We start from the raw sequence: 72089 nt of genomic DNA, 5'->3' as shown, positions 1-72089 counted from the left end.
TGCATGAACATATGGTAGTTCTGTGTGAAAGGTGTAAGTGATTGGTTTCAAGCGCTCGAACACATTGGTCTGTGAGTCGGCCTGCAGAATCATGGCCTGGGAGTGTCAGATAATGGCTAGAGCCGCTCGGAACAGGTTCTTGCAGGCCTCATAGAATCAAGCAGTACCAGATCATCTACGTATGTCAATAAAAAAATAAAAAAATATGATAGCCCCTGTCTCATTTAGGAGGGAAACATCTAATTCCCCCAAAATAGTCTGGAACACATTGTAAATTCCTAAAACTGAAGGTCTGTTGATATGCCATTCTGTATTAGTAAACAAAATACCCTCTTAATCCAATATAAATCCTATACACTGTAAAAGAAATCTTGTACTTTCAACTACACTATATATACACGAATTAGTGGATTCGGCTATTTCAGCCACAACCGTTGCCGACAGATGTAAAAAATCGAGAACGCGGCCATGCAATCTTCATAGACAAACATTGGCAGTAGAAAGGCCTTACTAAAGAGCTCAGTGACTTTCAACGTGGCACCACCACAGGATGCCACCTTTCCAACAACTCAGTTCGTCAAATGTCTGACTTGCTAGAGCTGCCCTGGTCAACTGTAAGTGCTGTTATTGTGAAATGGAAACTTCTAGGAGCAACAACAGCTCAGCCACAAACTGGTATGCCACACAAGCTCACAGAACGGGACTGCCGAGTGCTGAAGCATGTACTCGTAAAAAAAATCGCCTGTCCTCGGTTGTCCTCCAAACTGCCTCTGGAAGCAACGTCAGCACAAGAACTGCTCGTCAGGAGCTTCATGAAATGGGTATCTATGGCCGAGCAGCCGCACCCAAGCCTAGGATCACCATGCACGATTCCAAGTGTTGGCTGGAGTGGTGTAAAGCTTGCCGCCATTGGACTCTGGAGCAGTGGAAATGCATTCTCTGGAGTGATGAATCACCATCTAGCAGTCCGACGGAAGAATCTGGGTTTGGCAGATGCCAGGAGAACGCTACCTGCCCGAATGCATAGTGCACACTGTAAATGGTCTTGGGCTGTTTTTTATGGTTCAGGCTAGGGCCCTTAGTTCCGGTGAAGGGAAATCTTAACTCTACAGCATACAATTATATTCTAGACGATTCTGTGATTCCAACTTTGTGGCAACAGTTTGGGGAAGGCTCTTTCCTGTTTCAAAATGACAATGCCCGGTGCACAATGCGAGGTCCATACAGAAATGGTTTGTTAAGATCGTTGTGGAAGAACTTGACTGTTCTGCACAGAGCCCTGACCTCAACCCCATCGAACACTTTAACAACTGGTTACACACACACAGTGCTTTTATTTACATAACATTTTTCAACATACATCATTGACACACGCTGACGTTCATGATTACATTGTGCACGTTAATTTATTCAGTAATTTTTATTCTATTCGCTACCTAACAAGGTAGAACAGCATAATTGTTATGAACACACCCTTCTGTCCGTCCAACTGTTTGAACAGCATGCTAGCCTGTCCACTTAGTTCACATGTTGAAATTATGTGGCCTACCTTATTTCTGAAAATGAGAACGAGTTTCCAATTCCTTACATAAATGTTTTTTATGCTTATTGTACGTTCATAAAACACAGACTCGACAGCTAGTATAACAGTATGTGGCTAAAATGCTGCTAGTGACATAGCCACGGGAAGTAGGGGTGATGAGGGTGCTGCAGCACCCCCTGAAAAATAAGAATTACAAGAAAAATAATAATAAAACGTAGTTTTCTTTTTTTACAAATATTATTTTCACAAAAGTAGTGCACTGGGCCTTAAATAGTCTTGTATTAACGGACCAATATAGCCATCTGCAGCTCAGGCATTTTTCCAGAAACCCCCCTCCCCAATAAGTTGCGGTGTCCGTATGACCGATTCTGTTGGACCAAAACCATTGCAAATAGTGAGTTGAAATCGCTTGTTGTCAGAGAGGAAGAAAAGTGATCTTTCATCTTTGCTGTTAGTGGCAGGGGGAGGGGCTTGGTGTGTCTGTAAATGGAAAGGTGGGTGCACAGTCACAGCAGAAGGATCATAGGAGACAAGACCAAAAAGACAATATGAGTACAAGTGGACATAAAATGCTCATAAAAAAAAGAAAAAAAGAAAAACCTTGATTCTTGCAATACAGGCATTTGGAATATTGTGCAAAAACATACATTCAAATCAAATCACATTTTATTTGTCACATGCGCCAAATACAACAGGTGTAGACCTTACAGTGAAATGCTTACTTACAAGCCCTTAACCAACAATGCAGTTTTAAGAAAATACTGATAAAGGTAACACATAATTTGAGAGCAGCGGTTAAAATAACAATAGCGAGGCTACATAAAATGTATTTGATATATCGTGCAGTCCTAATCGACATCTCTATAGCCAACAGAAACAATATCTGACTGGCCCTTTAACCATACGTGTGTGTTTCAAATCAAATCAAATTCTATTGGTCACATACACATGGTTAGCAGATGTTAATGCGAGTGTAGCGAAATGCTTGTGCTTCTAGTTCCGACTGTGCAGTAATATCTAACAAGTAATCTAACAATTCCACAACAACTACCTAATACACACAAATCTAAGTAAAGGAATGGAATAAGAATATATACATATAAATATATGGATGAGCAATGACCGAGCTGCAAAGGTAAGATGCAATAGACGGTGTAAAATACAATATATACATATGAGATGAGTAATGCAAGATATGTACAAATTATTAAATTGGCATTATAAAAGTGACTAGTGATCCATTTATTATAGTGGCCAATGATTTCAAGTCTGTATATAGGCAGCAGCCTATGTGTTACTGATGGCTGTTTACCAGTCTGATGGCCTTGAGATAGAAGCTGTTTTTCAGTCTCTCTGTCCCAGTTTTGATGCACCTGTACTGACCTCGCCTTCTGGATGATAGCGGGGTGAACAGGCAGTGGCTCGGGTGGTTGTTGTCCTTCATGATCTTTTTGGCCTTCCTGTGACATCGGGTGCTGTAGGTGTCCTGGAGGGCAGGTAGTTTGTCCCCCGTGATGCATTGTGCAGACCGCACTACCCTCTGGAGAGCCCTGCGGATGTGGGCGGAGCAGTTGCCGTACCAGGCGGTGATACGGCCCGACATTGGAGATGAACATGAAAATCACCACAAACGGTCTTTTGACACATTTATCAACCTTATGGTGAGCAGTTTAATTATATTTCACCATTTCATGGTGTATTGACAGCTCTATAGCCAAACGAAGCACTATCTGATAGGCTCTTAACCATCAGTATGGGTTTCACATTGTAGATAAAGAAGAAAAGGTACCCAATGGTCTTTGGCACATTGGATTTGGGTTTTTCATTTGATTTTGCTCTCCTTTTGTCTTTTACAACTCTGCTGTTCACTTGTGTATGAGAACCTCTAGTGGTATAAATTGGCACTGCTGCATTACAGCATATTTAAAGCAAGATGGAAAGGAAAGAGAGGAGCTCCATCATGAGTCCAGTACATCAATAGAGTTTTATTCTACCATCAATCAATCAATCACTACTATTATAATTTGATAATTAGTAATGGAGTTAATCGGATCCTCTCTGTCCTAATCTCTGCCCCCCGGCGCAGCTCATGTTAGCTTAGCTAGCAAACTTGCTACATAGGCTACAGGGTTTGAGACTAACCTTTTCATCATTGTATCAGAACTGTCCCAAACTGAAGATGAACCTTCCCAAATTGATTTGAATTTGATTTCTTAAAATGTTTTGATATGCCAACATGGGTCTACTCGTAGGACCTAGGTCATTCAGAGTGATTTAAAAGACTAATAAGAGTAGCCTACTACTGAAATAGATAAATAGGGCTGTCAACTGAGCCAGAAATGCACATACAAAAAATAAAATTAGCCTAATTTTAATGAGGCTTTTAATTAGGAGTAATATCAGGATTCTTGAACAGAGAAACCCTGCGACTGCACATTTCATGGAGGCTCGTCACAACATCAGCTCTCTAAAAGACATTGGTATCGAACATGTTAAGCCTTCTAAGAGAGGGAGGGGGGTACTGATAATCTGTTACTGAGAAGAGAACTGTTTTGGATTCACTGTTTGTCCACCATGTCTCCTAAAGGTCTGAACCAAGAGTTTATATATATACACGTTAGATTATCTGTGCCCATCTCAATGATTTCAAATTAGAGGTACACAAGTTGTTTTTGAAATAGGTCACTGTAATTATATCTACAGCCACCGTGTGTCCTGTGTATAAAGCGTAAATCATAGTCCACAGATGCTAGCTAGGACGGGATAGTCCTCGGCTCATTGTGACATAGCAACGCGTCTCTGAGACCACCATCCATGGGGAACACAGAGACCGAACGCACACCTCCCCACAAATCCCAACCAACGTGTCTCCGGTACTCGTCCTCTATTCATTTGAATGTGTTGACAGTTGGAGAAATTTCTTGAGCTGCGCTAAGAATTATATTATATGAAAGCCAATGGTCCAATATTCTAGAAAACTTCTGTGCGTACTGTACACATTTTGGACTATGATACATGGGAGCGAATTCCAGCAGTTTCCAACTCAATCTTTTTTACTGTTGTCTACGTTTTAACTCTGACCGATTTGTACGTATACAATCCTTCATGACAATATGTACCTCTGTCATAAATTATGATTGACTATATGCAAAAGTGAATTGAATCAGAGAGGAAGAGACGAAGTGAGAGGGGTAACTCGGCCCAAAAGAGAGGGGTAACTCGGCCCTTCTCCAGCAGGTGACATGTATTTATTTTTTGCTCACCAAGGAAGGAGATTCTGTATGTCAATGAGAGTATCGAATTTTGTCAACAAAAGATTGTAATGAATGGCTTATTTGCTAAGTGAGGTTAGTTTGATTAAATATAATTTTTGTAATTCTTAGGTCTTTAGATCTCCCCTCTTTCTAAATATCTTACTGGTATTTTCATCTCTATCACATGAAACCGCTAGCATCAACAGAGCTCTTTTTAGATGCATCAGACTCATTGTTTTTCAACCATTTTAGATGTACAGTAGTAGTACGATTTTGGACCTATTGTCCAAGAACTGTCCGAGAGTCTGTTTGAACTGTCCCAGAAATGATTTATTTTGTATCCCCAGGACAACAGGACACCCTTAATTTCGAACTCTGGCTACATAGGCTACCTGACTCTCTGACTGTTGGATGATCATTTATCAGTTTCTCTCCATTGCTGTGTCGGCTCCAGTAATGATTGGTAAGACTGGGGGGCGGTCAGAATACAGCGAATGCTGAAAACTAGAATTATGAGGGAGAAGTATGTAGCTAGCTAGTGCTAGTTAATTAAATTGTTGTTCTCACATCATTTGTGATGACTGCCTGCTGAGGCGTCTTTCAACACCAACGACTGTGTCAACACACTCACTGATTCACTCACTCACCCAGCAGCAGTCTGCCTCACTCCCTGATAGTCAGCAGTAGCAGGTCACAGTGAAATTATCCTTTTTTTAAAGAGAAATGCCATGGTGGCCGCAATGCAATTTAGAAGTAACGCAACATCGTTTTCAAAGTTGCCCAATTTGCAGAAGAACTGGACATGGCAACCCTGGGCTAACCTGTCACTACAAAACCAGTTGACAAATAGAAACGCATAATTTTAGGCTCCCTCTTAACCCTGCCTACATGGAATGAATGCACCAAAACGTTGCAACCATAAAAAAAGGCAGTGAAAGCAAAGGGCAGGGTAATGTAACCAAAGATTGCAGGCAAAGAGGGAAGCGTTTCAACGCAAACGCACTATCATTGAAAAGGTTTCACAGAATTTTTAGGGGGAGTTTCATTTGTTCCTGCTTTTCCAAATTATTTCCTTGCAATTGTATTTATTTTGCTCTCTTTTGGATTAATGTTTCGCTATCAATATCATTATTTCTGTTTGCAGTACTAAGAACGTAGTTCTCTAATTCACAAGGTTTGCTTGATATTAAAGGCACAAAAGTGCCTAATTCCATAGACTATTCGTTAGAGCCCTGCACGGGCATGTATTTTAAGCCCGGGACCTACCTATGCCGGCGACGTTCAGGCCCTACCCTATCCAGGCCCGATTGTTTCTGCCAAGTTTAAGGACTGGCCCGACCCTGCCGGAAACCCGAATTCAGAAATAACCATTAGTAAATCCAATAGCTGCTCCTCTCTGTCTGTCACTCGCTCCCTGAGCGCTGCTCACTCTGCATGCTCTCTGCTCATGACGAATCTGAGTCTGTGAGCATCCAGAGCAACGGCTCCACGGGCTGCTCTGCTCAATGAAAAGACATGAGAGAACAGTCAGCAGCTGTTAGCTACTTTTCATCAATCTAAACTCTCCTGTCTTATATTTGACGAGGTTAAAGCACTTCTGATACCATGTTATGGTTTTAGTCAGTTATGACTGTAATGCTCAGCAGAGCACGAGCTTCAAAATATTAGTGATCAATTTATGGTTACCCAAGCCCTGCCCGTACCCTAGTTATTGATGAGAAAACAGGTCCTTCCCAACCCTAAGTCGTTGTATAATGTTGGGGCCTGTCGGGCTTGGTTCGGGTATCAGAGCTCTTCTACGTAGCTGCTAGGGGAACATGACCAAACAAAAACTCAGTCGGTGTCTCAACTTACTGTTAAGAGTTAGAAAAATAGAATACACAAGGTTCAAATTCGAAATGTAGATTTCTAGGTAAGTTAGTCTAGCCAGCTATCTAAACCTTGTAGTAATCATCACCAAATTACCATCCTGGCACACAGGGCATGTGCTCAGGGGCCCTGACCTCCAAGGGGCTTTTGTTAGTCACTGCCACTCAGATAGAACTTGAACATGGCATAAGTTGTGATAAAATGTGTAGAATTGCAGGAAATTAGCTTTAAAACTGCAAAAAAATCTTGCTTAGGGCCCCAAGTGGCTTAAGGTGGCACTGACAATAGACCTGTAAGAAAAGCTTGTAACCTAGGCTAAAAGGGCTCCAGTTACATGCAAGTTACAAGCTGTTGCTGGGGGAAAATTACAAACTTCTCTGAGAGGTATGAAAAGGGTTACTTGTGCAAAGCATGGAAAGGTTAGGCCTATGCTATGTTGGTAAGTGGCAGATGTATGACCTGTCATAACAGCTTTGATTATGAATTTGCTCAATATTTGTGAAGCATCTATGTTAGTATTTTAAAGGGTTTATAAAGGCTTCAATCATGGAGACATTTTGTACTAATTAAAAACGTTATAATTGTCTTATGTGTCACAACCATAGAGATCACTATTACTAGTTTTTTACTAGTAGTATTCTAATTCCTAATTGTATGGTCTGAACATCAAAGTGGCGCTATTGTTATTATGGTCAGACAGTAATCACTAGATGGCGCCAACAGACAAATTACTAGGCCTATAACACTACATGACCAAAAGTATGTGGACGACCTACTCGTCGAACATTTCATTCAAAAATCATCGGCATTAATATAGAGTTGCTCCCCCTTTGCTGCTATAACAGCCTCCACATTTCTGCGAAGGCTTTCCACTAGATGTTGGAACATTGCTGCGGGGACTTGCTTCCATTGAGCCACATGAGCATTAGTGAGGTCGGGCACTGATGTTGGGCGATTAGGCCTGGCTCGCAGTCGGCATTCTAATTCATCCCAAAGGTGTTACATGGGGTTGAGGTCAGGGCTCTGTGCAGGCCAGTCAAGTTCTTCCACACCGATCTCAACAAAACATTTCTGTATGGACCTTGCTTTGTGCACGGGGGGCATTGGCATGTACACTACGTCGTCATTGTAAATAAGAATTTGTTCTTAACGGACTTGCCTAGTTAAATAAATAAAAAATAATGCTGAAACAGAATAGGGCCTTCCCCAAACTGTTGCCAGAAAGTCTGAATCGTCTAGAATGTCATTACATTTTACATTTACATTTTAGTCATTTAGCAGACGCTCTTATCCAGAGCGACTTACAGTAGAGTGCATACATTTTATTACATTTTTACATACTGAGACAAGGATATCCCTACCGGCAAAACCCTCCCTAACCCGGACGACACTATGCCAATTGTGCGTCGCCCCACGGACCTCCCGGTTGCGGCCGGCTGCGACAGAGCCTGGGCACGAACTCAGCCCAGCCTGGGCGCGAACCCAGAGACTCTGGTGGCGCAGCTAGCACTGCGATGCAGTGCCCTAGACCACTGCGCCACCCGGGAGGTCACAGATAGTAGCATCTTATGCTTTCGCCGAAAAGCCTTTTTGAGATCTGCCATGTTGACTGGATTCACTGTATGCCGTAGCGTTAAGATTTCCCTTCACTGGAACTAAGGGGCCTAGTCTGAACCATGAAAAACATCATTCCTCCTCCACCAAGCTTTACAGTTGCCATTATGCATTGGGGCAGGTAGCGTTCTCCTGGCATTCACCAAACCCAGATTCCTCCTTCAGACTGGCAGATGGTGAAGCGTGATTCATCACTCCAGAGAATGTGTTTCCATTGCTCCAGAGTCCAATTGGGGCGAGCTTTACACCACTCCAGCCAACGCTTGGCATTGCACATGGTAATCTTAGGCTTGTGTGCAGCTGCTTGGCCATGGAAACCCATTTCATGAAGCTCCCGACGAACAGGTCTTGTACTGAAGTTGCTTCCAGAGGCAGTTTGGAAATCGGTAGTGAGTGTTGCAACCGACGACAGGCGATTTTTACACATTTCGGCAGTCCCGTTCCGTGAGCTTGTGTGGTCTACCACTTTACAGCTGAGCCGTTGTTGCACTTAGACGTTTCCATTTCACAACAACAGGACATACAGTTGACCGAGGCAGCTCTAGCAAGGCAGAGATTTGACGAACTGACTTGTTGGAAAGGTGGCATCATGTGACAATGCCACGTTGAAAGTCACTGAGTTTTTCAGTAAGACCATTCTACTGCCTATGTTTGTATATGGAGATTGCATGGCTATGTGCTCAATTTTATACACCTGTCAGCAACGGGAGTGGCTGAAAGAGCCAAATCCACTAATTTGAAGGGGTATCCACACACTTTTGTATATATAGTGTATAATAGTGGTAGACTATTAAACGTTTTTTTAGACAAGACCTATAAATCCTCTCTGGGATATGTGGGACGGTAGCGTCCCACTTGGCCAATAGCAAGGGAAAATGTAGAGCGCGAAATTCAAAAAAATTATACAAAATCAAACTTTCATTAAATCACACATTCACTCGTGAATCCAGCCAACATGGCAGATTTCAAAAAGGCTTTTCGGCGAAAGCATAAGATGCTATTATCTGTTGATAGCACAACAGTAAACAAAGAGAGTGTAGCATATTTCAACCCTACAGGCACGACACAAAACGCAGAAATAAAATATAAATCATGCCTTACCTTTGACGAGATTCTTCTGTTGTCACTCCAATATGTCCCATAAACATCACAAATGGTCCTTTTGTTCGATTAATTCCTTCCATATATATCCAAATTGTCCATTTATTTGGCGCGTTTGATCCAGAAAAAAAACAGCTTCCAATTTGCGCAATGTCACAACAAAATATCTAAAAAATTACCTCTAAACTTTGCCAAAACATTTCAAACTACTTTTGTAATACAACTTAAGGTATTTGTAAACGTTAATAATCGATCAAATTGAAGACGGGTCTATCTGTTTTCAATACAGGAGATCAACAAACTAACGCTACTTTTCTAGTCTTGCGCAACTCTCAAACAGTACACATGACGTTACACTGTTTCCAGGTGGCCTTACTTCTTCATTGCACAAAGGAATAACCTCAACCTATTTCCAAAGACTGGTGACATCCAGTGGAAGCGGTAGGAACTGAAAACAGGGTGATTAGAAATCCAGTATCCCAGTGACCTAAAAAATAAATAAAAATGAATGGTTAGTCCTCGGGGTTTTGCCTGCTACATAAGTTCTGTTATACTTACAGACATGAGTGTTTTCTATCCAAATCTACTAATAATATGCATATCTTATATTCTGGGGATGAGTAGAAGGAAGTTGAAATTGGGCACGCTATTTATCCAAAAGTGAAAATGCTGCCCCCTATCCTAGAGAAGTTATTAACCTATAACTTGACTTTCTCATAATGGTGCCCTGTCAAATGTCCATAAATTGGCAAAGGCTTTGGCAGAGTCAATCACAATTTGTAACTCCATCACAATATATCCATCGAAACCATACTAAAAATGTAAATAATCTGTGGAATCATTTTAGGCGTTCTTTGATTTTTAAACCCTGTCTGTGTGAATGTGTGGCTTATTTGGGATGCTCCGTCTACTATTCACATGACAACTGTAACGGGTTTCCTCCTTCTCCTCATCCGAAGAGGAGTAGCAAGGATTTGACCAACGTGCAGCGGGTTGTGAATACATAATGATTTGTTAGACAAACGACGAAACACGAAAACAAACACTTGGAAAGATTTACAAAATAACAAAACAACGTAGACTGACCTGAACTTAAGAACTTACATGTAACACGAAGAACGCACGAACAGGGAAAAACAGACTACACAAAAACCGAACGAACAAACATACCGAAACAGTCCCGTGTGGCGCAAAATACACAGACACGGAAGACAACCACCCACAACAAACAATGTGAAACAACCTACCTTAATATGACTCTCAATTAGAGGAAACGCCAAACACCTGCCTCTAATTGAGAGCCATACCAGGCAACCCATTAACCCAACATAGAAAACACATAACATAGACTATCCACCCAAATTCACGCCCTGACCAATAAACACATACCAAAACAACAGAAAACAGGTCAGGAACGTGACAGAACCCCCCCCCCCCCCCTCAAGGTGCGAACTCCGGGCGCACCCCTAAAACTCAAGGGGATTGTCTGGGTGGGCATCTGTCCGCGGTGGCGGCTCCGGCGGTGGGCGAGGACACCACTCCACCACTGTCTTTGTCCCCTCCTTAGCGTCCTTTGAGTGGCGACCCTCGCCCCCGACCATGGTCCAGGAACCCTCACTAAGGCCCCTCCACAATAGAGGAGACAACTCAGGACAGAGAGGTAGCTAAGGACAAAGAGGTAGCTAAGGACAAAAAGGTAGCTAAGGACAAAGAGGTAGCTCAGGACAGAGGGACAACTCTGGACTAGTGGCAGCTCCGGACAGAGGGACAACTCCGGACCGAGTGGCAGCTCCGGACCGAGTGGCAGCTCCGGACCGAGTGGCAGCTCATGACCGAGTGGCAGCTCATGACCGAGTGGCAGCTCATGACTGTAGGGCAGCTCATGACTGTAGGGCAGCTCATGACTGTAGGGCAGCTCATGACTGTAGGGCAGCTCATGACTGTAGGGCAGCTCATGACTGTAGGGCGGTTCTGGCTGCTCCTGACTGGCTGGCGGCTCTGGCAGCTCCTGACTGGCTGGCGGCTCTGGCAGCTCCTGACTGGCTGGCGGCTCTGGCAGCTCCTGACTGGCTGGCGGCTCTGGCAGCTCCTGACTGGCTGGCGGCTCTTGCAGCTCCTGACTGGCTGGCGGCTCTTGCAGCTCCTGACTGGCAGACGGATGGCTCAGAAGGCGCTGGGCAGACGGATGGCTCAGACGGCGCTGGGCAGACGGATGGCTCAGACGGCGCTGGGCCTGACGGATGGCTCAGACGGCGCTGGGCAGACGGATGGCTCAGACGGCGCTGGGCAGACGGCGCTGGGCAGACGGATGGCTCAGACGGCGCTGGGCAGACGGATGGCTCAGACGGCGCTGGGCAGACGGATGGCTCAGACGGCGCTGGGCCTGACGGATGGCTCAGACGGCGCTGGGCAGACGGATGGCTCAGACGGCGCTGGGCAGACGGCGCTGGGCAGACGGATGGCTCAGACGGCGCTGGGCAGACGGATGGCTCAGACGGCGCTGGGCAGACGGATGGCTCAGACGGCGCTGGGCAGACGGATGGCTCAGACGGCGCTGGGCAGACAGATGGCTCAGACGGCGCTGGGCAAACAGATGGCTCAGACGGCGCTGGGCAGACAGATGGCTCAGACGGCGCTGGACAGACAGATGGCTCAGACGGCGCTGGGCAGACAGATGGCTCAGACGGTGCTGGGCAGACGGCGCTGGGCAGACGGATGGCTCAGACGGCGCTGGGCAGACGGATGGCTCAGACGGCGCTGGGCAGACGGATGGCTCAGACGGCGCTGGGCAGACAGATGGCTCAGACGGCGCTGGGCAAACAGATGGCTCAGACGGCGCTGGGCAGACAGATGGCTCAGACGGCGCTGGGCAGACAGATGGCTCAGACGGCGCTGGGCAGACAGATGGCTCAGACGGTGCTGGGCAGACGAGCAGTGCAGGCGGCGTTGGGCAGACAGCCGACTCTGACCTGCTGAGGCGCACAGTAGGCCTGGTGCGTGGTGCCGGAACTGGTGGTACCAGACTGGAGACACGCACCTCAAAGCTAGTACGGGGAGCAGGAACAGGGCACACTGGACTCTCGATGCGCACTATAGGCCTGGTGCGTGGTACCGGAACTGGAGGTACCGGGCTGAGGGCACGCACCTCAGGGCGTGTGCGGGGAAAAGGAACAGTGCGTACAGGGCTCTGGAGACGCACAGGAGGCTTGATGCGTGGTGCCGAAACTGGAGGCACTGAGCTTGAGACACGCACCACAGGGAGAGTGCGTGGAGGAGGAACAGGGCTCTGGAGACGCACTGGAAGCCTGGTGCGTGGTGTAGGCACTGGTGGTACTGAGCTGGGGCGGGAAGGTGGCGCCGGATATACCGGACCGTGCAGGCTAATGGCTCCCTTGAGCACTGAGCCTGCCCAACCTTACCTGGTTGAATGCTCCCCGTCACCCGAACAGTGCGGGGAGGTGGAATAACCCGCACCGGGCTATGTAGGCGAACCGGGGACGCCATGCGTAAGGCTGGTGCCATGTAAGCCGGCCCGAGGAGACGTACCTGTGGCCAGATATGTAGGGCCGGCTTCATGACATTTGGCTCAATGCCCAATCTAGCCCTACCAGTGCAGGGAGGTGGAATAACCCGCACCGGGCTATGAACACATACAGGAGACACCGTGCGCTCTACTGCGTAACACGGTGTCTGCCCGTACTCCCGCTCTCCACGGTTAGCCTGGGAAGTGGGCGCAGGTCTCCTACCTGCCCTCGGCCCACTACCTCTTAGCCACCCCCCCCCCCCCCCCCCCCCCCCCAATAAATTTTTGGGTAGTACTCACGGGCTTTTCGGGCTTCCGTGCTAGACCCGTCCCCTCATAACGCCGGTTCCTCTCTCCGGTTTCCTCCGCTCTCCGAGCTGCCTCCAGCTGTTCCCATGGGAGGCGATCCTTTCCAGCCAGGATCTCCTCCCATGTGTAGCAACCCTTACCGTCCAAAACATCCTCCCATGTCCATTCCTCCTTCTTGCGCTGTCGTTGCTGTCCGTTAACCCGCTGCTTGATCTGGGTTTGGTGGGTGGTTCTGTAACGGGCTTCCTCCTTCTCCTCATCCGAAGAGGAGTAGCAAGGATTTGACCAACGTGCAGCGGGTTGTGAATACATAATGATTTGTTAGACAAACGACGAAACACGAAAATAAACACTTGGAAAGATTTACAAAATAACAAAACAACGTAGACTGACCTGAACTTAAGAACTTACATGTAACACGAAGAACGCACGAACAGGGAAAAACAGACTACACAAAAACCGAACGAACAAACATACCGAAACAGTCCCGTGTGGCGCAAAATACACAGACACGGAAGACAACCACCCACAACAAACAATGTGAAACAACCTACCTTAATATGACTCTCAATTAGAGGAAACGCCAAACACCTGCCTCTAATTGAGAGCCATACCAGGCAACCCATTAACCCAACATAGAAAACACATAACATAGACTACCCACCCAAATTCACGCCCTGACCAATAAACACATACCAAAACAACAGAAAACAGGTCAGGAACGTGACAACAACCATATAGCCTAGAGTAGCCTATAGTTGCAAAAAACAAAATTAAGCCTAAAAAGCATGTGCTTTTGGATGGGAATTGGGAAGATACAGTTGATAAACCCTACAGCTTGAACGCTGGCCCTTTAAATCCACCTGTTGGGGCGCCAGACTCTGCGCCTTCGGTGTGGTGGAGCTATAGGTTAACTGTGGTTTGAAGACGCTGTTTATTATGCCTGGTGCCAGGATTGTTGGGGAGATACCATCACATAGTAGCCGACAAGATTCTCTTTAGTCACTGTATGGATGACATTTACCTGTCAAAAACAGTATTCCTATCCTGGATGCTTTTGTGCATATTTTGGATCTCTTGATATCAATTTCAAGACATCGCTTGGACTTTGCTATTGTGTAACAATGTCTGTCCGTTTTCACCATGTCGAGTCCACTGTTCTAATTTCCAATTAAAACATTTAGCGGCAACACGTTTGGACTTCAGAGTGAGACCGCTGACGAGCGTTTCGTTGGACGTTCTGCAACAATTTGTTGCAACATTCAGGGCAAAGTGATGGTGTCATTATCACTTTGGTTTGCCATGGCAACATAATCATTTTAAAAAAAGAAATTCAGCCGAGTCTTCTTTTGGGAGATATTCCTCGTGGTATACAATTATGTTCACTTTCGCTGCCTTCTGCTATATGCTGTCGCTGGTCCTCTGTGCTTCTCTGATCTTCTTTGCGATATGGCATGTAAGTGGAGTTTTTATTGCTATATAATTATTATTTGTGTTATGAGTTTTAAAAAATACATTAACACCCTTTTTAGGGATTTTGAATGGTTATGGATAATATTGCGTAATGGTGCGTAGGCTAATGTATGTATTTACCTGCTCACATCCCCGGTGCCTTGCTCAAGATAATTAATACATATTTTGATGTTTCGAAATGTGCAGTTTCAATGCCCAACCTTCCTTTGTAAACCCACCAGCTCTAACGGGCAGGGGGGGGAAATCCCAAAATTGACAGGTGTGCACCTATATCTTGGACGTTCAGCCCAACACAGAATTCTTGGCTTGCATTTTCACTTCATTCTACTACATGATGGTCATATGATGGTTTTATTTTGTTATTGCAAATTTTGTTAAATATAGTTTTATCAAAAGGTTTTACAATAATTAGCTTGACTCGGGCATTACGCACCGCTCTGGAATTTGGGGGAAATCTGTTGGAGACGTTGGACACGCTGTTCTGGCCCACTGAGACAAATTCCTTCCCTCATATTTGTATCTGTGCGTTATTGTCTTTGTTAAAATCCCTGCAATACAGAAACTCCAATATGAATGCATTACAATATTTTAATCATCGAAATATTTACTCTCATAGCCTTCGCGCCCTCCTGCGGCGTTTTATGTGACGGCAGATTTGGGTCAGGTCTCAATGCCCTTGGCCCCCGGCGTGCCTTTGCATAGCAACAGACCTGAGATTGAAGAGCTTCAGGTGTACTACTGAGCCCCAGCAATTACAGGAGGAGGCATGGCATCTGTCTGTCTGTCAGGCCCATGTAGGACTACAGAGCAGTGGACAAATCCGATCTAGTATATAATGAGACTGTCTGCAACTCAGGAATTCAAGAACACATTACAGTTATACAGCTTATACCTCTAATATTATTCTCACACATAGCTGTTTTCATTATGTTTATATCACTGTTATATACTGTCATGTGGTCATTTAACACAGTCTTATCCGAAATGACTTATAACTCATACACATTTCAATGTATTTGGGCCATGCGGGATTCAGACCCAGAAACGTGGTCTCTTAAAGCACCATGCTCCAAACCAAACTGAGAACATATGGGAACCACATTGCTTCTGATGGCAGGGTGGAGATATCTCTAGCAGCCTGATTCTCATTCACAAACACGGACATAAGCTACAGACAAAGCTACAGTATTCACTACAGTAAGTGAGCATAATGGGAATAGCCTGTTATGCAGTCTACTATCATTTATAGAGAAGAAAATAGGTTTTAAATTACCAGCCCTCTGCACATTACAGCATGGCTGTCATCTAGACACCATCTAAGTGATTGCAATACATGGTCCCATGCACTTTGACAGTGAAATGTGCTCATACATGCTACAGTGAGGAACAATATTTTTAACTGTCTTTCATCTAATTGTCCTGCCCATTATCTTATCCCTCTACTTGACAGGTTTATTCTAGTTCTGCTTGTTTTTAAGTGGACCTGACAGGTTTAACATGCCCTACATATATTCCTCTCTCCTCTCCTGACATGATCTAAACTCCTCTGTCATATCTCTCATACTTACAGAGGGAAAGGTACTCAGAAGGAAGGACGGTTGGAATATCAGTACATGTCTTGTCATTAATCACTGCCTGTTAACAAGCAGCCTCATCTCTCACAGGGCATGTACTGTACTGGGGGATGACTGATGAGAACCCTGTCAGACACGACGTTGACTGATGTATATGATTTGTTGAGATGTCATGTCCAAGAAACCATCATTTCAGTCTCAGTGATGACGCTTCTTCACATGTCCAGACCGCACATAACATTTTTATGTTAGTGCCAAAGACAAGCTGACGTTCAGTCGTCAAGTTCTTTGAATGATCTGAAACCCTTGACTCTATCTACTTTAACGTGTTGTAACAGAAGCACTTTAGATGAATCCTAATTGATTAATTCATGGCAAACTAGCTCAAGGTTGATCGACGCTCCTACAAGTCACTCCTCACTGGTTAGTGAGCTAGGTTCTGTCCAGATTGAAATATCATTAGTCAATCATGTAATCCCAGTTACATCATCACTACTGGGACTGCTTGTAACAGATTAGAGGGTATTTTAATTAACATACAAGGTTAACTGTGTTCTCCTAAACTCCACACTGCTCCGCACGCACAGACACAAAATGGTTGAGTGATTTCCATCGGTGTACCAGAGCCCCTAATGTAGAGCTGGGTGACAATAAACCGAAAATGATCGATCCCGATCATTTATCGGGGACAATTTACTGATATCGATAATAACGATAAGTAACCTTTACTAGAATGTGAAGTTTGAAATGAAACGGGCCAATGATAGCCACAACATTCAAAGTAGTAATAGTAGTAGTAGTAGTAGTAGTAGTAGTAGTAGTAGTTTTAAGGGTGGTATAAAAAAGTAACTGATGCACATTAATGTTATAAGCATATCGTTCAATTGATTGTTATCGTGATTATTCAGTCAATTTATTTTTGTCCATATCACCCAGGTCTGTCATGATGTATTATGAGTGTCCATTAACAGGTCCATGTGAACGGCTCTTGTGGAACCAGTGAATTATGGGAGAAACCCCCGTACCCATATGATATGTTAAGCCCCATTGGCGAAGAGGGCATACGTTAAGTTAACATCATTCAATCTCATGGTGGCCATATGTTGTTTTCGTTTTTCTGACATTTAATGGATGCCGGGTGAGTAAGCGTAGGTGGGAACTGTGAAGGAGTCATATGTATTAGTGGTTTCCCTCCTGCTGATTCAATGTGTGCCTCATACTGGTGCCTCTAGCAAGTACAGGACATTCACAAGTCTAACGAACCCTCACACTGACTCCTCCACTCAATGCTACTGGCCTCTGAGCATGGTGTTACGTGGGAAGGACATATTGCTTATAATTTCAATCTATGTGCAATATAATAACAGTTATCTTAATCTTGCAGGTTGTTAATGTGTACAAAACATGAGGGTCATTCTCATGAAACCATTCAAATACCATGGCAGTAATGATTTGAAATATAAAACATGTCATTTATTAATGTAACAAAATATTATAATAAAGATTATAGTGTTCTCTACCTTGCACAAACAGTCATTTCAATTTAGGAATCATTTTCTGATGAAATTCTCATTTCCGCAACGCATGCAGCTCTGTCTGAAGTTGGAAGTCTACATACACCTTAGCCAAATACATTTAAACTCAGTTTTTCACAATTCCTGACATTTACTCCCAGTAAAAATTCCCTGTTTTAGGTCAGTTAGGATCACCACTTTATTTTAAGAATGTGAAATGTCCGAATAATAGTAGAGAGAATGATTTATTTCAGCTTTTATTTCTTTCATCACATTCACAGTGGGTCAGAAGTTTACATACACTCAATTAGTATTTGGTAGCATTGCCTTTAAATTGTTTATCTTGGGTCAAACATTTTGGGTAGCCTTCCACAAGCTTCCCACAATAAGTTGGGTGAATTTTGGCCCATTCCTCCTGACAGAGCTGGTGTAACTGAGTCAGGTTTGTAGGCCTCCTTGCACGCACACGCTTCTTCAGTTCTGCCCACAATTTGTTTTATAGGATTGAGGTCAGGGCTTTGTGATGGCCACTCCAATACCTTGACTTTGTTGTCCTTAAGCCATTTTGCCACAACTTTGGATGTATGCTTGGGGTCATTGTCCATTTGGAAGACCCATTTGCGACCAAGCATTAACTTCCTGACTGATGTCTTGAGATGTTGCTTCAATATATCCATATAACTTTCCTTCCTCGTGATGCCTTCTATTTTGTGAAGTGCACCAGTCCCTCCTGCAACAAAGCACCCCCACAACATGATGCTGCCACCCCCGTGCTTCACGGTTGGGATGGTGTTCTTCGGCTTGCAAGCCTCCCCCTTTTTCCTCCAAACACAAAGATGGTCATTATGGCCAAACAGTTCTATTTTTGATTCATCAGACCAGAGGACATTTCTTCAAAAAGTATGATCTTTGTCCCCATGTGCAGTTGCAAACCATAGTCTGGCTTTTTATGGCGGTTTTGGAGCAGTAGCTTCTTCCTTGCTGAGCAGCTTTTCAGGTTATGACGATATAGGACTCGTTTTACTATGGAAATAGATACTTTTGTACCTGTTTCTTCCAGCATCTTCACAAGGTCCTTTGCTGTTGTTCCGGGATTGATTTGCACTTTTCGCACCAAAGTACGTTCATCTCTAGGAGACAGAACGCATCTTCTTCCTCAGCGGTATGACGGCTGCGTGGTCCCATGGTGTTTATACTTGCGTACTATTGTTTGTACAGATGAACGTGGTACCTTCAGGCATTTGGAAATTGCTCCCAAGGATGAACCAGACTTGTGGAGGTTTACATTTTTTTCGGAGGTCTTGGCTGATTTCTTTTTATTTTCCCATGACGTCAAGCAAAGAGAAACTGAGTTTGAAGGTAGGCCTTGAAATACATCCACAGGTACACCTCCAATTGACTCAAATGATGTCAATTAGCCTATCAGAAGCTTCTAAAGCCAGGTAGTCCTGAGGCATGGTCCTAGGGCTGAAGTCCTCTGAGAGAAAATGAGAGAGAGAATTAGAGAGACCATACTTAATTTCACACAGGACACCAGATAAGACAGGGGAAATACTCCAGATATAACAGACTGATCCTAGCCCTCCGACACATAAACTATTGCAGCATAAATACTGGACGCTGAGACAGGAGGGGTCTGGAAGCAGTGTGGCCCCGTCCGACGATACCCCCGGACTGGGCCAAACAGGCAGGATATAACCCCACCCACTTTGCCAAAGCACAGCCCCCACACCACTAGAGGGATATCTTCAACCTCCATCTTACTATCCTGAGACAAGGCCGAGTGTCACGTCCTGACCTTAGAGATCCTTTTTTATGTCTCTGTTTGGTTGGTCAGGGCGTGAGTTTGGGTGGGCATTCTATGTCTGGTGTTCTATGTTGTCCTTGTGTTGTATTCCTATGTGTTTGGCCTGGTATGTTTCTCAATCAGAGGCAGCTGTCTTTCATTGTCTCTGATTGAGAATCATATTTTGGTAGCCTGTTCCCACCTGTGTTTGTGGGTGGTTGTTTCCTGTTTAGTGTTTGTTTCACCTTTCAGGACTGTTCGTTTGTCGTGTTTGTTGTTTTGTTTGTTTGTCGTGTTTGTTGTTTTGACAAAGTTCTTGAAATGTTCCTTATTGACTGACCTTCATGTCTTAAAGTAATGATGGTCTCTCTTTCTCTTTGAGCTGTTCTTGACATAATATGGACTTGGTCTTTTACCAAATAGGGCTATCTTTTGTATACCACCCCTATCTTGTCACAACACAACTGATTGGCTCAAACGCATTAAGAAGTAAAGAAATTCCACAAATTGACTTTTAACAAGGCACACCTGTTAATTGAAATACATTCCAGATGACTACCTCATGAAGCTGGTTGAGAGACTACCAAGAGTGTGCAAAACTGTCATCAAGGCAAAGGGTGTCTACTTTGAGAATCACAAATATAAAATATATTTTGATTTAACACTTTTTTGGTTGCTAAATGATTTCATGTGTGTTATTTCATAGTTTTGATTTCTTCACTACTATTCTACAATGTAGAAAATAGTCCAAAATAAAGAAAAACCTTTGAATGACTACTGTAGGTGTGTCCAAATGTTTAACTGGTACTGTATGTGTATGTGATCCTTTAAACATAAGGTGATGCCAAAAGAAATGTCCCATCCTGAATGGACAATACAGTTTTATTCTATTTTATTTTTCTGGCAAAGGGAGGTAGGAATTTTGTTATTCTGATCTGGGGGAAAGAACAACATTGCCATGCTGGTCTTTGGAGATATACTGTAGGCCTACACAGATGTGAGCATGTTTAATAAGGCCAGTCAATCATGAGGAAGCTGAACCATCCCTCCCCACATATGGCGCCATGTCATTTAAATCATTTTGGATAGAAAGCTTCAGTAAACGCAAAATAAATAAAAACACAGTATAAAGTCCTTTCCCCTCATGTAGCTCTGCTACTGCTGCCGGCTGCCACTTCAAAAAGAGCAGCAATCCCCAAATGGGCAATCTCCACTCACCGTGGAAACGTTTGTGAGGCTTCCAAGCAGTTGCGCTGGGCACATGTCACACATGTAGAGCATCAGCCTGCAGTGACTGTGTGCAGTCCAGAACAGCCCTTTCAGTCCATGATTACCTCTCCAGTTTTAGAGATGTACTGCACCGAGTCATCAAACCGTTTTAATTGTATTCTGCTCAGGGTTGATTAAAAATGTACCTTGAGAAAATGAACCCATCTCAGGCAGTTTAAAATCCTCCTGAATAAGTAGCCATAGCTGCTTAATATTATGAACATGAAACTTGTAGCCTTTTGCATCGGAATTGATGTTCTCTGCATCATGTTTGAGGTGTTATTTTGAATGTCATTTTTTCTATATGAATGCCTCAAGCAGTATGGCAGTGACATAAGGTAGGGGACGTGTACAAAGAGTGTCAGGGTCTCCCACAAACAAGCAGACAACAACAGTTGAGTTGCCAGTCAACCATAGTCTGTGGCCAGTTATGCTCATGAATGGATGTAACGTACACATACACCTGATGTCAACTGTGTGCGTCCAGGATGTCTCCTCATATGACAAGGATGATAAGCATGAATACTGTATATGGTGTGTATTTACAGAATATTTCATCCTCTCATCACTAGGGCTGTGGCAGTCACAACATATTGTCAGCTGGTGATTGTCAAGCAAATAACTGACGGTCTCACGGTAATTGACCTTTAATTAACATAAACACATTTAGCATCTCCTGGATTCTACACATAGCCTACAAGCCATTTAAAAAGTCAAATAAATCCATGTAATATAGCCTACACCTTCACAATACAACCATTATTTAATTTAGACAGGTCAAAAGAAACATGATATGAAGAAATTGTAGTGTATTTCAGAAGAACATAATAGCATACTCTGAGTTATGTTAGGTCCTGATGTGTCTATGCCAAATGGCTGTGGTCTACACTAGTTCATTTAGCAGACAAGATTTGCTTATAATTCCGTGGCATTATTTTATATTATTTTGTAGTATGAATAATACAACTAAACAAAACTGAATAAAATATAAATATTTTCTCCAATCAACAAACTCTACTGATGATTTGAAAAAAGTTGCTTGAAAGGCATGAGCTCTGCTTTGTTCTTTAAGCAGGATGTACACACTCCAATAGTCTCTCATTCACAATTTTCTCACAGGCTACAGGTGAAGACAAACACAAATGCGTGCATCCTTATCCAACATATTGAAGATATTGGAAAAACTGTCCACATTTACTTTTCATCAGTCAACAAGATGAGTTGGCATAACGAACAGCAAAAGCACTAGCCAATGTCAATCTACTATCCCCCATAGTACAAAGCTCGACCTATTCTATTCTGTGCGAGAAATATATATTCCAAACATAGTCTGGGACAGTTGTGGGACGCGATAGATCCCAGATTAATACAACCACTAGCATCACAAAACCTGTTTTATGCAATGTGGCTGATGGAAGGTTTATCTTAACATGTTGATAAACTATTAGGCTATTTCTTCACATTATAAGTGCAGCAATGCGCACGTGGTAGTAGGCTATAAGCGTGAATGTTCCATTAGAGGAAAACACCATTGTTAAAAGTGACCGCAAATGCAATTATGCATGTAATGCTTTTATTATAAAGGTGCATTTTAATGGTAAAGATATTATTCCACAAACTTGAAACTCAAGTGCTTCTAGGCAGAGTTGCAAAGAAAAAGCCATATCTCAGACTGGCCAATAAAAATAAAAGATTAAGATGGGCAAAAGAACACATACACTGGACAGAGATATGGCTTTTTCTTTGCAACTCTGCCTAGAAGGCCAGCATCCCGGAGACGCCTCTTCACTGTTGACATTGAGACTGGTGTTTTGCGGGTACAATTAAATGAAGCTGCCAGTTGAGGACTTGTGAGGCGTCTGTTTCTCAAACTAGACACTTCTCCTCTTGCTCAGTTGTGCACCGGGGCCTCCCACTCCTCTTTCTATTCTGGTTAGAGCCAGTTTGCGCTGTTCTGTGAAGGGAGTAGTACACAGCGTTGTACGAGATCTTCCGTTTCTTGGCAATTTCTCACATGGAAATTTTATGGTAAAAATGATCTTCCCAAACTTGAAAGTCACTCGCTGCTTATATATGCCAGTTAGGCTCTACACCCCTTGTAAAGGGGATTAATGATTCATGATTAATGTGCTTAACTTTAAGAAGCTATTTGGCCTCTTTAGTTGTGATACAAACCTTATTAAAACATATAGGCCTATAGGCTAGTCTACATGAGGTGCGTGACTATGATTAAAAAAAAATGCAAAAAGGGTATTATTTCTTATGCTGGGCATAATTCACAAGTGATAATATATAATTCACAAATGATAGGCTAATATTGTCACCCATCAGACTATTCTTGAGTTAATCTTGTCTTTACATGTACTAAATAATATATGTGTGGCATTTGTTTTGATTTAGAATAGACCATTATTCTGCACCTGTCTCGCAACAGGGGCGTCGTAAAAAAATGCATGTAATCTTTGCACTTAAATAGCGAATGGAGGCCGCATTTCCCCGTGGTTTATTTTCATGCCAGCCAGGTAGGCTATACTCCTGTTGTAAAGAGAAGCAATGTGCTTAATATTAGGAAACTTGAGAAATAAATATTGTAGGCCTAGCCTATAGAAAGCTGATGGGATCCTCGTCTTTTTATTAGTGGCCATCACTTTGTTTTCTCCCGCAATTGCATAGCTTATAGAAATGTTGCGCAACATGAGCTCATGGACTCTCAAGAAGTGTTCGATTAGATTTTCGAATACATTTGCATTGATATCAGAGTGATTAGAGGGACAATAGAGTGCTGAGTACCAGGCAGTTAGGACGTTTGGTAAGCTACTAAAGACCATCAGCAGCATCAGAGCTTGGGGAAGTCTAATTACCGTGACTAAACGGTAATGTGGAATTTGACTGCCTTCATGACTCGTGACCGCCGATGTGGCGGTAATACAGTCACCGCAACAGCTCTACTCATCACACCCCGCAGCCCCAGGTGTTTACAAACAGTCCATCCATGCTGTCTGCCATCAATGCTCCTTCTACCGTGTGTTGTGGGAGCCCAGCTTCATGCTACTGTTCCAGCTGCTCCCTTTCTTCAGTAAAACCCCTCTACCACACACTTATGCACAGATATTTGCCAATAACCCCACAACAGAGGCATACATACATATACACACACACGACCCAGAGGACTCAGCTACATACACACACGAACATATACTGTAGACTCCCTGCCTCTGCCTCGGCTGTGCCTCTGTATGGCCACAGGGATAACACTGTAATAACCACTGTCTCTATAGAGTCCTACTGCTGCTCTGTCTGTCTATCTGTCTAATTGATCCTGCTGGTCACGCTGTGTTGTGAACACTGTGCTATTTCTCAGACGGCCCAAACAACCACTGACACAAACAGTGACACAGGTACTAAAACAGCCACTGACACAAACAGTGACACAGGTACTGACACAGCCACTGACACAAACAGTGACACAGGTACTGACACAGCCACTGACACAAACAGTGACACAGGTACTGACACAGCCACTGACACAAACAGTGACACAGGTACTGACACAAACAGACACAAGTACTAACACAGCCACTGACACAGACAGTGACATAGGTACTAACACAGCCACTGACACAAACAGTGACACAGGTACTGACACAGCCACTGACACAAACAGTGACACAGGTACTAACACAGCCACTGACATAGACAGTGACACATTTACTAACACAGCCACTGACATAGACAGTGACACATTTACTAACACAGCCACTGTGACTGATAAAGACTGATGTTAACAGAGATCTAAAACACGTTTCCCCCCCTCTCTCCCGCTCTCACTCTCTCTCAGATAACAGCCTTTGATGAGCTGCAGGCAGACTTTAAGGTCCCCATCGATCAGGGCAATCCACTCCATGCGGTATGTATGTTTCTCTGCTGTGGTAGTACACTCACATGTTACTCATGTATTACTGTCCAACATGCTCTCAGTTCAGCGTGGCAAATGTGTGTGGAATATGTGAGCATGTGACACGTGTTGTGAATTAGTGTATGATGTGTCATGAGTGTATTTTCGGGAATATGTGTGTGTGCGCAGCGTATATATTGTGCGTTAGTGTGAGTTTGGGTGTGTGTGATGATTGTTTTGAGGAATTATGTGGCGCGTGTGTTTGCATTCTGCGTGTGTGTGTCTGCGTGCGTGCGTACATGTGTGTCTGCGCATGTGTGCAACTGTGTTGTGTGTGTGTGATTGTGTGTGTGTGTGTGTGTGTGTGTGTGTGTGTGTGTGTGTGTGTGTGTGTGTGTGTGTGTGTGTGTGTGTGTGTGTGTGTGTGTGTGTGTGTGTGTGTGTGTGTGTGTGTGTGTGTGTGTGTGTGTGTGTGTGTATGGGCTTGGCAGAGATGTGTGATCTGCAGCTCTGCATTAATAATACAGGAACCAGCTGGCTGCATGCTGTTCTGTTCCTCCTTACCTCCTCCTCCGGACTGGGACTGACTGACTGGTAGATACCTCACATCACAGGTTTAAAGGCCGCAACACCCTGGCTGCATCTGAAATGACACTCTATTACCTCTATAGTGCGCTACTTTTGACCAGGGCCCACATAGGGCTACCAGGGCCTACATAGGGCTACCAGGGCCCACATAGGGCTAACAGGGCCCACATAGGGCTACCAGGGCCCACATAGGGCTACCAGGGCCCACATAGGGCTACCAGGGCCCACATAGGGCTATGGTCGAAAGTGATGCGCTACATTATGTCGTGCCATTTCAGATGCACGACACTCTGAATCTGAATCCTCTCCTTTGATTCCCTCTGGGGTTTCTTGGTTTTTAATCTCTCTGACTCCCTTAGTGATTTGAGCAGTTTATGTATGATGTCCCTGTGACAGCATACTGTAGTTTGAAGGTGACTTTGACTTACTGTACTGTCACAGCACTTGAATTTTGACCGCTGTGTGTCCTTTGGGATAACTAGAGAGAAAAGTTGGATGGAGAGACAACGCATTCATGGAACAGGATTGCTGAGCAGTTTCAAATGCACATTTATGAATTACTTTTCTTGGAAGTCATTGTCGTAGCTTTGAAAATTATCTCAAATTACAGCAACACTGTCAGATTTTGCAGAATTTGCATTGCATGTAATTATGAACTGCATCTGGATGCTACACTTGATACATATCCCTCTGATCTCAGAGAGAGAGACTAACAGTAAGTCAAAACGTGTCATTATCACTGTGCAACTTAAATACTTTGAAATAGAAAGGTCTTTAGGGAAGTCCACTGCACAACTTGTCTTTCCCCCCATGGCCTCAATCCTATCCATTGTGACATGGATACGACCCTCCCTCTTTCTCTCCTTCCCACCCTCTCTCCTCCCCACCCTCTCTCCTTCCCACCCTCTCTCCTTCCCACCCTCTCTCCTTCCCATTCTCTCCTTCCCACCCTCTCTCCTTCCCACTCTCTCCTTCCCACTCTCTCCTTCCCACCCTCTCTACTCCCCACCCTCTCTCCTTCCCACCCTCTCTCCTTCCCACTCTCCACCTCAACCACATCATGAGTCCTGAGGGGAGAGTTGGAGATTGATGGCTTCCTCCCTGGCTTCCTCCCTGCTCCCCTACCACCCTTGCCACCTCTGCTACCTCAGCCTCACACCCAGGCAGCAGGCTAATTAGTGTCTGACTGTCATCATCACCTCCCCCAGGGGGCACTCTGGGAGTCAGGGCTGACCCTGGAGGAACCGCAGGGAGGATCCACCGGGCTCTCACAACACACACACACAGAGAGAGAGAGGCAAACACACACACACACAGGCAAACAATGTCAATGTTGTTTATTTTGAGGAGATCAGTGCCTAGCTACCTATCTCTTCTGAGACTCTCAGACGACACACCAGTACAGCGCCTGATGCGAAAACACGATGCTTTAATATTCCCCATAGCGCTCAGGGCCCTGCTTGTCCTTTGTGATGCTGATTACATTTGTTGCTTCTCCGACTCAGGACTAACTTTCTATCAGCTATGATGGCCCGCAGCAAATAATATCATCTTACTCTCGCATTTCAAATCTGACTGATAAAACAGTGAATAAATGAATTCCAGGGAAGGAGTGTCCATAGTTTCATTGTCATGCAGAGTGAGGAGTATTTCCTGTGTTATGATTTTATTACCCTAGACTGGTCATGGAATTGCATACTACCCATGTGCTCATATGACTGTATAGGTTACATTTGAATTTGTTCTTTAGTAAAATTCTACGTTAGTGTTTCCACAAATTAGGACCTGGTGGTTGGGATTACAGTAAGACTGGGTCCTGGCTAGAATCCGTGGGTTTCTTCACTTGTTTGGACACAGGAAAACTACAGAAGCTTTATAGGTTAGGTAACCACTGGCTCATGTAATGGACAGATACTGAACTTGAGTTGTTGCCTCACTGCCTTAATAACCCTACTCCCTTAGAAAAAAGGGTTCTTAAAGGCTTCTTTTGGCGGTGTTAGAAGCACAGAGACCTCAGATCTCAAGTCCTCAGTCACAATAGGAAGCGAACTACCTGCACAATACTGACAATACATCAACCTCCCTATTACTGGATCGTCATTTCACCTCTCCTCTCCTGCAGGAAGTAAACCAGTAATTAGCCCATATCCATTCAGTCCTCCGACAAAGTGCTGTGTGTACTTTAGTGTACTCTGTGAAGGTACACTCCAGAGAAGGCCTTCTAACCTGACAGACACTCCTCTTCTTTTCTCAACAGTTCCTTCAGACTTCTCCATCTCTCCTCTCCCTTCTCAGCCTCAGTTTACATTTGTTTATCATATTTACAGTGCCCCGGCATACTTGCTTGTCAAGCAAATTCTTGCTGAGTAACATTTCAACGCGAACCCAGTCTAATTGCTTGCTAATGAGAAGTGTTGACACGTCGGCAGTTATCTGCCGTCTCCATGGCTGCCACTGGAATACATTAGCATGGCCTCGTTCATATTCCTCCTCTAGACGGAGAGAGGAGAGGAAAACATGTCAGAGGCAAATTTGGGTTCGCCCCAAATAAGGTGCTGCAGTCTCATAATAGAGCTAATTTACTGAATCTTCTCATAGATGTTGTGGTTTTCTTATGCTGATGTGCTGCAGTGGGTCGTCAGAGGACAGGGGGAGGGAGCAATATCTGTTTGGAGAACATGAAAGTACTCTGCAGATTGAGTTCATGAATGTATATGAGACTACCCGCAGCTCAATTTCATATCTCCTCAACCCCAACCTCTTTCATACTTCTACCTAATATAATAGCACATTTCTCCACTTTAAAGACAGTGGATTGGACTTAAGTTAAAGTGAAAATTTAAAGTGAATTTAAAACATCTCAATACACTTTGCACTTTTAAAATTGAACAACAGTATAGTAACAGGAGGTAATTTAAGAAATGTTCCACCGTCTTTACCCAAAACAATTTCAAGCAGGCTGAAGTGTAGATAATGTTTCCTATCAGATTTAAAGATGAGAGATAAAAATGGCAGAGACTAACTGTCTGATGCTCAAATCAAGATTAGCCACCAGACTGCACATTTCCCCGACAGAGTGAACCATTACAATAGTCTTAGTTCCAACGTACGCTAGGCTGGCTCTTCTACAGTAGTGTTACCTCAGATTACATTATTTAGAGGTGTACAGTGGGCCTCATGATGAATTATATCCATCAGAGGAGGTTATTCTGTAGTGGGGGGATTTTCAAAAATACTAATCAAATATGTATGTTTAGTCTTCATTAACACAGCTTTTAGGAAATAATATTCAACCCCCCCTCCCGGTTTGGGGGGCCTGTTCACGAGCACCCCGCAGTGGAAGATAATCCTGTTTGGATGTCATTCATCTACCCTTCATCCTCCAGATAGCACATCAACCAAGTCGCTGATAGAGACCAAAATAGGAAAGGTTTCTATGTAACCGCCATATGCCACGCTGCTCACATGCGCCATTCAATAAGTAGTGCCCGCCTCCTCGCCTCGCCTGGCATTGTTTTTTCTAAATATGGCCCTTGATAGACAAGTGCTTTAAGCATTGCTGGGTTGGCTTGACAAAGCCCCAGCACCACACACAGACAGACACAGGAAAATGCAGCGTCTGCTTAGAGCTCAGCAGAGGTGGGGAGGAAGGAAGCATGTCTCACAGGCCAGTCAAATCCTGCTACCCTGAGCACTCTGTCCCACAGGCCTTGGTGGCTAGACAGATGGGCTCACTACACTATCTAGTCTAGTCACTAAGGTCTGTAAAATACCCCTATTTTTGGACTGATGCACCTCATTTAGGCAGCTGTTGTGTTTCCATATGTATATTTAATGTAGGGATATAACTGTTTCCTGTTTCCTGTTTGGCCCCTTCAGAGAGAGCGACTCCGGAACATTGAGAGGATCTGCTGCCTGCTGAGAAAGGTAAATAGAACACTGTCCTATTTAAAACACTTCCTTCATTACTTCATATGATTATGTCATTTAGCCTACATTTTAGAGCCACCAAAGTCTATATCTAGACTTTGCACAGGGGTGAATACAGTGCTGTACTGTATGTCAAAACATTCATATTCCTGTTTAGTCAACAGAAACATTTTTGGTGAAGATTAAAGCTTGCCCTTGCCTTCAGAAAGCTACCTTGTCTTTATAAAAAAGGCAGTGTGTGTCCAGTGCCTGTGGTCTGTGAGCCTGAGGTTACCGTCTGGGACTGAGAGACAAAAGGATTCTTTCAGCTCAGTCTCAGCGTGACATCTGTTTCAGTGGCCTGTGAGGCTTCACCCTACCTCTGATCTCTCTGTGTGTGTGTGTGTGTGTGTGTGTGTGTGTGTGTGTGTGTGTGTGTGTGTGTGTGTGTGTGTGTGTGTGTGTGTGTGTGTGTGTGTGTGTGTGTGTGTGTGTGTGTGTGTGTGTGTGTGTGTGTGTGTGCGTGTGCGTGTGTGTGCCTTGGGCTGATGAAGTGGAGGCTGTCTGTTGTTGTTCTTTATCTCTGTTGTGGACACTGTGCCTGAGGCCCATCTGTCACGCCTGGAGACTACAGTGTGGAGCTACACCAACACTACATCAGAACAGTGGTTGACTCTTATTGTCCTACCCTGCCTAGAATCACAGAGCTCATTTGTGAGAGTTCATCGTTTCTAGAAGCTCTTCAGCACTGCATGGACAATGTTACTGAAGATATGGTTATTGTTTGCTCCTTGCATGTTCCAAATGTATTCCTTCAGCATTTGCCGATCTGAGCCATATTACATCAAATACTATATTGATCTTGTTTTTGATAAATTGTAGTGTTTATTTTTGATATGGGCTGGTTTTTGGCAGCAGGTGCTGTGCGTTAAGATACAGTCTAAGAGAAGCACTAGCTGGAGCCTTTATTTCACACGGTTTGGTTTGAGGGTGCGAAACAGCGGTGTCACAGCAGCAGATGAGTGCTGCTCATCTATCTTTCTCTTTTTTATTTTGGTCTCATTCTCCCTCCCCAGTCCCCACACACCTCAGTGAGTACTGAAGTAGAATCACAGCAGCGAGGCGCTGGAACCTGCATCACCGCTTCGTCCTGATCCTAAAATACACAGGAGGACCGTTTTCTCTCTCCTCTTTCGTTGGAGGGAGATGAGCTAGAGAGAAGGAGAGTAATGGAGGTAGAAGAGAAAAAGATATAGAGATGAAGATGGGGGTAGAAAGAGAAAGGGAGAGAGAGAGATGAGGGAGAGCTGCTGCGCTCCGGTGATTCAGAGCCAATCAGAGAGTCTGTATGGTGTTGAGTCATGGAGGATTCCACTCCCTCCCACAGCGCTTGGCTGGACCCATGCCACCATGTCTGACTGTACAGACAGCCACCAGTCCTTCAGGCTGCGTTACCACAGACTAAACAGACAGCCACCAGTCCTTCAGGCTGCGTTACCACAGACTGAACAGACAGCCACCAGTCCTTCAGGCTGCGTTACCACAGACTAAACAGACAGCCACCAGTCCTTCAGGCTGCGCTACCACAGACTGTACAGACAGCCACCAGTCCTTCAGGCTGCGCTACCACAGACTGAACAGACAGCCTCCAGTCCTTCAGGCTGCGCTACCACAGACTGAACAGACAGCCTCCAGTCCTTCAGGCTGCGCTACCACAGACTGTACAGACAGCCTCCAGTCCTTCAGGCTGCGCTACCACAGACTGAACAGACAGCCTCCAGTCCTTCAGGCTGCGCTACCACAGACTGTACAGACAGCCACCAGTCCTTCAGGCTGCGCTACCACAGACTGTACAGACAGCCTCCAGTCCTTCAGGCTGCGCTACCACAGACTGAACAGACAGCCTCCAGTCCTGCAGGCTGCGTTACCACAGACTGTACAGACAGCCTCCAGTCCTTCAGGCTGCGCTACCACAGACTGAACAGACAGCCTCCAGTCCTTCAGGCTGCGCTACCACAGACTGAACAGACAGCCTCCAGTCCTTCAGGCTGCGCTACCACAGACTGTACAGACAGCCACCAGTCCTTCAGGCTGCGCTACCACAGACTGAAAAGACAGCCTCCAGTCCTTAAGGCTGCGCTACCACAGACTGAACAGACAGCCTCCAGTCCTTCAGGCTGCGCTACCACAGACTGAACAGACAGCCTCCAGTCCTTCAGGCTGCGCTACCACAGACTGAACAGACAGCCTCCAGTCCTTCAGGCTGCGCTACCACAGACTGAACAGACAGCCACCAGTCCTTCAGGCTGCGCTACCACAGACTGAACAGACAGCCTCCAGTCCTTCAGGCTGCGCTACCACAGACTGTACAGACAGCCTCCAGTCCTTCAGGCTGCGCTACCACAGACTGTACAGACAGCCACCAGTCCTTCAGGCTGCGCTACCACAGACTGAACAGACAGCCTCCAGTCCTTCAGGCTGCGCTACCACAGACTGTACAGACAGCCTCCAGTCCTTCAAGCTGCACTACCACAGACTGAACAGACAGCCTCCAGTCCTTCAGGCTGCACTACCACAGACTATTTAGCACAGCAAACTAGACTTCTCACAATACTTCAACAGGTTCTTTGGGAAATGGATGGGGAGTGTCATGTTGACCTACTGCTTTACTCCCACAGTTCAGCTCATGGAGAGTTCTCAGAACACCCCGAATGCTGTTTCCCAATGTAAGGGGTTATAAAGTGATAAGGAGCATAATCCTTCTAATCTGTCCTACTATATTACCAGAAGTTTAGCACATCAAGCTGTTTGCACTTCTCCTCTTATGCTGTTTCCTAATGTAATGGGGTAGAAAGTGATAGGTAGTGCCATTACTAGTCAAAGAAGCATATATCCTCTTTGTGTGTGTCTGCATGTTGCAGTTTGTGCTATTAATGGAGCAAGGTTGTACTGTATGTTGCACACAGATATGATGATGAAATATTAATGTAAATCTATGACACAGCCAAGGAGGAGAGGATTACCATGGATTACCATTAGAAAGTCTTGGTAGATAGCTGTGTTTGTGGATCTGTCTTCACGGGATATTGAAAATGGATTTTGAACTGTTAATACTCAACCTCTCTTACTTGACTGTACGATAGTCCTCTTGTGTTTCTAACAGGTCTCCCCAGTTCCCAGAGCCATATTATTACACTACAGTAGGACATGTAAAAAGAAGTCAATAAAAAAAAAAAAATCTTCCTCAAATCCTGCATGTGGAAATGCAGCATACTGACAGAACAAACAAATCCTTGTGAGCTCAGCACTGATAAGGAATAGGACTGAGTGTTTCCTCAACTCTGTCCCTCGCCCAGGTGCGTGAAATTGCGTACTTCTCCCCCGCCAGAATAATCAGAGCTTATGCAAAAGAACTGCTGCTCTGATCCCAGGCAGTGGCAGAGAGGGAAATAACACTCAACTGGCGATTCACAGCCACTGTTAAGAAATTGAAAGGAATAATAATTATGCCAGCGCATTGTGTTGGGCATTGGAAATGGAACTGGGATTTGAGGAGTACAGGACATAGGTGTTGGTGTTGTTTTCTTGCAACCCAGTGGATGTAAAATATAAAGGTAGAATGAGGTTTGCATTTATCTAATAATTAATTTAATACTGCAGATTGAATCTTGGATCGATTCATTCATGTTTCCATTTATTATTTCTCCAAGTCATTCATTGATTTGGGTAACTGATGTAGGTGTTGCTCCTGTAGCCTCCAGTATTTTGATTGGGCCGCTGCTTTAGTGCCACTCTACTCCTCTGCTTTGATGCTCAGGCTGTTGAAGAATAAAAAGGTCCCCAGCAGGAAGACTTCTCCAGCACTTACCATTACACCTCTGTCTCTGCTTCTTATCCCTTGTTCAGTCCTCTTTTCCTCCCTAATGGAGTAAGGTTCATGTCCTGGTCGCACAAAACCTCCTGGATGAAGAAGCCTTGTTTTTTATTTCTTCTCCAATGTGGGTGTCATGGTAAATCTCCCTCACACCCAGTCAGTGCCCAGCGAGCGGAGGAGCACGGAACAGGTTGCCGTAGCGCTGCGTGTTTATTCTTCAAACAAGGAGCTACTTTTGATGTTTCAGTACAAAGGTTTCCGCCCTCCCCGTAGGAGTTTCAGTTAGTAGAGGAGTGGGGAGGCAGGGTGGGTTTGGCTTGACAGATGAGATGAGTGCTGCTAGATGGGAAAGAAGATGTTTACCAGGGCACAGACACAAGTGACTTGTGGTGTAGTCAGACGATGTAGCTACAGAGAAGCTGCTGGTTTGATGAAGCTCCTGTAAGGACTGTTGATGTGGAGCAGGAAGTACAACATGGCACACTGTACTGAGGACCTGGGGCTATACTTACTGTGATTCTGGGCTTTCTTGTCACACTGGGACCTTATGTGTGTTATTTCAAGTGTATGATGTCCAAACTGCTGCTGGTTTTCTCCTCACCTTCTATATGGTTGGATAGTGGGATGCATATTCATTCTCACTGTAACACATCAAATTGTATTTGTCACATATTTTTTTAACCTTTATTTAACTAGGCAAGTCAGTCAAGAACAAATTCTTATTTACAATGACAGTTAGTTAATAACAGTTAGTTAGCAATTTATGTTATTCTTCAATAACACAAACTCCAAAGCAAATCAGGGGGAGAAAAATAGGTTTATTCAGAGAGGACAAATCAAGATGTTGTGCTGGGAGTCAGATGTTCAGTCTCCCCTGTCCTCAGCTTTTCCCCCTCGAACAAAGGAACAGGATGTCATTTATAACCCCCACCCTAACCTGGGGTTGACCAATCAGAAGTCCCCTGTCCTCAGCTTTTCCCCCCTGAACAAAGGAACAGGATGTCATTTATAACCCCCACCCTAACCTGGGGTTGACCAATCAGAAGTCCCCTGTCCTCACCCTAGCCTGGGGTTGACCAATCAGAAGTCCCCTGTCCTCAGCTTTTCCCCCCTGAACAAAGGAACAGGATAACATTTATAACCCCCACCCTAGCCTGGGGTCGACCAATCAGAAGTCCTTGCAGTACAACTTGGCCAATGGCCAAATAACAAGTATCCTGCCCCCGACTCAATGTACAGACCAATGACAACGTGACACACGTCTCTCTGCGTTCAGGAGTGACATTCCACAGATCCTAAACAGATGTTGAACTGAAACCCAACTCCTATTTACAATTCGCTATTGACCATTAGTACTCTAGTTTTTAGTCCTCTCATCCTCTGCGTTGTGTATTTATCTTCGACATATTCCTACACTGCCTTGTTCAGGGTCAGAATGACAGATTTTTACCTTGTCAGCTTGGGGATTCAATCCAGCAAACTTTCAGTTACTGGCCCAACACTCTAACCACTAGCCTACCTGCCGCCCCTGCGCCGAATACAGGTGTAGACCTTACAGTGAAATGCTTATTACAAGCCCTTAACCAACAATGCGGTTTTAAGAAAAAATAAGTGTTAAACAATGAATAAATAAAAATGTAAATCAAAAAAATAAGAAAATAGAAAAATAACAAATAATTAAAAAGCAACAATAAAATAGCAGTATGAGGCTATATAAGGGGGTTCCGGGACAGAGTGAATGTGCGGGGGCACAGGTTAGTCGTGGTAATTGAGGTAATATGTACATGTAGGTAGAGGTAAAGTGACTATGCATAGATAATAAACAGAGAGTAGCAACAGCTTAAAAATGGGGGGGGGGGGGGTCAATGCAAATAGTCTGGGTAGCCATTTGGTTAGATGTTCAGCAGTCTTATGGCTTGGGGCTAGAAGCTGTTAAAGAGCCTTTTGGACCTGGACTTGGTGCTCCGGTACAGCTTGCCGTGCGGTAGCAGAGAGAACAGTCTATGACTGGGGTGGCTGGAGTGTTTCAGCTGAATAACTTTTTGAGGATCTGAGGACCCATGCCAAATATTTTCAGTCTCCTGAGGGGGAATAGGCATTGTCGCGCCCTCTTCACGACTGTCTTGGTGTGTTTGGACCATCACAGTTCGTTGGTGATGTCGACATCAAGGAACTTGAAGCTCTCAACCTGCTCCACTACAGCCCCGTCGATGAGAATGGGGATGTGCTCGGCCCACTTTTTCCTCTCCTTCATATATATACAGTATATTAACATATTTGCCCAATTGAGTTACTATAAAAAATGCATGACATTTTTTCTGTGCTCTGATTGAGAAAAATATATTTTTGTAGAGGACCTCGGGCTGCATATATGCTACAGTATGCTTAGGATACTTCACTTACAATGTACTGATAGACAGCCACAGACAAAGTTAGACAGAACGAGACAGTCGTACTGGAAATCCCCCAAATCATCGGTTCAGACTGTTGAGCACATTAACTCACTTTGGTGGATACTGTGAACTGCATAAAGTCAGTGCTCATCTCACTGTCATTTCTCTGTGCATGATTTGAATGAGCAGAGTGCATTTTTTTCAATTTTCGCCTGAAATGACATACCCAAATCTAGCTGCCTGTAGCTCAGGCCATGAAGCAAGGATGTTCTCGCCTTGCCATGATTAAATGCGGTGATACGTGCTTTCAGCTTTGTGCGAATGCTGCCATCAATCAACGGTTTCTGGATAGGGAAGGTTTTAGTAGTCACAGTGGGTACAACATCTCCTATACACTTCCTTATAAACTCGCTCACCGAGTCAGCGTATACATCAATGTTAATATCTGAGGCTACCCAGAACATATCCCAGTCCACGTAATCGAAGCAATCTTGAAGCGTTGAATCCGATTGGTCAGACCAGCATTGAATAGACCTAAGCATGGGCCCTTCCTGTTTTAGTTTCCGCCTATAGGAGGTGAGCAACAAGATGGAGTCATGGTCAGATTTGCCAAAAGGTGGGCGGGGAAGGGCCTTGTATGCATCGCGGAAGTTAGAGTAGCAATGATTGTGCGTGTTACTCGCTTGTGTACAGCAATTGATATGCTGATAGAATTTAGGTAGCCTTGTTCTCAAATTATCTTTGTTAAATTCCCCAGCTACAATAAATACAGCCTCAGGATATATGGTTTCCAGTTTGCATAAAGTCCAGAAAAGTTCCTTGATGACCGTCTTGTTATCCGCTTGCGAGAGGATATACACGGCTGTGACGATAACCGAGGAGTTCTCTTGGGAGATATTTCATTGGGGGGAATTCTAGGTCAGGTGAACAAAAAGACTTGAGTTCCTGTATGTTGTTAAAATTACACCATGAGCCGTTAATCATGAAACATACACCCCCGCCCTTCTTCTTACTGGAGAGATGTTTATTCCTGTCGGCACGATGCACTGAAAATCCCATTGGCCGTATAGACTCCGACAGCATGTCCCCAGCTAGCCATGTTTCCGTGAAACAGAGTATGTTACAATCCCGGATATCTCATTGGAAAGCAACTCTTGCCCTATCTGGGCTAGCTAAAGCCAACTTCATAAAATTACTACTAGGTGGCTAGTAAATCACATCAAATCAAATTTATTTCTATAGCCCTTCTTACAACAGCTGATATCTCAAAGTGCTGTACAGAAACCCAGCCTAAAACCCCAAACAGCAAGCAATGCAGGTGTAGAAGCACATAGTATTACAGAGAACCAACAACAACAACAACAAAATATATATCTATGTATATTGTTTTTTTACAGGACACATCTGAGGGGCACGTGCCCCCTTCCAACCAGTGTCTTGATGAATACGATCCTCTAGTATAGTCTACACATTGTCAGTTGACACATTATCAGTCTACACATTATCAGTCTATACTTTGCCCGTATGCTTTATGTCATTGTATCTTGTTCTACCTCTCTTAGTAGGCTATAAGAGTGAGTAAGGCATGTCTGAGCTTAGTGTTCATGATCCCATGACTCTTCCAGAAGAGGTGTGAGGAGCAGAGCAGGTCCCTGCATATTTCTGCTTTGTCCCTGGACACTAGACCAAAGGGGCTAGCAGCAGCATACTGCCTAGACATTTGCACTTCAGAGTGTTGATATATTCCTGGATACTCAGGATGAAAGGTCTAGTAGCAGAATATTGCAGAGATAACAGTCGCCTACTTAATTGTCAAGTGTCACCTGAAGTCACGCTAGCTCATGCTATATAGACACCGATTTTTGATTCTGTTTCATTCCTATTACTCCGGGGTATAGTGGTCATGGCTTTCACCAGAATGGATTGCAATAGAATTCTAAACCCAAGACATTTCGTACTGTAAAACAAGAGTGGTCAGCAGACTTTGATCTTAAGAACATGGACAATGTTTAACCTGATTAGAAAAAGGTTTTCCTGATTTACTCTTCAAGCATGTAAAATATGTGCTGAGGTGATGAGTAGAAAAAATAAGTCAGACAAGACTTTGGAGTTACTGTATGATGGACTATCAAAGCAGTGGCAACTCTGTATCTTTATAATGAAAATATACATATCTGTGAAATCAGTTGGAAATGTATGTGAAGAAATTCGGCTTGGCCCCTAAGACTCTCATGAACTTCTACAGATGCACCATTGAGAGCATCCTGTTGGGCTGTATCACCGCCTGGTACGGCAATTGTAAGATTCGCAACCGCAGGGCTCTCCAGAGGGTGGTGCGGCCAGCTCAGCGCATCATCGAGGGCACACTGCCTGCCCTCCAGGACATCTACAGCACCCGGTGTCACAGGAAGGCCAAGAAGATCATCAAGGACCTCTGCATCAAAGCTGGGACTGAGAGACTGATAAATAGCTTCTCCAGGCCATCAGGCTGTTAAACAGTCACCACTAGCCTGCCTCTACCCAGTACCCTGCCCTGAACCTTAGTCATTGTTACTAGCCGACTACCACCCAGTACTCTACCCTGCACCTTAGAGACTGGTGCCCTATGTACATAGAGTCATTGAACACTGCTCACTTTAATAATGTTAACATACTGTTTCACCACTTTATATGTATACTGAACAAAAATATAAATGCATCATGCAACAATTTCAAAGATTTTACTGAGTTCATTTAAGGAAATCAGTCAATTGAAATAAATGAATTAGGCCCTAATCTATGGATTTCACATGACTGGGAATACAGATATTCATCTGTTGGTCCCAGATACCTTAAAAAAAGGTAGGGGCGTGTATCAGAAAACCAGTCCAAATCTGATGTGACCACCATTTGCCTCATGCAGCATCTCATTCACAATGATTTAAAGATGGCGCCGACCGAGATGGCCGCCTCGCTTCGCGTTCCTTGGAAAATATGCAGTATTTTGTTTTTTTATGTGTTATTTCTTACATCGGTACCCCAGGTAATCTTAGGTTTCATTACATACAGTCGGGAGGAACTACTGAATATACGATTAACGTCAACTCACCATCGTTATAACCAGGAATATGACTTTCCCGAAACGGATCCAGTGTTTTGCCTTCCACCCAATACAATGGATCTGATCCCAGCCCGGGGACCCATAAAAGGGGCAAACGTAGCGGTCTCTTGGTCAGGCTTCGGAGACGGGCACATCGCGCTCCACTCCCTAGCATACTACTCGCCAATGTCCAGTCTCTTGACAATAAGGTTGATGAAATCCGAGCACGGGTAGCATTCCAGAGAGACATCAGGGATTGCAACGTGCTCTGCTTCACGGAAACATGGCTAACTCAAGAGACGCTAACGGAGTCGGTGCAGCCAGCTGGTTTCTTCATGCATCGCGCCGACAGAAACAAACATCTTTCTGGTAAGAAGAGGGGCGGGGGGGTATGCCTTATGATTAACGAGACGTGGTGTGATCATCATAACAACACACAGGAACTCAAGTCATTCTGTTCACCTGATCTAGAACTCCTCACAATCAAATGTCGACCGCATTATCTACCAAGGGAATTCTCTTCGATCATAATCACAGCCGTATATATTCCCCCCCAAGCAGACACATCGATGGCCCTGAACGAACTTTATCTGACTCTTTGTAAACTGGAAACCACACACCCTGAGGCTGCATTCATCGTAGCTGGGGATTTTAACAAGGCTAATCTAAAAACAAAACTCCCTAAATTCTATCAGCATATCGATTGTGCTAGCTGACCACGACTCCATTTTGTTGATTCCAGCCTACAAACAGAAACTAAAACAACAAGCTCCCGCGCTCAGGTCTGTTCAACGCTGGTCCGACCAATCGGATTCCACGCTTCAAGACTGCTTCGATCACGCGGATTGGAATATGTTCCGCATTGCGTCCAACAACAATATTGACGAATATGCTGATTCGGTGAGCGAGTTCATTAGGAAGTGCATTGACGATGTCGTACCCACAGCAACGATTAAAACATTCCCAAACCAGAAACCGTGGATTGACGGCAGCATTCGCGTGAAACTGAAAGCGCGAACCACTGCTTTTAACCAGGGCAAGGTGACCGGAAGCATGACCGAATACAAACAGTGTAGCTATTCTCTCCGCAAGGCAATCAAACAGGCTAAGTCCCAGTACAGAGACAAAATCGAGTCGCAATTCAACAGCTCAGACACAAGAGGTATGTGGCAGGGTCTACAGTCAATCACGGATTACAAAAAGAAAACCAGCCCCGTCGCGGACCAGGATGTCTTGCTCCCAGACAGGCTAAACAACTTTTTTGCCCGCTTTGAGGACAATACAGTGCCACTGACACGGCCCCCTACCAAAACCTGCGGGCTCTCCTTCACTGCAGCCGAGGTGAGTAAAACATTTAAACGTGTTAACCCTCGCAAGGCTGCAGGCCCAGACGGCATTCCCAGCCGCGTCCTCAGAGCATGCGCAGACCAGCTGGCTGGTGTGTTTATGGACATATTCAATCAATCCTTATCCCAGTCTGCTGTTCCCACATGCTTCAAGAGGGCCACCATTGTTCCTGTTCCCAAGAAAGCTAAGGTAACTGAGCTAAACGACTACCGCCCCGTAGCACTCACTTCCGTCATCATGAAGTGCTTTGAGAGACTAGTCAAGGACCATATCACCTCCACCCTACCGGACACCCTAGACCCACTCCAATTTGCTTACCGACCCAATAGGTCCACAGACGACGCAATCGCAACCACACTGCACACTGCCCTAACCCATCTGGACAAGAGGAATACCATGTGAGAATGCTGTTCATCGATTACAGCTCAGCATTTAACACCATAGTACCCTCCAAACTCGTCATCAAGCTCGAGACCCTGGGTCTCGACCCCGCCCTGTGCAACTGGGTCCTGGACTTCCTGACGGGCCGCCCCCAGGTGGTGAGGGTAGGTAACAACATCTCCACCCCGCTGATCCTCAACACTGGGGCCCCACAAGGGTGCGTTCTGAGCCCTCTCCTGTACTCCCTGTTCACCCACGACTGCGTGGCCATGCACGCCTCCAACTCAATCATCAAGTTTGCGGATGACACTACAGTGGTAGGCTTGATTACCAACAACGACGAGACGGCCTACAGGGAGGAGGTGAGGGCCCTCGGAGTGTGGTGTCAGGAAAATAACCTCACACTCAACGTCAACAAAACAAAGGAGATGATTGTGGACTTCAGGAAACAGCAGAGGGAGCACCCCCCTATCCACATCGACGGGTCAGTAGTGGAGAAGGTGGAAAGTTTTAAGTTCCTCGGTGTACACATCACGGACAAACTGAATTGGTCCACCCACACAGACAGCGTCGTGAAGAAGGCGCAGCAGCGCCTCTTCAACCTCAGGAGGCTGAAGAAATTCGGCTTGTCACCAAAAGCACTCACAAACTTCTACAGATGCACAATCGAGAGCATCCTGTCGGGCTGTATCACCGCCTGGTACGGCAACTGCTCCGCCCACAACCGTAAGGCTCTCCAGAGGGTAGTGAGGTCTGCAGAACGCATCACCGGGGGCAAACTACCTGCCCTCCAGGACACCTACACCACCCGATGTCACAGGAAGGCCATAAAGATCATCAAGGACAACAACCACCCAAGCCACTGCCTGTTCACCCCACTATCATCCAGAAGGCGAGGTCAGTACAGGTGCATCAAAGCAGGGACCGAGAGACTGAAAAACAGCTTCTATCTCAAGGCCATCAGACTGTTAAACAGCCACCACTAACATTTAGCGGCCGCTGCCAACATACTGACTCAACTCCAGCCACTTTAAAAATGGGAATTGATGGAAATTATGTAAAAATGTACCACTAGCCACTTTAAACAATGCCACTTAATATAATGTTTACATACCCTACATTACCCATCTCATATGTATATACTGTACTCTATATCATCTACTGCATCTTGCCATCTTTATGTAATACATGTACCACTAGCCACTTTAAACTATGCCACTTTATGTTTGCATACCCTACAGTACTCATCTCATATGTATATACCGTACTCTATACCATCTACTGCATCTTGCCTATGCCGTTCTGTACCACCACTCATTCATATATCTTTATGTACATATTCTTTATCCCTTTACACTTGTGTGTGTATAAGGTAGTAGTTGTGGAATTGTTAGGTTAGATTACTTGTTGGTTATTACTGCATTGTCGGAACTAGAAGCACAAGCATTTCGCTACACTCGCATTAACATCTGCTAACCATGTGTATGTGACTAATAAGATTTGATTTGATTTGATTTGATTTGCATAGAGTTGATCGGGCTGTTGATTGTGGCCTGAGGAATGTTGTCCCACTCCTCTTCAATGGCTGTGCGAAGTTGCACATCAATTAGTACACATCGATCCAGAACTTCCCAAACATACTAAATGTGTGACATGGCTGATGAGTATGCAGGTCATGGAAGAACTGGGGCATGTTCAGCTTCCAGGAATTGTGTACAGATCTTTGCAACATTATCATGCTGAAATATGGGGCGATGGCAGCAGATGAATGGCACGGAAATGGGCCTAAAAATCTTGTCATAGTATATCTGTCTATTCAAATTGCCATCGATAAAATGCAATTGTGTTCATTGTCTGTAGCTTATGCCTGCCCATACCATAACCCCACCTCCACCATGGGGCACTCTGATCACAACGTTGACATCAGCAAACCGCTCGCCCACACAACGCCATATACGTGGTTTTGTCACGCCCTGACCTTAGTTTTCTATATTTTCTGTATTATTTTGGTCAGGTCAGGGTGTGACGAGGATGGGTATGTGTGTTTTTGCCTTGTCTAGGGTTTTTGTTTATCTATGGGGATTTTGTATGTCTAGGTAATGTAGGTTTATGGTGGCCTGAATTGGTTCCCAATCAGAGGCAGCTGTATATCATTGTCTCTGATTGGGGATCCTATTTAGGTTGACATTTTCCATTTTGGTTTTGTGGGTAGTTGTCTATGTGTAGTTGCATGTCAGCAATCGTTGTAATTAGCTTCACGTTCGTTTTATTATTTTGTTAGTTTGTTTAGTGTTTTAGTGTTCTTCATTTATTAAAGAAGAATGTCTTCAAATCATGCTGCGCCTTGGTCTCCTCACTACGACGAACGTGACAGGTTTGCGGTTCTGAGGCCGGTTGGACGTATTGCCAAATTCTCTAAACGTATTCTCTGGACGTATTCTCAAATTCTGTTCCACTGTTATTTGGGTTGTCATTGGATTCGTTTCGAGATGTTTTGATTTCTTGTTATGCTTTCTCTTTTTTGTTTTTTTAAAGGTATTATTTGTGTACCTGTTTGACATTTTACTGCAGTCTTAGGCGCTAGTAACATAAGCATTTTGTACACCCGCTATAACATCTGCTAAACTGTGTAGGTGACCAATAAACTTTGATTTGATTTGACGTGTATGCTCGTGTACGCTAAATGTTCTACAGAGGCGTTTCAGTCTAGCCTTTGTAGCCAACTTTTCATCTACCCGCAAAATTTGACAAACTAAATGTACTCTGGATTCATCTGCTACCAGGTCTCAGAGGAATACGTATCTTTTAAAGAGAAAATATCTATAATTATTTGGCGCACTTAATTATCGTTGCTGTTGTAAGGGGAGAGACAGTAATTGGAGAGTAGGAGCTCTTTTGATCTCTGGCGACAGCAGAGGACACTTTCTGCTGCTTAAATGAGAGCTATATCCAGGTTAGTCATGAACACAAAGGAGCTAGGAAGAACAATATTTCATACATGATTGTATATCTGTTACCAGATGACCTTCAGTTAGTTTCAACCCCTTTTCTACATCAAGTTACCAAGAGGAATTGAATGTATTCATTCCATAATGAACATACTGCTACTGTATAATTATGAATATGAATACTGAATAACGGACCTGACACTGTCATGGCCCTTGACAAGAGACGAGTTTGGTCTTTGGCCTCAGTTAGTAAACCCTGTTTCTTCCCTTTCATGTTTTGTCTGTTTTTAGCCTTTCTCTCTCAGCTATGATAGCAGTTAAAACCCAGGCAGGATTTTAGGAGCAGAAGGGGTATGATCTCTGAAAATGAAACTTCTTAGTCTGTCTAAAACGTATTTTTGGACCGTATGATCCTCTGGTTCAGTTGTACTGGGAGCGTACTGAAGGCTACATCATAAGGGGCCCTTGTCCTGTTGAGGGATGTATAATCACCGTTAAGTGGTGTTAATTGGCTGTTGCAAGCGACCCGCCGTCGAGTGGCATGAAGATAACTCCACAGCCTAATAACTCCACAGTCAGCAAGCAGAGAATGAGTGAAGGACTGTCAAGGAGAGGGAGAAGAGGATGAGAGTGGAGTAGAGGAGAGTGGGTGCTAGCTCTGTAGATCGCCTGAGTGGAGTAGAGTAGCAGCAGTCGGTCCACAGCAGCAGCAGCCCTCTCTCATTAACTGTGTGCTGTAGAGAGCCTGCCTGCCCGTGTTGCTCTGCTCTCCCTCCCAGGGGGGCGCCTCAAAAGTCACACTTTAAAAGGACTCTGGCCTCTTGAACTGTGGCTGAATGGGGCCCTCGCAGACATCAGCTCGAATTGGCCAACAGGTTAAACCCTGCTTCGCCACTGTCTGGTGCTGTGGAGTGGATTGGCTCTGGCTTGCAGCAGTGCAGGCCCTAGCTGTTATTGGAATATTGGCTTGGCATGTTAGAGGGAAATGTGGCTGTTTGTATTGCATTAGAATGAATGAGATGGAACTAAAAATAATATGTAGTGTGAGGTGTATGTGTAAATGTAAAGAGTGATCTTTGGAAGAAAGAAAACCTTGCAGAAGCTCTGCAGCAGACATGCAATAGGTGTTGCTGGTGTGTATGTGTCATCTTCTGGGGTTCCTCTCCTTTTTGGAGTAAATATATATATAGAGAGAGAGAGAGAGTGGGAGAGAGAGAGATGCACAAACGGCCTCAGTTAGTTCTTACTTCTTACAGTTAGCTACAAGTTGACTTCTCGTCGAGGAGTCGAGTCGAGGAGATATCAGAATGTGTGTGTGCCCCGGAGTGGTCAGATGTGGAAGACAGGGAGGGAGGAACCCTTCAGGGCTCATAACCCAGAGACAGAGCCCTGATCCTAGCCTCGAGCTCCACACAGCTGGATCAACCCGATACCCACTATATTCAGAACCGCATTCCTTTAAAGCTTAGAGAGGATCTCATGTTAAATACTGTTGAAGTAGTATGGCTACAGGTTCATCTGGCTCACCTAAAGCCCATTCTGGTGGGAAGCTGCTATAGACCACTAAGTGCTAACAGTCAATATCTGGATAATGTGTCGTGGAAATTCTTATACAGGGACACTCGAAGTCAATCCTAAATTAATCATTGTTTATTGTCAGCATGCTGGAGAGGTTCAAACTAACTTGATGCACCATAGTGAACGTCTGTCAGGAGCTCTCACTGGGCAGTCCCGTTTAGTTCCCTTATATACTGGTTACAAACACGTTACATAGGCATAGTTCATATGGTTGGTTCCGACATGTGTCTGGCACCGTCTCCTATCTTAACTTAGAGAACAAACTCTAGGCATTCAGCCAAATAGTCTAAAGGAGGAGGTCATGACTGCCCCCCCCCCCCCCCCCCTCATATCTTTACCAGGTACAGGCAGGAACCAAGGATTGTTTATGACACCAAAGACAAGATGCACAAAATAAACTTTCCTTCGCATGTGTGACATATATTTTCCAGGTGATTTCTATATTGACTGGCTTTCATCAAGCTGTCCACTCAAGAAAAAGCTTCAAACGGTAACTAGTGCCTGCTACCTGGTTCAGGATATCAGGGTAGTTAATTCAGAAGAACAGAATAGCTGTCACGTTCTGACCATAGTTCTTGTGTGTTTTACTTGTTTTAGTGTTGGTCAGGACGTGAGCTGGGTGGGCATTCTATGTTGTGTGTCTAGTTTGTCCATTTCTATGTATGCCTGATATGGTTCTCAATCAGAGGCAGGTGTTTGTCATTGTCTCTGATTGGGAACCATATTTAGGTGGCTTGTTTTGTGTTGGGCTTTGTGGGTGGTTGTTTCCTGTCTTTGTGTTCTGCACCAAATAGGACTGTCTCGGTTTTCACGTTTGTTATTTTGTATTTTGTATAGTGTTCACGTTATCGTCTCTTTGTTATTAAACATGTTGAACACTAGCCGCGCTGCGTTTTGGTCCTCTCCTTCATCTCAGGAAGAAAACCGTTACAATAGCATACTCTGAGTTGTCCTTGTTAGGTCCTGATCTGGCTATGCCATATGGCTGTGGGCTACACTAGTTAATTTAGCAGACAAGATTTGCTTAGAATTCCATGGCATTATTTTAGATTATTTTAGAGTATGAAGAATACAATTGAACAAAGCTAAACACAATAGAAAGGATATTTTCTCCAAAAGATTTGAGGGAGTGCCACATGCATCTATTCTGTGTTTGGGTGTTAACAAAGAAATAGGAATTCCTATATGGTTAATTTAGAATTATTAATGTAACATTAGTTGTTCTACAAACATTGGGCTTTTTCTTTTGAGTTTGATTGATTAATAAGGCTGCGTGATGGGACTGTAATGATGATTTGAAAAAAGTCGCTTAAAAGGCATGAGCGCTGCTTTATTTTTTGTGCAGGATGTACACACTACATCAGTCACATTCACAATTTGACCAGCACTTGATAATGCCTAGAATTTCTCAGCAGCATCCCCTTTGTGTGGCCATAATGCACCCTAAAAAATTCCATGCCTTCTGCGGCCAGTGGCCGTTGTGCCCTTCTCCCTGACTGCTGCGGCTCCATCATGTGAACTGGCCTTTCTCACAGGCTACAAGTGAAGACAGACACATTGGGGACGCAACTGCGCGCTTCCTTATTCAATTCCGAGGTGCATATTGAAGATATTGGATGAACTGTCCACATTTACTTTTCATCAGTAAACAAGACGAGTAAGCCTAATGAACAGCAAAAGCACTAGCCAATGTCAATCTACTATCCTCCAGAGTACAAAAGTCGACCTAAATAAATATTCCAAAAATAGTCTGTGGCAGTTGTGGGATGCGATAGATTCCATATTAATACAACCACTAGCATCAAAATAATAATTTTATGCAATGTGGCTGACGCAACAGATCAGAACATTTAGCTTAAAATGTTGATAAACTATTAGGCTATTTCTTCACATTATGTGCAGCAATGCGCACGTGGTAGTAGGCTATAAGCGTGAATGTTCCATTAGAGGAAAACACCATTATCAAAGTGACTGCAAATGCAAATGCATTTATGCATGTAATGCTTTTATTATAAAGGTGAATTTTAATGGTAAAAATGTTATTCCCCAAACTTGAAACTCAAGCGATTCTAGGCAGAGTTGCAAAGAAAAAGCCATATCTCAGACTGGCCAATAAAAATAAAAGATTAAGATGGGCAAAAGAACACAGACACTGGACAGAGATATGGCTTTTTCTTTGCAACTCTGCCTAGAAGGCCAGCATTCACTGTTGACGTTGAGACTGGTGTTTTGCGGGTACTATTAAATGAAGCTGCCAGTTGAGGACTTGTGAGGCGTCTGTTTCTTAAACTAGACACTTGTCCTCTTGCTCAGTTGTGCACTGGGGCTTCCTACTCCTCTTTCTATTCTGGTTAGGGCCAGTTTGCGCTGTTCTGTGAAGAGAGTAGTATACAGCGTTGTACGAGATCTTCAGTTTCTTGGCAATTTCTCGCATGGAATAGCCTTCATTTCTCAGAACAAGAATAGACTGACGAGTTTCAGAAGAAAGTCCTTTGTTTCTGGCCATTTTGAGCCTGTAAAATAAACCCACAAATGCTGATGCTCCAGATTCTCAACTAGTCTAAAGAAGGCCAGTATTATTGCTTCTTTAATCAGAATAACAGTTTTCAGCTGTGCTAACATAATTGCAAAAGGGTTTTCTAATGTTCAATTAGCTTTTTAAAATGATATACTTCGATTAGATGACACAACGTGCCATTGGAACACAGGAGTGATGGTTGCTGATAATGGGCCTCTGTACACCTATGTAGATATTCCATTAAAATCAGCCGTTTCCAGCTATAATAGTCATTTACAACATTAACAATGTCTACACTGTATTTCTGATCAAATTGATGTTATTTTAATGGACAACAAAATGTCATTTTCTTTCAAAAACACGGACATTTCTAAGTGACCCCAAACTTTTTAACAGTAGTGTGCATTGTAATATTGTTGTATGGTGGTATCATACATTTTGTATTGTAGATATGTAGTGGTGTAATAATGTTATTTGATGTACTGTTTAATATTTTGTTTTATAAGTAACATAAGTGCCTTAATGTGTTTGGACCCAGGAAGAGTAGCTGCTGCCTTGGCAACAGCTAATGGGGATCCCTAAGAAATACATATACAGTTCATCAGTGTTGTTACTCTCCCCTCGTTGTTACTGTAGGACTACAGTATCATGTAGCTTTGTTGCTCTGTGTGCCTCTGCCTTGCGACCAAACCCCTTCTCTCATATAGTCTCTCTGTTTTAGTCGTGGTTGATGTGATGACTACTACTCATGATTTATGTGTTCATAATGTATTTTATGGTGTAGGTTAAATTCCGTTATGCCTGGTACATTAGCATGGGAGCGGTTAATAATGTTTGTCCGCGTTCAGCAGGAGTTTAGCCAGCGACAGCGAGGGTAGGGACTTGATGGATGGGGGCTGAGAATTAGCGGGGGTAATGAAAAGGTTAACGTGATTATTTGTGTTTTAATGAGCGTGGCGGCGTGTCGTGTGTGTGTGTGTGTATATATAGTTCTGTTTGAGGAGCAGTTTCTCCATCACCTGCTGTTGAAGAGCTCCTCCTCTGTGCTCCAATATATTTGTATGTTATTAGGAAGTATGTAGTGCTGTGAAGAATGTAGTCAAGGTGTTTCAGACAAGGCTCCAGTTGTGCCTGTAGTGTGTTAAATATACATGAACTTCTGAAGGGCTTCGGGAATAGCATTAAACATAGATATAGTTGAAGTCGGAAGTTTACATACACCTTAGCCAAATACATTTTAACTCAGTTTTTCACAGTGCCTGACATTTAAGCCTAGTGAAAATTCCCTGTCTTAGGTTAGTTAGGATCACCACTTTATTTGAAGAATGTGAAATGTCAGAATAATAGTAGAGAGAATGATTTATTTCAGCTTTTATTTCTTTCATCACATTCCCATTCCCAGAAGTTTACATACACTCAATTAGTATTTGGTAGCATTGCCTTTAAATTGTTTAACTTGGGTCAAACATTTTGGGTAGCCTTCCACAAGCTTCCCACAATAAGATGGGTGAATTTTGGCCCATTCCTCCTGACAGCTGGTGTAACTGAGTCAGGTTTGTAGGCCTCCTTGTTCGCACACAATTTTTCAGTTCTGCCCACAAATTTTCCATAGGATTGAGGTTAGGGCTTTGTGATGGCCACTCCAATACCTTGACGTAGTTGTCCTTAAGCCATTTTGCCACAACTTTGGATGTATGCTTGGGGTCATTGTCCATTTGGAAGACCCATTTGCGACACAGCTTTAACTTCCTGACTGATGTCTTGAGATGTTGCTTCAATATATCCACATAATTTTCCTACCTCATGATGCCATCTATTTTGTGAAGTGCACCAGTCCCTCCTGCAGCAAATCACCCCCACAACATGATGCTGCCACCCCCGTGCTTCACGGTTGGGATGGTGTTCTTCGGCTTGTAAGCAACCCCTTTTTCCTCCAAACGTAACGATGATCATTATGGCCAAACAGTTATATTTTTGTTTCATCAGACCAGAGGACATTTCTCCATAAAGTAGGATCTTCGTCTCCATGTGCAGTTGCAAACTGTAGTCTGGCTTTTTTATGGCTGTTTTGGAGCAATTCCTTGCTGAGTGACCTTTCAGGTTATGTTAATATAGGACTTGTTTTACTGTGGATATAAATACTTTTGTACCCGTCGCCTCCAGCATCTTCACAAGGTCCTTTGCTGTTGTTCTGGGATTGATTTCCACTTTTTGCACCAAAGTACATTAATCTCTTGGAGACAGATCGAGTCTTCTTCCTGAGCGGTATGATGGCTGCGTGGTCCCATGGTGTTTATCCTTGCGTACTATTGTTTGTACAGATGAACGTGATACCTTCAGGCGTTTGGAAATTGCTCCCAAGGATGAACCAGACTTGTGGAGGTCCACAATTTTTTTCTGAGGTCTTGGCTGATTTCTTTTGATTTTCCCATGATGTCAAGCAAAGAGGCACTGAGTTTGAAGGTAGGCCTTGAAATACATCAACAGGTACACCTCCAATTGACTCAAATGATTATTTATCAGAAGCTTCTAAAACCATGAAATCATTTTCTGGAATTTTCCAAGCTGTTTAAAGGCACAGTCAACTTAGTGTATGTACACTTCTGACCTACTGGAATTGTGATTCATAAGTAAAATAATTTGTATGCAAACAATTGTTGAAAAAATTCCTTGTGTCATGCACAAAATAGATATCCTAACCAACTTCCCAAAACTGTAGTTTGTTAACAAGAAATTTGTGGAGTGGTTGAAAAACAAGTTTTAATGACTTTAACCTTAGTGTATGTAAACTTCCGACTTCAACTGTAGTTTAACTTGGCCTCTCCTTCTGCTTCTCTGAAGCTTTTTTCTTTATGAATGGTTACATATTTTAGAGTTTTTAACAGCTTACATCTGTGCTGCTAAGTAGCACAAATCCTGGTATTGTTGAGCTGCTTTTTGTGTTAACTTTTGTCCCACTGCCCCAGCCTAGGATGAAACCTTCTGTATCAAACATAATAACCTAAAAACCCTTTCTGTGGGTTCACACAGACAGAGAGCAGGAAACAGGACATACACCGTGAGCATTCAGGACTCAAGACATCGTTTTATCAGCTCTGGGGTGGCCATCGCATTGCATTTCAGGTTGAATGCACACATGAATACTACCACTAATCGTGTTGTATTAACATATGGATATTGTAAGTCTTCCACCATTATGGGCCAATATATTCAATGGGATATTTTTATGACTAGCGCATATGATTCATGTCATAATCATACCCACAAAGTTCTTTACATCTCTTCAGAGCAGACGCAATCTAAACCACAGCTTTCATTTTTGACTTGCAACTTTCTTTGGGAAGGCTCCGAGCTGCTTCCAAAATCTTAATTTCACACAGCGTTAATTTCACCACATGAAAGATGAGGCTTGGCGCTGGCTCTTTGGGGAGCGAGATGCTGTATGTGGTGCAGCTAGCGCTAATGACTACTCTGTAATATCGGTGCTCACTCTTTGCCAGACTCTAACCATGTTTGGAGCTCTGCTCTAATGACTATCTGCTGCTGTTGGATTCATTAATGTGACTGATGGCAGTTTGCCATCTTGTGTTTAACCACACTCACTAATCTTCTCTGCTATCTAAAATACAATATTTGGTCTTACTGAGCAATACATTCTGTGGCTTATGTTGAAGGTTTCAAAACCCTGATGATAAGGTTGCTGTGTCACATCTTTCCATTTTGATAACATTTGATAAAACCTAGGTACAGTAATGCTTAGACACATGACATGGCACAATAACAGTTAGTTTAGGATAATTGCCAATGTATTGACATAAGTCATTATCCATGCTAGCCAGTTGTTCCATGACATCCTGAAGCCTTGCGTGTAATTGTCTCAAGCTATCTATGATTGCCGTAGAGATAGTGTCTTTCAACAGCTGTAGAAGCCTGGCTAGCACGCAAGGTTACCGTAACGATGACCCCTTGTCTATAATGGATTATTATGTGTGTTTAATGTCAAATGGTGATGAATAATCTGTGAATGAGAAGATGTAAAATGGCCTCTCTCAAGAGCATTTCTCTTTCGATCAACCCTCTTCTCCCTCCCTTTCTCTCGGGCTCCCCCTCTCTCTCTCTCCCTCCCTCACTCCCTCCTTCTCTCCCTGCCAGTTGGTGCTTCCAGAGTATTCTATCCATGGGCTGTTCTGTATCATGTTCCTGTGTGCCCAGGAGTGGCTGACAGTAGGCCTCAACATCCCCCTCCTCTTCTACAACACATGGAGGTAACTATCGAAGCTGGACCAGTCTACTTTGTCCTTCTCTCATTTGTAAGATATCATGAATTCAGTGTGGTGCCCAGAAGATAAGCACTGATATTGAAATATTCACGAGACATTCATAGACAAAGGCCAACATAAAACATTGACATAAATTTGACTGACAAAGTAGAGTTTAGTGGAGTCTGCAGTCATTGTAAATATGAAACAGATTGTTTTGTCTCTGCGCAACAAAGGGACAAACAGTCTTTCAATACCTTGCGTTTTTGTGAGAAATCCTTTGTAAAAATCTATAGAGCTTTTCAAAAGTTACCGCAATAAAGAAAAATATTGTATTTTTTTAATGAATTGAACACTTCAATAAGTTGAAATTGCAATTTGACAGACAGGCTTGGTTATGATTATCTGATATCACACCCTGAAAAAGAGTCACCTGTCACGGCTCCCTCCCATTAACACGTTATATTCTCTTTTCTTTTGGCTTGTTCTTGTTTTCGTTATTTGATGTGAATCACTTGCAGAACTCTGTGATTGTTTTGCTCAGCCGGTTGAAGTTACGCAGCAGTGCTCTCTGACTCATTAATTGCAGACTGCCAGATGCCATGTGGCTACAGATGCTGTTCTCTCTGCACAGCTGAGAGGAGACAAGGAGAGATGGAGAGAGAGCCAGAGAGCAAGAGCGAGAGAGAGAGAAAGAAATAAAGAAAGAAAAGAGTGAACGAAAGAGAGGTGGAAATATGGGGGTGGGAGACACACAGCAGCTATAGATCTGTCCGTCTGCTTTCCTTCCCAGTGAGTACAGCTGATGCCTAAAGTCTTCAGCTCGTCCCCTCCTCCTTTATCAGCCCCCACATGCAGCAGGGGCTCAGTGACACACAGCCACATCAACAGGGGAGATATTTAGATTTAGGTTTAGCAGCAGCAAGACAGTGGAACGGAGCATCACTACCTGTGTAAAGCAGACACTTACTGTTTATTATTTTTATTTTTTTTCACCTTTATTTAACCAGGTAGGCCAGTTGAGAACAAGTTCTCATTTACAACTGCGACCTGGCCAAGATAAAGCAATGCAGTGCGACACAAACAACAACACAGAGTACAAACATACAGCCAATAACACAATATACAAGTCTATATACAGTGTGTGTAAATGAGGTAAGATTAGGGAGGTAAGGCAATAAATAGGCCATAGTGGCGGAATAATTACAATTTAGCAGTTAAACACTGGAGTGATAGATGTGCAAAGGAGAAAAAAATATATATATAACAATATGGGGATGAGATAGTTGGGTGGGCTATTTACAGATGGGCAATGTACAGGTGCAATGATCTGTAAGCTGCTCTGACAGCTGTTGCTTAAAGTTAGTGAGGGAGATATGAGTCTCCAGCTTCAGTGTTTTTTGCAATTTGTTCCAGTCATTGGCAGCAGAGAACTGGAAGGAAAGGCGGCTGTCACGATCGTCTTCGGGTGAAAGAGAGGACCAAGGCGCAGCGTGATATAAATACATAGTTGTATTTATTTAAGAAAGACGAAGAACACGATCGTGAAGCTATACAAAACAAATAAGTGCAGACACTGGCAACTAACGTCAAAACAGACAATTACCCACAACCTACCTAATGACTATGGCTGCCTAAATATGACTCTCAATTAGAGACAACGATAGACAGCTGTCTCTAATTGAGAACCAATCTAGGCAACCATAGACTTACATAAACACCTACACTGAACATAACCCCATGAACTCTACAAAAAAAACCTAGACAATACAAACACCCTAAACGAGACAAACACACACAAACATCCCCCATGTCACACCCTGACCTAACTAAAATAATAAAGAAAACAAAGATAACTAAGGCCAGGGCGTGACAGTACCCCCCCCCCACCCCCCCCCCCCCCCCAAAGGTGCGGACTCCGGCCGCAAAACCTGACACAGAAGGGGAGGGTCCGGGTGGGCCTTCCTACGGCGGTGGCTCGGGTGTGGGACGTGGACCCCACTCCACCATAGTCAATACCCGCTTAGGTGGCCTCCCAGGAACGAGGACCCTTGCAGCGAGTCCCGGATTGAAGATCATCGTAGAGGGCGCCACTGGACGGAGGGGCAGCTCCGGACTGGGCGGCAGCTCCGGACTGGGGGGCAGCTCCGGACTGAGGGGCAGCTTCGGACTGATGGGCAGCTCATGACTGAGGGCAGCTCATGACTGGCGGGCGGCTCTTGCAGCTCATGACTGGCGGGCGGCTCTTGCAGCTCCTGACTGGCGGGCGGCTCTGGCAGCTCCTGACTGGCGGGGGGCTCTGGCAGCTCCTGACTGGCGGGCGGCTCTCGCAGCTCCTGACAGGCGGGCGGCTCTGGTAGCTCCTGACTGGCGGGCGGCTCTGGCAGCTCGGGACAGACGGGCGGCTCTGACGGCTCGGGACAGACGGACGGCTCTGACGGCTCGGGACAGACGGACGGCTCAGATGGCGCTGGGCAGGCAGGCAGGTCAGATGGCGCTGGGCAGGTAGGCAGCTCTAATGGCTCTGGGCAGGCAGGCAGCTCAGATGGCTCTGGGCAGGCAGGCAGCTCAGATGGCTCTGGGCAGGCAGGCAGCGCAGACGGCGCTGGGCAGATGGCAGACTCAGACGGCGCTGGATAGACGGGTAGCGCAGGCGGCGCTGGGCAGACGGGAGACTCTAGACGGCTGAGGCGCACAGTAGGCCTGGTGTGTGGTACCGGAACTGGTGGTACCGGGCTAAGGACACGCACCTCAAGGCGAGTTCGTGGAGGAGGAACAGAGCTCTGGAGACACACTGGAAGCCTGGCGCGTGGTGTTGGCACTAGTGGTACTGGACTGGGAACACGCACCACTGGGCGAGTGCGAGGGGCTGCAACAGGAGATCTGGTGCGTTGAGCTGGCGCAGGACGTGCAAGGCTAGGGATGTGCACAGGAGGCCTGGTGCGTGGTACTGGCACAGTCTTCACCAGACGGCTAGCACGCACCTCAGGATGAGTATGGAGAGCTAACTCAGGTGACATCAAGTCCCCGACTCGCTCCGTCGGGCGGATATCGTGCCTCAAGCACCAACACAGCACCTCCCTCATAACTCTCTCCTCCAATTTCCCCATTAGCTCCTTCACAGTCTCTAGAGACAAACACACACAAACATCCCCCATGTCACATCCTGACCTAACTAAAATAATAAAGAAAACAAAGATAACTAAGGCCAGGGCGTGACTGCGGCCAAAGTAGGAATTGGCTTTGGGGATGACCAGTGAAATATACCTGCTGGAGCGCGTGCTATGGGTGGGTGATGCTATGGTGACCAGTGAGCTGAGATAAGACGGGGCTTAACCTAGCAAATACTTATAGATGACCTGGTTCCAGTGGGTTTGGTGACGAATATGAAGCGAGGCCCAGCCAACGAGAGCATATAGGTCGCAGTGGTGGGTAGTATATGGGGCTTTGGTGACAAAACGGATGGCACTGTGATAGACCGCATCCAATTTGCTGAGTAGAGTGTTGGAGGCTATTTTGCAAATGACATCGCCGAAGTCAAGGATTGGTAGGATAGTCAGTTTTACGAGGGTATGTTTGGCAGCATGAGTGAAGGATGCTTTGTTGCGAAATAGGCAGCCAATTCTAGATTTAATTTTGGATTGGAGATGCTTAATGTGAGTCTGGAAGGAGAGTTTACAGTCTAACCAGGCACCTAGGTATTTGTACTTGTCCACATATTCTAAGTCAGAACCGTCCAGAGTAGTGATGCTGGACGGGCAGGCAGGTGCGGGCAGCGATCGGTTGAAGAGCATGCATTTAGTTTTACTTGCATTTAGGAGCAGTTGGAGGCCACGGAAGGAGAGTTGTATGGCATTGAAGCTCATCTGGAGGTTAGTTAAGTATACAGAATGGTGTCGTCTGCGTAGAGGTGGATCAGAGAATCACCAGCAGCAAGAGCGACATCATTGATGTATACAGAGAAAAGAGTCAGACCGAGAATTGAAGCCTATGGCACACCCATAGAGACTGCCAGAGGTCTGGACAACAAGCCCTCCGATTTGACACACTGAACTCTGTCTGAGAAGTAGTTGGTGAACCAGACGAGGCAGTCATTTGAGAAACCAGTCTGCCGATAAGAATGCGGTGATTGACAGAGTCGAAAACCTTGGCCAGGTCGATGAATACGGCTGCACAGTATTGTCTTTTATCGATGGCGGATATAATATCGTTTAGGACCTTGAGCATGGCTGAGGTGCACCCATGACCAGCTCGGAAACCAGATTGAATAGCGGAGAAAGTACGGTGGGATTCGAAATGGTCGGTGATCTGTTTGTTCACTTGGCTTTCGAAGATTTTAGAAAGGCAGGGTAGGATAGATATAGGTCTGTAACAGTTTGGGTCTAGAGTGTCTCCCCCCTTGAAGAGGGGGATAACCGCGGCAGCTTTCCAATCTTTGGGGATCTCAGACGATACGAAAGAGTGGTTGAACAGGCTTGTAAAGGGGTTGCAACAATTGCGGCGGATAATTTCTAGCCCAGGTGATTTGTAGGGCTCCAGATTTTGCAGCTCTTTCAGAACATCAGCTATCTGGATTTGGATACTGTACATGCAGATTAAAAGCGGTGGCTACATTTCTGTGAAAAATGTCTCAGTTTAAGGCCAATTCCATATAGCCTCATCATAAGAGGACCATTACGCTTTCCCAAAAGTGTGGTTGGCTTCCAATGCCTCCAAAATGTGCCAGCGAACATAATGCCTGTGGCTCTTAGTGCCCAGCAGAGCACCTCACTAGTCAGACTGAGCTGTTCCACCCCCCACCCCCCCCAAACCCCCAGTGCAGCCATCTCCAGTCTCTGCTATCTGGAGGGTAATGCAGCTGGGTCCACTGGAAGAGCACTGCTACAGTAGAGGGGATCCCTCTGTCTCTCTGTGTTGAGACTGAACTCACCCTGGTAGCAGACACAGACATAGACAGCTCCCCCCTGTCCCCACTCTGCCCCCACCATTTCCCCTTCACCTTCTCTCTCTATCAACCTCCACATGGGTCCCTCTCTCTGTGCCTGTTCCTCTCTCTTATTCAGGTAGTGTGAGAGGTAGTGGAGCTGAGGTTACAGACAGCCCCCCCCCCCCCCCCCCCCGATGGGAGAGGTACAGATGTGTTAATGGAATGGGCAGAATGGTTGTGATTCTGGATTATTACCAGGTACATTAAGCTGACTGAAAACACATTCTCACGCACATTCTTAAATGAGAATGTGTGTGAGAATGTGTTTTCAGTCAGCTTACTGTAGCAATCTTGTTCCACATGAATTAAAAAAAAACCTGTCATCATTTATTTAAGTCTGTCTATAGTACAAATGACTTATAAACCATTATTGAATAGTTTGTTACCCATTAGCAAACTATTGGTAAATCATTATAAACCATGTGTTCATGTATCTATTAACATAAGTAAATACATGGACCTATGTTCATAAACCATGCATTACAACTACTACTACTACCTGTAGTCATGCACAACTTAATCATACTAATCATGAACAGTCAGATGTTTCATGTAAAGAGGGTGTCCCCCCTACTCATCCTCCATCTCTCCATTCTTCCTTTCATCTTCCCTTCCGTCTCTACGGGTCAACTACCCCTCGTGTGTCGTGTCCCTATTCGGTAGGTACTTCCACAGCCCCACAGACACTAAGGAGCTCCTCTACGACCCAGCCTCGGTCATGAACGGAGACACGCTCAAGTTCTGCCAAAAAGAGGCCTGGTGCAAGATGTCCTTCTTCGTCCTCTCCTTCTTCTACTATCTCTACTGGTGAGTGACGAATGCACTTCCCACTGTGTTTTTTGGTCCGGTGTTAAGATGCAGACAACGATCATCTTTCACCTCAAAGTGACTAACTACAGTATAGTTGTTACTCCTTTTCAGGGCTGTTTCATGCTTTTCAGACATGTATATGTATACATGCTGTATTGGCTGTTTAAAGATTAAAGATCCCATGTGTAGATTTCTACTGTGCCTAAACCAGCATCTGAATTCACAAGGACATTATGCCCTTTCAGTATGCCATGCAGCCAGCAGTGAACCTCTTAGATACCTGTTCTTTTTCACTGGGTCATTTGCTGTTGATGTTTACATAGCCATGCACTACACTACATAGTATATCCTCCAGTCACAATGGATTGGCCCTGCAGCCCTAAGGGCCGCGGGAAATTGTCTTTTCAGTTTAGCCAATTCAGGTTATGGGTGGGACATTTTCAATTCCTGAACTAAAACGTTTTAAACGATCACTTATATTGACTAAATCTAAATGGAATTGACCCTACAGCCCCAGGTAGTAGTAACATCTCACCAGAGAAACAGTGAATTTGTAATTGACCAGTCGGAAGTGGTGAATGTGGTCATTTGACTCTCTTCCCCTCGGCTGTAGCGTGTACTGGACCTGACCTGCCATTTGGTGCTCCGCTGGCCTTCACCTAGTGAGTCTCTCTTCAGTGGGTTTGTCACCTTGTGATTCTGACCCCCTCACTGACCCACTGACCCCTGCACACACTCTTTCTCCCCCCTCAGCGATACTGTAGCACTGATGCACAACCTTGCCTGGAGAATGGGCCTCCTGAGGGAGATCATCTTTAACCCCTAACCTCTGACCTACATTACTCCCACCCCCCTGACCTACTGGTGTTTGTCACAGGGGAGGCGGTCACTCTAGTGGAGTCCAGTATGGAATATAACATAGCAAGATAATAAAATGGAGTCCTCAGGTTAACATTGATGAGATGTGTGATTTTTGCTAATGTTTAATCACTGCTAGGGATGTTATGTTACGTTACTGTATATGAATGCTTCCCTCTTTGTCTACTACTGTAATACTGCTCCAAAGCCTACCCACTCTCACTCACATCTCCACTTGTCTTTGGCATGATCTCTAAACCTTTCCTTACATACATACATACACACTTACAAACAAATGCAGAGGCACACACACACACACACACACACACACACACACACACACACACACACACACACACACACACACACACACACACACACACACACACACACACACACACACACACACACACACACACACACACACACACACACACATACTGTACACACACTCACTGCCTGAAACTATCGAGCATCAGCTGCATAATGCTCTCCCACTCACAGATTGATGGGAAATCAAAGATTGACTCTGGAGGCATAACCCTCTCAATTACAATGGCCAGGTTTGCCTCGGCTCATTAGCCCAACATCCGTTGAAATATATTGGAACAAGAAATGACTATGTGGCTTTGATAAGGAAGCCGAGCTCAATATACAAGTGTATTAGCTCAGTGAGGAATATGCTGTATTCGCCTGTGGAAGCCAAACCACTGGGTGAATTAAACAACCTCAATGACATTCAGATAGATGACAAGCTGACAGCAAGGACATATGTAGCATGTCTGCCCCCTCTACCATGATGAACAGTCTGGAGATGAAATGGGATCTAATTCACATCTCATACTGTAATATAATATCTAAGGCAATGGTATATTAGTGCAGTTATAGTAACTCTTGACAACATTCCAAGTACAGGGCTTGTTACACTGAAGGTGTTTAACAGCAAGTGGGAGATCCAATAGCTAGAGAGTGTCTGTTCCACACATCTCCTCAGCTGTTGTTCAGCTTGCTGTCTCACTGTTTGGACACTAGGTTTGGTCTTCATCAAATGACCAGGGGACTAAACCAGTCTACACCTAACAGCTGAGTAATAATGGAGGTGTTTGTACAGTAGATTAGGAACAGTGATCCTGTGATGAGCTACAATAAGTAGATGCCGTGGTGAGGAGAAGTAGCTTTGGGCTAAGGCTACTAATTAATCTAGCTACATCTCTGAGGGGTGATTGGCTGTTAGAGACATCATCTGCCTAATCTGCCTCTGGTTCTCCTAACACTGGGTGTAAGACACCTCCAGGCCACCATACTTATTGTGCCTCCATTACATTAGGAGACAAGGATATTGATAACCCAGACTGGCAAGAGAGCTCAGGCTTCACCGCAGCAGGGATTAGTGTCCGCACATGCCAGAAGAGAGCAGGATTCATGCAACTGTCTCCATTTTGGAGTAGCTAGGTGATCATGCTTAGTTTAAGCACTAAATGTGCTGTTGTAGTAGAGTTAGCTAGGAGGCTATCTTATTTTCGAAGATGTTTTTTCGTTTACCTGATGCTAAGAACAAATGTTAAGTGTTGGCATCTTGGAAACCTACGCTTGTCTGACCAGTTCACAACATGTTGTTATGCTAACATGAATCATGGTTTGTAAAGAACAAAACTGTCCTCATTTGAATAAACCATCAAATTGTATATTTCATTAGCAGTGTTGTGTGTGCTAGGACATACAGTAGCCCTCTCTCTTATTTCGAGCCCAGTTCTTCAAATAAATATTTCATATTTAAGTTTGATTTATCGATAAGATTACTCAAGCAGAACTTTACCACAGCCTGACATATATTTCTTGCTTATTTAGTTGCTTGTGTTTTAAATAGGAAAAATGTTTATCCTTTCTAGTTGAAAAGCCCATATGCACAACATTAAAGGGCTATTTTAATTGCAACTTCAAATAAACAAACACAAACAAAGTCTCAGTGAATCTGGCAGCCACCCAGGCACCCAGCCAGAACACATCAACCACTACTAAACCAAGCATGGATTTATCAGACATTTATTAAACACTTTAACACAATGCTTGAATGCTCCTTTCTTGAATGCGTATTAATTCCAGTGGACCAGTTTATAATCAAATAGTTTTTGTCAATGTTGTTTGTAACTGTTGTTGGTTATACTGTTTGGTCCAATCATGTAGTCTCAGTCATTGATTTGGATTCTTGTGTTTTTTCCCTCTCTTGTCTTCCAGTATGGTCTACTCCTTGGTAACCTCATAACAGCAGAACTCTCTGTATTTGAGCCACCCTCCGGATATCAGAGACTGATTTCTGGAATATGAGTTAGCTAACGCAAACAACAACTTTGGAGCAAAAAAGAGCACTTTGTGTCACAGCTTTTCTGTTTCATGAGAAGAAGGACCGTTGTTGAGTCTGGGCTGTGCTGGTCTGGAGGAAAAGGACGGGTTTCAGCACCAGTCCCCATCGTCTCCTCATGTAACCAGACCTTACTGTTTACAGTACTCTGTAGGTCAACAGCCCATGATGAGTCACAGCGACCACCATATCTACTTTTGTCTGTCACTGCCTGGCCAATGTTTGTACTCACAGCCTGTCCTGGAGAAGTACAGTAGCATCACCACTACCATAGTAGGACACAGTAGTGTTTTAATTCTTTTTTAGGGGGTGGATCAGCTTTAATATTGCAGATAGATTGTGGCTTCAATCAATGTAATTGTCTGCGTCATTTCCAATCCCTCATATATTTAGGGGGGTTAATATGTATTTTTGGGGGGGTTAATATTTATACAGTTCCAGTCAAAAGTTGGGACACACCTACTCATTCAAGGGTTTTTCTTTATTTTTACAATGTTCCACATTGTACAATAATAGTGAAGACATCAAAACTATGAAATAACACATATGGAATCATGTACTAACCAAAAAAGTGTTCATCAAAGTAGCTACCCTTTGCCTTGATGACAGATTTGCACACTCTTGATATTTTCTCAACCAGCTTTATGAGGTAGTCACCTGAAATGCATTTAAATTAACAGTTGTGCCTTGTTAAAAATAATTTGTGGAATTTCTTTCCTTCTTAATGCATTTGAGACAATCAATTGTGTTGTGACAAGGTAGGGGTGGTATACAGAAGATAGCCCTATTTGGTAAAAGACCAAGTCCATATTATAGCAAGAACAGCTAAAATAAGCAAAGTGAAACGACAGTCCATCATTACTAAGGTCAGTCAATATGGAACATTTCAAGAACTTTGAAAGTTTCTTCAAGTGCAGTCGCAAAAACCATCAAGAGCTATGATGAAACTGGTTCTCATGAAGACCACAACAGGAAAGTTAGACCCAGAGTTACCTCTGCTGCAGAGGATAAGTTCATTAGAGTTACCAGCCTCAGATTGCAGCCCAAATAAATACTTCACAGAGTTCAAGTAACAGACACATCTCAACATCAACTGTTCAGAGGAGACTGCGTGAATTAGGCCTTCATGGTTGAATTGCTGCAAAGAAACCACTACTAAAGGACACCAATAAGAAAAGAGACTTACTTGGGCCAAGAAACATGAGCAATGGACATTAAACCGGTGGAAATCTGTCCTTTGGTCTGATGAGACCAAATCTGAGATTTTTGGTTCCAACCGCCGTGTCTTTGAGAGACGAAAAGTAGGTGAACGGATGATCTCTGCGTGTGTGGTTCCCACCGTGAAGCATGGTGGAGGAGGTGTGATGGTGTATGGGTGCTTTGCTGGTGACACCTAGTATCAGGTAAACAAATAAACATGAGTTGTTTAGAATTCAAGGCACACTTAACCAGCATGGCTACAATAGCATTCTGCAGCGATACACCACCCCATCTGGTTTGCTCTTAGTGGGACTATTATTTGCTTTTCAACAGGACAATGACCCAACACACCTTCAGGCTGTGTAAGGGCTATTTGACCAAGAAGAAGAGTGATGGAGTGCTGCATCAGATGACCTGGGTTCCACAATCACCCAACCTCAACCCAATTGAGATGGTTTCGGATTATTTGGACCACAGAGTGAAGAAAAAGCAGCCAACAGGTGCTCAGCATATGTGGGAACTTCTTCAAGAAAGCATTCCAGGTGAAGCTGGTTGAGAGAATGCCAAGAGTGTGCAAAGCTGTCATCAAGGCAAAGGGTGGCAACTTTGAAGAATCTAAAATAGAAAATATATTTTGATTTGTTTAAAACTTTTATGGTTACTACATGATTCCATGTGTGTTATTTCATAGTTTTAATGTCTTCATTATTATTCTACAATGTAGGAAATAGTAAAAATATTCATTAGATAGTACCGGCAAAACACCAGTCTTAACGTCAACAGTGAGGAGGCGACTCCGAGATGCTGGCCTTCTAGGCAGAGTTGCAAAGAAAAAGCCATATCTCTGTCCAGTGTCTGTGTTCCTTTGCCCATTGTAATCTTTTATTTTTATTGGCCAGTCTGAGATATGGCTTTGTCTTTGCAGCAACACTGTTGATGTTGAGACTGATGTTTTGCGGGTACTATTTAACGAAGCTGCGAGTTGAGGACTTGTGAGGTGTCTGTTTCTCAAACTAGACACTCTAATGTACTAGTCCTCTTGCTCAGTTGTGCACCGGGGCCTCCCACTCCTCTTTCTATTCTGGTTAGAGCCAGTTTGCACAGGTCTGTAAAGGGAGTAGTACACAGCATTGTACAAGATCTTCAGTTTCTTGGCAATTTCTCGCATGGAATAGCCTTAATTTCTCAGAACAAGAATAGACTGACGAGTTTCAGAAGAAAGTTCTTTGTTTCTGGCCATTTTGAGCCTGTAATCGAACCCACAAATGCTGATGCTCCAGATACTCAACTAGTCTAAAGAAGGCCAGTTTTATTGCTTCTTTAATCAGGATAACAGTTTTCAGCTGTGCTAACATAATTGCAAAAGTGTTTTCTAATGATCAATTACCCTTTTAAAATGATAAACTTGGATTAGCTAACACAATGTGCCATTGGAACACAGGAGTGATGGTTGCTGATAATGGGCCTCTGTACACCTATGTAGATATTCCATAAAAAATAAACAATGTCTACACTGTATTTCTGATCAATTTGATGTTATTTTAATGTTCAAAAAATTTGCTTTTCTTTCAAAAACAAAGACATTTCTAAGTGACCCCAAACTTTTGAACGGTAATGCATATATTGTTTTATTTATGTTCCTTTATTATTTCCCCGTAACCCTACTACCCCTCCCCTAATTGGAGTAAACTAATGGACAACAACACTTCTATTTCCAGCTTATACATACTATATACATTTTACAGAAACAGTATATTTTACAAGAGTTATATTTTGTTTGTTTTAAGTCCCATCCTTCAGCAACCTCAACCCCTCCCATCTATCTCTGAAGACCATCCAGTTTTGATTTCTATTTGCCATAGATTTTCAACTGTGCTGTGATGTTTCACAATTGTCCTGAACCTATACAATCTTTTACAGACACTGTATATTTTATATTATTTTGCACAGTTTGCCTCCGACACAGCACAGTTGTACACAGCACAGTCGTGGTTGTCAGTGGGACAAACAGGTCTTCTTCTTCACCCATCTGCCCTTAGAGTCTCACTGACAGTAGCTATTTCTTTACTGGTGGGAAGGGGAGATGACACATCCTGTACAGAGACAAGGTGAACATTCTGTACAGGGACAGGGAAACCAGGTCAGCCAATGTTGCATTTTTGCCTGCCGCATTACACTACATGGCCTGTGTGTTGATATACAACATTACATTACTATGTGAATGGCTTTTGTGATGTGTGTGTGTGTATTTTGTGTATTCTTAAAAAAAGCAATTCAGAATGAAATATGGTTGACAACGCATTATATACAAATGGAATATTGTGGGATTCTCTGTAGTTATAGTGAAGCTATTTGGTGGAGGGATTAAATCTTTTGGGGGGAGAACTAGAAAAGCAATTCTTTGTATTTTATTTTTTGTACAATATTTAGAATGTTTCGTTATGTTTAAATACTCTGTGGTCTACCCAAATGGGTCAAGGTCTTCCGGTATATAAAGATTTAATAAACCCTATTTTAAATGGGGAAAAAATATGACTCTTTTTGCCACTATTTCCATAATGGACCAAATGTTGGACGTATTTACTTCATTTATTCATGGTAATTTAAATGTAATTGTTAACTGCTTCCCTTCATACTTTATCCAAAAAACATTTCATCATAAATATAAGTGAATTGCATATCTGCCTCCACTGCAAGATGTCTAGTATATAGGTTCTAACTGTGGTTCCACTGCCATTACCAGAAGCTACCAGATGCTGGCAATAACTAAACACTGTCTGAAAACAACTATGGACTTCAGAGCTTTTGGCAATGCTTTTTCATGGTATTGTCTGTCAGATAATTCATGATACCCACGCTGTCAGTTAGCTGCATCGTTCGTATGTATCTTTGCTCAGAAGTATTTCATCAACCTTTACGCAAGGTTTAGAAAGGAATGCCCATCTTGTTATATTATGTAAGAGCACAGTCTTAACTCTGTATGCGTCCATCGAGGATTCATTTAGATAATTGTTTATGAAATAAAGTATGACTATTTTAAAATGTATGTCTCTTTTTTTTCTCTCTTTTCCTGAAATGATTTTCCTGTCATGATGTAGGTTTTGAAATGGCTGGAGGACTATAACTGTCAAGGGGAGGAAATGATGTCGTCATCTAAAGGACTGAAGAAATAATCTATTTCCCCAAAGATCTACACTGACTGTATAAAACATCAGGAACAACTGCTCTTTCCATGACAGACTGACATGGTCAATCCATATGAAAGCTATGATCCCTTTTGATGTCACTTGTTAAATCCACTTCAATCAGTGTAGAAGGTGAGGAGACAGGTTAAGGAAGGATTTATGAGTCTTGAGGCAATTGAGACATGGATTCTGTATCTGTGCCATTCAGAGGGTGAATGGGCAAGACAAAATATTTCAGTGCCTCTGAACGAGGTATGGTAGAAGGTGCCAGGCGCACCGGTTTGATTGTGTAAAAAAACTGCAACGCTGCTGGGTTTTTCACGCTCAACCGTTTCCCGTGTGTATCAAGAATGGTCCACCACCCAAAAGACATCCATCCAACTTGACACAACTGTGGGAAGCATCTGAGTCAACATGGGTCAGTATCCCTGTGGAACGCTTTCAACAACTTGTAGAGTGGTGCAACTCAATATTAGGAAGGTGTTCCTAATGTTTTGTGCACTCAGTGTATATCTATCTATTACAGTCAACTATGTTCGCTATAACCTATTTACTGTAAGCACACATTCATTTGTTGTTTGCTAATCTCAACACCCAGAACCACATCTGTCATGAGAGACTAGTTGTATCCTGGTAACCATATCTGATGTGGATATGAGGGCATTACTGCACAGTAACACTGTCAGATTCTATTGTGTTCTTACTTCACTTTGCCCTACTACCACATCTCCTGTCTCCTGCTGTATCCTGCCCACCTGTCTGGCATCTGTATCACTTCCTTAACGTGGTTACAGAGATGTAGAATCCTTCTGTCTTCTCTCTGATGATTTGTGTGAAGAGCAAGAGAAGCTGTGATTCCTGCTGATGTCATTGGTCCTCCTTTCCTGTGTGATTATACAACTCTGCATGCATGTGTGTGTGCTTGCTGGCTTGCAAACATGCTTTCATGTGTATAGTGGGTTTGCGTGCATATGTGCTTTCATCAATCAAATTTATTTATCAAGCCCTTTTTACATCAGCTGATATCTCAAAACACTGTACAGAAACCCAGCCTAAAACCCCAAACAGCAAGCAATGCAGGTGTAGAAGCACGGTGGCTAGGAAAAACTCCCTAGAAAGGCAGGAACCTAGGAAGACACCTAGAGAGGAACCAGGCTCTGAGGGGTGGCCAGTCCTCTTCTGGCTGTGCCGGGTGGATATTATAACAGTACATGGCCAAGATGTTCAAACGTTCATAGATGACCAGCAGGGTCAAATAATAATAATCACAGTGGTTGTAGAGGGTTCAACAGGTCAGCACCTCAGGAGTAAATGTCAGTTGGCTTTTCATAGCCGATCATTCAGTTAGAGACAACAGGTGCGGTAGAGAGAGAGTTGAAAACATCAGGTCCGGGACAAGGTAGCACGTCCGGTGAACAGGTCAGGGTTCCAGTTGAAACTGGAGCATCAGCACGATCACATAGACTGGGGACAGCAATGAGTCATCAGGCCAGGTAGTCCTGAGGCATGGTCCTAGGGCTCAGGTCTTCTGAGAGAAGAGAGAAAAGAGCGAAAGAGAGAGAGAGAGAAAGTTAGAGGGGGCATACTTAAATTTACACAGGACACCAGATGAGACAGGATAAATACTCCAGATATAACAGACTGACCCTAGCCCACCGACACAAACTATTGCAGCATAAATACTGGAGGCTGAGACAGGAGGGTTGGGAGACACTGTGGCCCCATCCGGCTATACCGCCGGACAGGGCCAACCAGGCAGGATATAACCCCACCCACTTTGCCAAAGCAAAGCCCCCACACCACTAGAGGGATATCTTTAAACCACCAACTTACTACCCTGAGACAAGGCCGAGTATAGCCCACGAAGATCTCCCCCACGGCACGAACCCGAGCGGGGCACCAACCCGGACAGGAAGATCACGTCAGTGACTCAACCCACTCAACCCACTCAAGTGACGCACCCCTCCTAGGGACGGCATGGCAGAGCACCAGTAAACCAGTGACTCAGCCCCCGTAATAGGGTTAGAGCCAGAGAATCCCAGTGGAGAGAGGGGAACCGGCCAGGCAGAGGCAGCAAGGGCGGTTTGTCACTCCAGTGCCTTTCCATTCACCTTCACACCTCTGGGCCAGACTACACTCAATTATAGGACATACTGAAGAGATGAGTCTTCAATAAAGACTTAAAGGTCGAGACCGAGTCTATGTCTCTCACATGGGTAGGCAGACCATTCCATAAAAATGGAGCTCTATAGGAGAAAGCCCTGCCTCCAGCTATTTGCTTAGAAATTCTAGGGACAGTAAGGAGGCCTGTGTCTTGTGACCGTAGCGTACGTGTAGGTCCAAATCGGAAAGATAGGTAGGAGCAAGCCCATGTAATGCTTTGTAGGTTAGCAGTAAAACCTTGAAATCAGCCCTAGCTTTAACAGGAAGCCAGTGTAGAGGCTAGCACAGGAGTAATATGATCAAATGTTTTGGATCTAGTCAAGATTCTAGCAGCCGTGTTAAGTAGTAACTGAAGTTTATTTCAGTGCTTTATCCAAGTAGCCGGAAAGTAGAGCATTGCAGTAGTCTAATCTAGAAGTGACAAAAGCATGGATACATTTTTCTGCATCATTTTTGTACAGAAAGTTTCTGATTTTTGCAATGTTACTTAGATGGAAAAAAGCTGTCCTTGAAACAGTCTTGATATGTTCGTCAAAAGAGAGATCAGGGTCCAGAGTAACGTAGAGGTCCTTCACAGTTTATTTGATGCAACTGTACAACCATCAAGATTAATTGTCAGAAGATCTCTTTGTTTCTACGGACCTAGAAAATACCCCCTCCTCACTTAAAGCCGTGAAATGACATTCAGCTCCTGTCAAACGGCTCTGGCACTCAAACTGAAATTCTCATGCATGCTTTTATGTGTGTGTTTGAGTGCTTTGCCCATGTCAGTATGTCAGAGCTGTGTCCAATGTTGCGGGCGGTGACAGATCGGTGACAGCCTGTCTTCCCATGGGGCACTGATCACTGCCACATGCCTCTTAATTAAACTGCGCTCAGACTGACGTTCCCCTCGCCGTTCCTCTCTTCTACCTCGCCTCCTTCTCTGCTCCGCTTGCCAGCATCTGACGCTCCTCACTTAAAGCCGTGAAATGACATTCAGCTCATGTCAAACGGCTCTGGCACTCAAACTGAAATTCTCTTAACCTGCTTCCGCCACCCCACTCAGAAGACACCTCTTACCCGCTGAAAGAGATGCTTGTGTCTTGTACAGTAGATCAGCTATGTGTGTTAAGAGGCTCTGTACAGGACATCTAATTTTGATATATTCATTTTAGAGTGATCAGGTGACTGAGGTGTTATGATGTCATGTCTCACCTCCTCCCGCAGCAGTGACAGATTCCAGATCACAGCTTTTCTCTAAATCCTCATCACGTCTGGATTTCAGTTTCTACCAACACAGCCAGACTGACCTGAAAATACCCCCTAAAGTCTAAAGCCAACCAAATGCTATCTTCCTGGTGAAGTGAATTGTACACTTTCCTGCTTCCATTGCGTTTCCCTCAATGTGTGTTACTGTCCTCTCCTGTAATATCCTTGGATGGGAGACTGTTGCTGAGCATTATGGGGCTTGACGTGTGTGGTTGTGCCCCCCGCTGCAGCAGACGGACAACCTGTCCTGGCTGTTTTAGATGCCCATCCTGTCAGCTCGCATTACCCAGCAGCCCCTGGGAGAGAGAATTTCACCTGCCTGTTCCTTCCACTCCCTCCAACCCTGGATCTGAACACATGTGACACACTGTACAGTATCTCCCCCGGTCCAGATCAGACACCGTCTCGTACTGTCCACTCCACTGGCTTTGGTTTACATGTGATCCGTTTACTGATCCACAGTAAACGCTAGTCCAAAACAACGTAGTAACACTGTCATTTTCAGAAGGAGTTTAAATAGCGGAATAGTTGAAATGCTAACATAACTCCTGGCCTCAGAGCTGTAGATCAAAACTGAAATCAGACTAAAAGGCATATAAATCATCAGGAATCAGACATATTGTTTGCTATCTGGGTAACCCTGACATCTTCAAGAGTTTCAGCAGTCATCTTGTCAGAAGTTATACAGTAATAACCATTGTTGGTTTTAAGGAAGGCTGTAAAATAAATCACATAGAAAACCTGTCAGACAAGAGTCATCCCATAATGACAAGTAATTGTCTCGTTGCCTCTTTAAATGAACATCATCACACCAAAGACTACATTAATATGCAGCTAAGACACTTCGTGATGCTTTTAATTAACCTCTGAATGTTCTGAGACTTAGCATTCTAGTAACATCTCATTTCCTTCCAGTAAAAGAGCCTACAGAGTCCTGATGCAGAGACATAAAAGATGGATTAATTAGGAAATAATATGAACCGGTTGGGAGGCTTATCATTAATCACTTTACAACACTTTCTGGCTTAGTGTTCAGGATTAGCTAAATGAGCAAAATGTTTTTCTCTCCTATACTCTCAGCTATACAGTAGTTTCTTCCAGCAGTAATGATGAAGTCATCTGAGCTGTAGCCAGACTGGGTAAAGTTAAAGTGCAGTCTCTCTCTCCATTAATGAGCAGAATGAGTCTGTCTGTGACACCATCCAGGTCTGTCTCTAAGTGGTTTCCTCAAACACACAGTGATGTGCAGCCTATCAGTCAGTGGTGAAGCGGACACTCAAATATACTACTCTAAGGTGCCTGTCCAATGGCACAAGGCTCTCACTGTCTGCCTATTAGATGTGGGATAGACACAGAGGTCTTTCATATATACTGAACCACATTGGTGCGTCCATGTGGGTAAAGCATTTCATGCAGCCAAAAGGAGGCACCTCTATAAGAATATAGGGGGGTTATTTACACACATTATTGTTGTCATGACCTAGACCAGAGTATAAGTTAGTCATAGCTGAAGCCCCACCAGACAGATCTGGAACCAGGCTAGGAAGAGCCAGTGAGCTTGGTTTCCTTTCACTGCAGATCAGCTGGTTTGAAATAGATCCTTTCCACAGAGCAAAAAAAAAAATAATATTATTATTATTATTTTACTTTTATTTAACAAGGCAAGTCAGTTAAGAACAAATTCTTATTTACAATGACGGCCTACTAAAAGGCAAAAGGCTTCCTGCGGGGATGGGGGCTGGGATTAAAAATAAAAATCACTTAAATAAAAATATAGGACAAAACACACATCACAACAAGCGAGATAACACAACACTACATAAAGAGAGACCTACGACAACAGCATAGCAAGGCAGCAACACATGACAACACAGCATGGTCACAATACAACATGGCAGCAGCACAACATGGTAGAAGCACAACATGGTAGAAGCACAACATGGTAGAAGCACAACATGGTAGCAGCACAACATGGTAGAAGCACAACATGGTAGCAGCACAACATGGTAGCAGCACAACATGGCAGCAGCACAACATGGTAGCAGCACAACATGGCAGCAGCACAACATGGTAGCAGCACAACATGGTAGAAGCACAACATGGTAGCAGCACAACATGGTAGCAGCACAACATGGCAGCAGCACAACATGGTAGCAGCACAACATGGTAGAAGCACAACATGGTAGAAGCACAACATGGTAGAAGCACAACATGGTAGCAGCACAACATGGTAGCAGCACAACATGGTAGAAGCACAACATGGTAGAAGCACAACATGGTAGAAGCACAACATGGTAGAAGCACAACATGTTAGAAGCACAACATGGCAGCAGCACAACATGGTAGCAGCACAAAACAGTGTACAAACATTATTGGGCACAAACAACAGCACAAAGGGCAAGAAGGTAGAGACAACAATACAACACGCAAAGCAGCCACAACTGTCAGTAAGAGTGTCCATGATTGAGTATTTGTTGGCATCAGATTAAAACAACAGCCTATGAATCTACTGTGTGCACCAAGAATGTCTCAATTTACTTCCCATCACCTACAGAGAGCAAACTGCTATCTAGAACATTCCACTGCCTCTCTCATTGTGCTCAGTGTACCACTGCAGAGTTATGGGCTGCTACACTAACCTGACGGGAATAGATGTCTACGGTGTGAAGCAATTCCTTCAACCTCAGAGCAGCACAACAGGCAAACAATGAAGCTGGCCTCGTGGCCCACTTTACTGAGCATATTTTATCATCATGATTCTATTGTGATATGATTTATTTTTATTTCCTTCAGTGGACTCTGAATTGAATTTGTATCAATGTAGACATGTGCCCCCATGTACACAATGCCTGTTGTGATGTAACGTACTTTTCCATTGTGACCTGAATCAGTAAAAATGTCTGTGATGTAATGTGCTGTCTTGTCGATGTACATTTTGAGTTGACATGGATATGGTCTATACTTTATAGAACATTGCTGTATGTTCCGAGGCACCTGAGTAGTTTACTGGCCGTGGCAGACTTTTTATGGCCTAGTTTAGTTCCCTTAGTAATGTATTTTTATTTACCACTATTTCTCCCCAGTTGGTAGTCACAGTCTTGTCCCATCGCTGCAACTCCCGTACGGATTCAGGAGAGGAGAAGGTCGAGACCCTGCCAAGCCGCACTGCTTCTTGACATACTGCCTGCTTAACCCGGAAGCCAGCCACACAAATGTGTCGGAGGAAACACCGCACAGCTGGCAACCGAAGTCAGAGTGCATGCACCCGGCCTTAACAAGGAGTCGCTAGAGCACGATGGGACAAGGACATCCCAAACCCTCGCCTAACCCGGACAGAGCTGGGCCAATTGTGCGCCGCCTCATGGGTCTCCCGGTCGCGGCCGGCTGCGACACAGCCCGGGATCGTACCCGGATCTGTAGTGACGTCTCATACACTGAAACGCAGTACCTTAGACCGCTGCGCCACTCGGGAGGCTCCCTTAGTAATGTTAACCTTGTAACTGTTGTTGTTTACATTTGCAGCTGAATTAATGCAGATGTGTGCTTTGGATCCCTCCTCTGTCATATGATCTAAGGTCAGGAGACAGGCTTGCTGTGCCAACACACATACACACAGAGAGAGAGAGAGAGAGCGAGAGAGAGAGAGAGAGAGAGAGAGAGAGAGAGAGAGAGAGAGAG

At 44.2% G+C, this 72089-nt stretch overlaps 1 protein-coding gene across 3 annotated transcripts; it reads left to right on the top strand.

Annotated features, from left to right (window-relative positions):
• Positions 1–14090: 14090 nt before the first annotated feature.
• LOC129825173 (protein cornichon homolog 3-like) lies at positions 14091–64854 on the top strand. Of its 3 annotated transcripts, none has more exons than XM_055885053.1 (6): positions 14091–14669; positions 24668–24736; positions 29192–29239; positions 51492–51604; positions 57249–57392; positions 60489–64854. In XM_055885053.1, exons 1-6 carry the CDS (start codon positions 14592–14594, stop codon positions 60514–60516), a joined length of 480 nt encoding a protein of 159 aa, XP_055741028.1. In that variant the 5' UTR covers positions 14091–14591; the 3' UTR covers positions 60517–64854. The 3 variants fall into 3 exon arrangements, with proteins under 3 accessions (XP_055741028.1, XP_055741026.1, XP_055741029.1); XM_055885051.1 differs by having other exon boundaries at positions 57246–57392; XM_055885054.1 differs by lacking the exon at positions 24668–24736 and having other exon boundaries at positions 57246–57392.
• The last annotated feature ends 7235 nt before the right edge of the window (positions 64855–72089 follow it).

This window comes from Salvelinus fontinalis, chromosome 27 (genome assembly GCF_029448725.1).
Source record: "Salvelinus fontinalis isolate EN_2023a chromosome 27, ASM2944872v1, whole genome shotgun sequence".
Classification (NCBI taxonomy): domain Eukaryota; kingdom Metazoa; phylum Chordata; class Actinopteri; order Salmoniformes; family Salmonidae; genus Salvelinus; species Salvelinus fontinalis.
The sequence above is the reverse complement of the archived record's forward strand: the minus strand, read 5'-3'. Positions and strand labels throughout refer to the sequence as shown.

Excerpts from the sequence above, each read along its gene's own strand:
- LOC129825173 (XM_055885051.1), top strand. The coding sequence starts at position 14,592 with ATGTTCACTTTCGCTGCCTTCTGCTATATGCTGTCGCTGGTCCTCTGT. Across the intron at positions 29,240-51,491 it reads TCTGCTGCCTGCTGAGAAAG|TTGGTGCTTCCAGAGTATTC; the intron begins GTAAATAGAACA and ends TCTCCCTGCCAG. Across the intron at positions 57,393-60,488 it reads TTCTTCTACTATCTCTACTG|TATGGTCTACTCCTTGGTAA; the intron begins GTGAGTGACGAA and ends CTTGTCTTCCAG.